This window comes from Leopardus geoffroyi, chromosome A1 (genome assembly GCF_018350155.1).
Source record: "Leopardus geoffroyi isolate Oge1 chromosome A1, O.geoffroyi_Oge1_pat1.0, whole genome shotgun sequence".
Lineage (NCBI taxonomy): Eukaryota > Metazoa > Chordata > Mammalia > Carnivora > Felidae > Leopardus > Leopardus geoffroyi.
The window spans coordinates 101,879,752-101,951,840 of record NC_059326.1 but is presented as its reverse complement, the minus strand read 5'-3'; the positions used below and the strand labels follow the sequence as shown (position 1 = coordinate 101,951,840).

The 72,089-nt window shown below is 41.4% G+C and overlaps 1 long non-coding RNA gene across 1 annotated transcript; it reads right to left on the bottom strand.

Moving 5' to 3' along the window:
* Nucleotides 1–33,818: 33,818 nt before the first annotated feature.
* On the bottom strand, nucleotides 33,819–37,325 carry LOC123602745. Its single transcript, XR_006714534.1, has 2 exons — nucleotides 37,127–37,325; nucleotides 33,819–34,428 (listed from the first exon to the last, which is right to left on the bottom strand). It is a non-coding gene; the product is annotated as an uncharacterized LOC123602745 (long non-coding RNA).
* Between the last annotated feature and the right edge of the window lie 34,764 nt (nucleotides 37,326–72,089).

Genomic DNA, 72,089 nt, shown 5'->3' with positions numbered 1-72,089 from the left:
GCACATAGCCCAACACAGGGCTCAGTCTCATCACTCTGGGATCACGACCTGAGCCAAAATCAAAAGTCAGATGCTCAATCGACCGTGTCGCCCAAGTGCCCCGAGAAGCATGGATTTTAAGTCCAGTGGGAAGCCATAGACAATTTGAAGCAGGAATGCATATTGAGATTTTAACAAGATGATTCTGGACGCCAGGCAAAGGTGGCAAGCCTCCCGTCAAGAGGGAGTTGTCTAGTGGAGGGCTAGAAGGTAGAGGTGGACATGACTAGAGGTGGACATATTTGAGAACCATTTGAGAGATAGTATCTAGAGTGATGTCTAATTTCTTATCTTTACTAGGAAGTTTGAGAGACCATTTACTAAAAATCATGTCTTAAAGTAGTCACATCTTTTTTTTTTAAATAACGTTTATTTAATTTGAGAGAGCGAGTGAGTGGGGGAGTGACAGAGAGGGAGAGAGAGAGAATCCTAAGCAGGCTCTGCATTGTCAGTGTGGAGCCTGACACGGGGCTCAAACTCAGAAACCGTGAGATCATGACCTAAGCTGAAATCCAGAGTCAGACCCTTAACTAACTAAGCCACCCAGGGGCCCCAAGTCGAAAGATCCTTAATGAGTGGGGCAGGTAGTCAGATCCAAAGTGCATTCATTTCCGAATGAATGTTCTCTACTGGATTCCCCTTCTAGTTTTGAATAAAGACCACATGCAAGAACTTGTTCTCTGGCTCCTGGAGTGGAATATAATCTTTCCCAAACGGATCCTTTCCTGCCTCCACATTGTTTTCCTTATAATTTCCGGCTGAGAACCAGCTGGAGAAACAGATGCTATCTGTACTGAGAGGTTTCTCTTGAAAGTCATGACATTTACTGACAGTCCGCATATTAGAGTGGTCCACAGTGTTCCCATCTGCGGGCTTCCCCCAGAAGCAGCTGTCCCTAGGCTTCTTCCAGAAAGGTTAGTTCTTTGCTCTTAGGCCCTCTGTGTTTTATCTGGCTAGTCTGTCCCTGCCCAGTGGGAACAGGTATGTGAAACTCATGTTTCAGCACGATTCTGAACTTGTAACCACACTTTGTTTGCACAAAAGACTGATAACCTTTCCTCATTTCCCTCATTGTAAAGGTAAACCCTTGTGGATTTATGTTGTTATGTCTGAGAAATTCTGATTTCATTTTAAGGAGGTATTGTGGTGATTAGGACTCTGAAATAACATCTTCTTTTGTAACTGGTTCTGACTTTATAAGAGTGTAACATTGTCAGAGAACGATTAATAATCCCAATATTGTGAAGTTTATAATTCTCTCATATACACTGTTATGTTCTTGACTATCTCCATAATAATTAATGGGAGACATTGGTATACTAATTTTATGAGACATTTGAGACTCAGAGGGTCTAAGTGAACTGTCCAGTGTTATGCAACTATAAAATGTTGTCTCAGGTTTTAAATTCACCACCAACTCCAATGTCCTTATTTTTTGTTTTGTCACAATAACTCATTTGCTGTAAGAGGTGAAGACGTTTTTATTGCAAGGTAGTCTACATTCTATTTGGATGTCAAGTGTTTTTTTTTTTTTTTTAATCAAGGCCTCCAGAAGTATTCATAGCAATTGCTGTAATGGTTCTAGAACATTCAGAACATTGGACACAAGCTCGTAATGCCTAGAAGGGTTAGTTCATTTTGAACCAAGAAAAACTCTCTTCCACAAGCAGCATTCTTGACTCTTTAGATAATTATAAATTTGTTTCTTAAGTTATTACAAAAAAAATATAGGAAAAGAATGTAGGCTGTGTACTCCAGCAAACAAAATTCAGAGTACAAGCTTTACAGCCAGTAGGTGAAATATTTTCATGTAGCAAAGGCCACACTTCCCTTACCGCATGTCACAGCCGCTACCTCAACTCACGGGAAACAGTAACCATTAGGACAGCCTCTGCTGTAGAATGCAGAACATTGCTCCAGGGAAATCTCACCAACCCTCTTCCAGAAGTCTAAATTTTATTTTTGCTTTCCATGTTTTGAAAGCATGCCATATGAAAACACATAAACTCTCTGGAAATAAAGCCGTGTTTTGTAGCACCTCCGTACGTTTATGTTGTTATTGCAACGCTCGAAAATTATTTTAATGTTACAATTCGAGTAACGGAAATGTGGAGATGAGAGTCTGACTGGGATTGTAGAGATGACGTCATCTCCCTGAGGAAGAAGGCCGTGCTAGAAGTTGAGTCCAGGAATGCTGACCTCCACTCGGGTAGCCGGAAGGGTGAGAGTGGGTGGCAATGATGAATATGTTAATACAGGTAAAGTCGATGTTAGTTCCTCAACTAGCAAATGGACATACCTGCGTGATCTCTTAACATCATTAATTACTTCTAAAGATTTTATATATAATCCACTTGGGGACCCCCCCCCCCCCGCCCCGCAACCAAAGTGTCCATATTAGATTGAAAGGAGATATGTTTAGAACAACCAGAACTATTTCAGGAGAGTTCACCATAGGCCACGGTCAAGCATAATACTCTTTTTTCTTAAATGTTTATTTTTGAGAGGAAGAGAGAGGGAATGCGAGTGGGGGGAGGGGCAGAGGGAGAGGGAGGCAGAGAATTCCAAGCAGGCTCCATGACATCAGTGCATAACTCGCAAACCGCAAGATCATGACCTGAGCTGAAATCAAGAGTCTGACGCTTAACCAACTGCATCACCCAGGTGCCTCTCAAGCATAATAGTCTAATGAAGCCTATTCGTTACCACCTTTTGTGATGGTTACTTTTTGGGTGGCTGGACTCCAATAGTCATTTATGTAATCAAACACTAATGTAGGTTTTTTGTGAAGGTATTTTGTACATTTGGTTAACATCTATCTACCTACCTACCTACCTACCTGCTTGTCTACTTATCTATCCTTCTCTTTCCCTGGTAAACCTTAATTTATAAAGAGTTTGGTACTAAGAGTGGTTCTAGAAGGATAGAACGTTGGCAAAGATGAATTTTCTGAAATAGATCTTGAGTGTCTGGAATTGCTTCTCTAATGTGATTAGCTTTGAAGACAGTAATGACTGTGTCCAGTGGCAGAGAGGACCCTGATGGTCCATGGTTTCATATGGAAATAGAGGTACACAAAATATCACCATTAGCTACTCCTGGTCAAACATAAAAGACAAGGCTCCAGGTGGCTGTCCATCTCCTCAGGACCTATCCCTACTACCCCCCCTCCACACCTGCCTTTAGACCTATAATTGGACTCAAGTCCTAGGAGGTTCCAAAGGGTGAGATACTCCATACTCCAAAAAAAAAAAAAAAAAAGCGTGTTTACAATATGGAGGCAGAAGGCTGGGGAATATATGGGGGAATGGACACGAAGCGTGTGCAGTAATAGTGGAAGGAACGTAAAGTTGGACAATGCTGACTTGATGGCTGTGGGAGCACTAGGCAGAGATTTTGAATTTAGTGATGCAGCTTGGGACTGTGGCATTAGCATTCTGATAGTTTGGTTGGTGGGCTGTCTGAAACTTTGCACCGAAAGTTTGGTACACTGTACAGGAAGGGATTCAGGGACTTAGGAAGATTGACTTTTGGAGTGGATTTACCATTTAATACCTGCTCACTCACCATGGAAGGTTCAGAGGACACACCTTTCACTACGTCTGTGAGAAAGACATTGTGAAGGGAGCCTCGTATCCTTGAAGTGCTCCATGATCGCTCTTCTTGTCGTAAATTATAGTGGGAACTGCTACATCTGATTGAGGGAACCTAAATGCAGTGGGGTTAACTGTATCCCCGGGTGGTGGGGCCGAGTGGCAACAGTTGAGAGCCGGAGGCAAGGTGAACATAGTTTCTGTAATGGACAGCAGAGTCAGACAACAGTGAGAATAGTCTGACCGATAAAGACCTGTAACATCGGCTAGTTGATCATGGTGTTCGTAGAAGTGAAACCCATAGCAAGCCTACTAAGTCCTTACTTGATTTGTATCAGTGGAACAGTTCTAGATCAAGGCAACAAAAGTCTAACTTGAATCACAAAAACAGAGTCAGGGCTCCTCAACCAGTCCACCCACTTGAACCAGTTCTCAGACCCAGAACCTCTTGAATAAAGGAGGGGGTGGGTCCCCTTGAGGAGGGACCATAATGTGCTATCAAAATGATACCGTTCATCTTTAGCCCAGCCCTCGCAAAGGGACCGGCAGCCTTTGACGAGTGACTGCGTACTGGGGAAAAGGGATCGATCAGGCCTTTTCCCTGTACTGCTAGATAGGGGCTCGGAGCTGACACTAATCCCAGGAGACCAAAACTGTCACTCTGGTCGGCCAGTCAGAGTAAGGGTTTAGGGAAGTCCAGTGCTCAGGGGTGTTTTAGGTTGGGTCTGTCTCCCAGAGGATCCAGTGGGTCCCGAAGCCCGTCTTGATGCCTTCTAGAAGGCATAATTGGAAAAGATGTATTTAGCAATAGGCAGAATCCCCACATTGGCTCCTTAACCTGTCAGATGAGGGCTGTTAGGGTAGTGGAGGCCAAGTGTAGGTCATTTAAATTAATTAAATGTTTAATTTACATTTACACTTATAGATTACTTTTATGAAGGTTAGAGCAGTGTATTGTTCTGTCAGTGAAGTATATATCCCCATGTCCTTACCAGCGCTGGATGTTAGTTTTCAATGTTATGAATAAAAAAAGAGATCGTGTTTGTGTTATATTTTGAATGTCCTTGGTGCCAACACGATTGACCACATTTTCATGTGGTTAAGAGCCAGTTGATATTTCTTTTTGTATCACTTGTTTCTTTTTTTCCTGTGCCCATTTTTTTTTTTTTTTTTTTTTTTTTGCATAGTTCTACTTGCCTTTTTGTACAAAAGCAATCTCCAAGAGACTTTGGTCTTTGTTGAATATGGCCCTTCAGTCTACATAATGTATCCATAAGCATGAAGAAATCAGGTCAGTGTTTATGTAGATCATTGCAGTCTAATTGCACTGACAACATCCCCCCCACCCCCCCGCCCCGGTGAGAAACAAAAGGACCAGCAGAAGGTGACGATGTGGACCTTGAAATTTCTCTTGGTGGCACAGCAACTAAAGAAATTCTCAAGAAAAATCATCTCGTCAACTTCCTCAAACCAGAAATGTATTTAGACTGCAATACAGATCTAATGCCCAGCTTGCAGAATTGCAGAATTTTCCAATTTGGTCTTGCTCCAGGTTAAAAAACATACCAGCTGAAAAATGTGAATTGGAATCATTTGCCATCCGTTCGTAATGTAATGACTGATTTCCCACTCCAGATTCAGTGAGCTGCAGGCGGTGGGTTTGAACCGAGTCCAGGTGGAAGGGGGCCAGACATATTAAATTTAAGGCCTCTATTGCACAACTCCCTACAGAAATTGTGCAAATAATGTAGCTGAAGTGCTCTCTGCATGCTGTGTAACCCAGCTCTTTTGGCAACCTGATTAATTCCTTGCCCTTTTCTATACTATGCACAGTTAGGAAATATACTAAAAGGTGACAGAATCCATAATAGAATCTGTCAACGTTATCCTCTTAATTTTCAGTTTAGAAAAAATCTTTTTCGAAGTAGTCCTCTTGAAGCTAAGGTATAATAATTACCCACCAGTGCTATTTGCCTTTGTTAATCCCGCTAATGTCGGTCACGTCTAAGTCCAACCCAGAGCTGCTGGTTACTCTCCATTGATGTTGTATTCTACAAAGATAAAGATAAATAGATACCCAAGCTCATAAAACAACTGGCCCCATCCATATAAAACAGCTTTTAATTGGACTACTTGAAATTGGACCACCAACCACGTCAATGCCGATTTCTCCGTATCGTGTAAGCGTATGCACACCGCCTTCAGAGACTGAACTTCCACGAACCCTGACCCTGATTTTTGTGTCTTCTCTCAAAAGGAGGCCATGAAACAAGAGTAACTTGTGGGCATAAGTAATGAGATACATTTAATCCAAAACTTGTGGTAACTCCAGTGTGAGCCCTTACAAAGACGGAGGTGTTGATGCTTTCAAGGTTCCAGGGAGAAAGGCATGCCAGGAATGACCTACCCAACTCCACTCAAGTCCTTGAAAGCTGAGGCATGTCAGAAGGAACTCATGTGTTAAGTGGATACATTTCTTCCCCCAAGTAGGAACATTTTAGAGGTGCCTTCTATCCTACTCCTTTTTTACTTGTGAATTCTTTTCTAATTGCACACTAGGAACCAAGGGATAGTTCAGTATTTGGCAAATGAAGTCTAACACATGACTTAGAAGTCAATTTGGCAAAAACAGGGGTGCAGTGACTTGGTGCATTGGTGATCTGGGGTAATGAATGTCTTGGCAGCTCGACGGAGGATTGTGTTACAAGTACTGGCGGGATTTAGCACCAATGGAAGCTGAAGAAATGAGTCAGGATGGATTTCATTAAGGCAACCTGTAGTCAGAGTCCGGTTTTGCTTTTGTTTTCTGGATTTTGATTTCTAAATGCTTCCTTAAGAGCAGGTGACTTAGTTTAAATGGGAATGAACAAACAGCCCCAGGAATTAGTCACCAATTTGCTTTTAAGTGTCATATTTCATGTTATACTTAACAGGTATCACATGTTCGTGCCGGGCTTTTTTGTATATTGACGTTGCTTAGGGGGAAAAGGAATTCCAAATAATAAAGCGCTGGGACACATTGAGATGGTGCGCATAAATCATGCTTCGCTGTAATAGCAGTGTATGTGTGAGATGTAATCATGCAGCATGCTATGAAATATTTGTGTGCGCGTGTGCGTTGTGTGGGTGCGTGTGTGTATTTCATGTCTGAAAATGCTCTTCTTATGCAGTGTTCTAGCGGCGGCTTGCTGACCTAAGGAAAAACATCTGGCAATTAAATGGAAAAAATCGTAGGGTTAATTGATAGGGGAAGACTAATAGGATTCTGGCTGTGCTTGGGGTCAGAATGTGACCTCTGAGATATCATGAATTGGAAACTGGAAAACATTTTAGTTCTTGCACTTGAAAAAATATTTGAAGCAGCCCAACATGCCACAGCTAATCAGCGTCAAAATGTATTACTCCGTGTCTTCCTAGTAGAGGTAAGAGGTAAGGGCATGAAAATAAGTTTGGTCTTTTGTTGTAGACTGAGTCCCCCAGAATTGTTGAAACCCAAACTCCCAGTGTCACTGTATTTAGAGATAGAGCTTTTAAGAAGGTAATCATGGTTATAGGTAGGTTGTGGTTAAATTATGATCATCATGAGGGTGGTGCCCTAGAACTGGTGTCCTCATAAGAAAAAAAAGGCATGTGGGTGGCTCAGTCAGGTAAGCATCTGACTTTGGCTCAGGTCATGATCTCGCGGTCCGTGAGTTCGAGCCCCGCGTCAGGCTCTGTGCTGACTGCTCAGGTCCTGGAGCCTGCTTTGGATTCCGTGTCTTCCTCTAAATATCTCTTGCCCCCTCCCCCACTCGAGCTCTGTCTCTCTCTCAAAAATAAACATAAAAATACAAACTTTACGAAAAGATGCTGGGGATGTACACACAGAGAAAAGTCCATGGGGGGACAGAGAGAGGAGGCAGCCATGTGCAAGCCAAGGAGAGAAGCCTCACGGGAACCCAGCCTTAGCCAACATCTTGATCTTGGACTTCTAGCCTCCAGGACTGTGAGAAAATAAATTTCCATCACTTAAGCCATTCAGTCTGTTGTATTTTGTCATGACAGCCCTGGCAGACTGATTAATGTACCCCTACCCTTTTTTTTTTTTTTTTAATCTGGTTGCCTGAAAACAGGGCCTAAGGCACTATGGGTAAATAATAATATATTGAACTATCTGTGGTGCCAAAACAGTCATCTTGTATTATGGTGAATTTTCTGGAAGCGGACACAGCTCTGGCACCCAGCTCGAAATTCTTCTGATAGTGTTCAAAGTGTAAATGTAGTCAGAGTAGGTTGAGTGGGCATCTCTGTTGTTTGCTTGCTCACATGTGCTCGGTTATCCCTGATTCCATCCCCATGGCTTTCCTGTGAGGAATGGATCCCGTCTCAGTCTTAGCCCACATGATGTGGGTGTGGCTGATCCCACGTGATTCAGACCACTAGCCTCTTGCCAGAATGATTCCTCGGGAGTGGATATGTGACAGTCACAGCCATGTAGCATCAGCCCACCCACTCGTACTGAAACTCCTGCAAAAGAGATCTGCACGTTTTACTGGATTCACTGACCCGACATATCATCAGCCTGGACCCACTGGTGGCCATTTCTCAGAGGATCAAGTCAGGGTAGAAGCAGCCCAAGTCAAGAGGAGGAGAAAAGTATGTTTCTGTTAGCATTCTTAGAGAAACATCATTAGGTCATTCCTGGGCTTAAACTTGGATTTTCCCATTACTGGAACTCATCAGTCAGTCTGTTTGTGAATAAGCTGTTTGCATTAGATTCCTGGCTCTCACCAATGTCTCAGCCAAAAAAGCCATTCTGGTCACTATTGTAGCTTCAGATGAAAAGAGAGACTTCAAGCTCTTGCCTTAAATGTCCGTCTCCTTGGTCTAACTCATCCACACTTCCGTTAAGCTCCTAGTAAGGCTGAGTTCAGGTTCCATCTTTGCTTTGGATGGCCCCCTGTAGTCTTTCACCTCCTGGTACCAGTCTTGAGGTGCCCAGCCTATGCTCCCTTGCCCTGTTATTTTGTGTGTGTCGATGTCCTGAAATCCACAACCTAGAGTCTTGGAACATAGATAGCCTGGAAAATCGGCAGTGAGGCAGTTCTCTGCAGTTTACGGGGATGGTGGGCTGAGGACAGATGGAAAGGGAAAGCCATCACTGGACAGAAGAGGGTGTCCTCAGGGCCTACATGCTATGTAGTCGTGGAAGCAAAGCCATTAGAGGCTGATATCCACAGTCTTGCAGAAAATCAACGGGGTGTTGCTAGTGGAGGATGCATGTCATTAGTTGCCTGGATGTGGGGTACAGGAGACTTCAAGAGTTCAAGAACTCTTTACGAATAGACATGTGTACTTATTGTAGTGGGTTGAACGGTGATCCCTCCCAAATTCAGGCCTGCTTTGGAGCCTCAGAATATGATCATATTTGGAAATGAGGTCTTGGTAGAAGTCATCAAGAGGCTCAAGACGAGACCGTCCTGGATTTTGTTGGGCTGTAAATCCAGTGGCTGGCGTCTATATAAGAGAGGATGCAGAAACCCAGGGAGAGGGCCATGTGAAGACACAGACAGAGGCTGGAGGGATGTTGCCCTGAGTGGAGGAACACCAGGAGCCAGCAGGATTTGGAAGTGGCAAGGAAGGATTCTCTCCTACAGCGTCCGGAGGAAGCACAGCCCTACTCAAACCCTGATTTTGGACTTGCGGCCTCCAGTACTAAGCGAAAATAAATTCTTACCATTTGAAAGGCCTCAGGCTTTTGGTAATTTCTTACGGCACCCATAGGAAGCGGGTGCCCTCGTGCACCTGTAAGTATGGGAAAGTGGGAAGAAAGTTGGAGATGCCGGAGATGGCTTTTCTAGAGATGGAGGAGTTTGTGTCACATTTCGTGAGCGCTGAGATCACAAAGACCAGTGCTGTTCCCCGTGTAAGTTCTACCTTGTGCAAAAAAGTCCTCGGTAATCAGACGCCGACAAGCCTTGTATGGTACCTGCTGGCCATTCCCTGAAAGGAAAAGCAGAGATTTGCTGGGCGCTTTTTGTACTTTTTGAGAAGGGGACGGGATCCCATGAAAGGGAGCACAGAGCACAGTGATTTTGCTGTGGACCTTCTGCTGTGCGCTCTGGCATCGTGACAATTTGGCCATCTGTTTGGTGGAGGCAGCCCAGCTCCATCAAAGAGACAATATAATTTCTGTCAACTTCTTAGAAAAGCACCCTTGTAACACAACAGTCATTTAGCGGGTTCATTGTATGGCGGCGTCCATGTGCGTGACTAGGGTCACCGTTGGGCCCCCTGGCCTCCCACAGTCCCAGTTTACAGGTGTTGTCTCTGCCTAATTAATTACAGCCCTCCCCGTTTCACTTGGAAGACTGTCCCTCTTTGGATGGTAAGTCACATAGCAACCTGACTTAGGACACAAGCCTTCATTTTTTGGAAAGCTCTAAAACTTGGCCAATTGCTTGACTTTCGTCTTCTCGCCAGCCCCACAGATTACAGAGTTTCAGTGGTTTGAAAACAAAGATGGAGGGGGTTTTTTTGTCTTTTTTTTTTTTGGAGGGAATTTTCCTTGGGAATGAGAAGAGGGAAGTTGTGATTGGTTTGTTTCCTGAAGACTGATGGGTTCCTCCGGTCCCCCGCTCCTGCCCAGCCCAGGTTCCTCCCTTACCTGCTGTTGGCTTTGCCCTGCCTCTTTCCAGAGGAATCTGGCTGCTTCAGCAGGGTGGCCAAGCACACACATCCGTGTCTGCGAAGCAGGTGTAAGCTGGGCCTTTTGCCCAAGCTTGGCCAGACAGCTTCATAAATCTTGCCCTTCCTGCAGCCCCGAATTACTTTTCATGACACAAAGCCAAGCTGTGTTATTCACCTAATGCCCCGATTTACAGTTCCCAGGACAAAAGAACGTACAGATAGAGTTTCAGGGCTCCGTTGGCCTTCACGTTTATCTAAAGGTTAGTTTCAGGTCAGGCTCGAGAAGCCTGACGAATGGTGGTGAATAAACCTAAAAATAAATTACGTGCAAGTGGGAAACTGAAGCATTCCTTGTTCTTGTGCCAAAAGCACACTCAACCCAATTTACGTTCTTTTAATATCTGAAACAGGCTGCTGTTCTCTCATTTGTGGCGTGCTGGGGAATTAGCATGCTCCCCTTCAGCTCACGCACATGTGCACGTGCGTCTGCACAAACGCGCGCGTGTACGCACACACGCGGGTCTGCACAGTCTCCATTTGGGTGTTCATTCCTGTGTCTTCAAGGGCCTGACTCACTAAGTGGCCTTAACTAGTTGGAACAGAAGGAGAAAAGCACTTCTCTGGAAGGGTGCTATTGGGGCCCAGGAGTGCCGCCCACTGTCCGGCCAGGGCCAGGAATAAGAGGACTTCAGGTGAGAGATCTCATTACTTTAAAAATAAGAACATCGGGGGCACCTGGGTGGCTCAGACAGTTAAGCATCTGACTTTGGCTCAGGTCCTGAGCTCGCGGTCTGTGAGTTCGAGCCCCGCGTCGGGCTCTGTGCCGACAGCTCAGAGCCTGGAGCCTGCTTCGGATTCTGTGTCTCCCTCTCTCTCTGCCTCTCCACCATTCATGCTCTGTCTCTGTCTCTCTATCAGAATAAATGAACGTTAAAAAATAAGTATCAGCATTGCTAGCCCACGTTTTGCTCCCCTGTGTCTCACCTTAGTCTCTCTCCGTCTCCTTTCTCCTCACCATCCCAGCTCTCAGGAAGCATTCAGATGGTAAGATAATGAGAAATAGGATGTAATTAACAATACCGTATTAACTCATCTCTGGGCAGGACTGATGGTTTTCTACAAGTAAATAAATGGAGGCCCTGCAGCCAGTGAGCCTCTTAAAATCAGTCTCACTGGCACGGGAGCATCACCAGTTGCAGATGCCCCTGCGGAGACCTCAGGAACCCAACAGAATCCATCAGCAGGATGTCCACCCCCAAGGCGCTGCTAGAACAGCACTGAATTCTCCAGGCCCGGCTAAAGAGTGTTTCTAAGAAAGGCAGTAGCCAACAGCAGAAGTCCACTTTCCCTCCTTCAGAAAACTGCAACCAACTTTGAGACTGGTCCTACTACTGCTAATTTTTCTTTCTAGACGCATGCTTCCTCAGTGATGTAAAACTTGCCTCGTTCCACAACCACACACCCCACCCTGCTTCATTTTTCTGTTGATGGGATTGGGATAGAAATCTCACTAAGGGAAGTAGCACATTTGTAGGGCGTAAACGCACTGATCCCATCCAGATTTCACCGTGGGTTTGTAGATTCTAGCTTTCTTCATTAGAGAGCTACAGAATAAGCCCAAGATTTTTTTTTGATGTTTGTTTATGTTTGAGAGAGAGGGAGAGGGAGAGAGAGAGAGAGAGAGAGAGAGAGTGGGGGAGGGACAGAGAGAGAGAGAAGGAGACACAGAATCTGAAGCAGACTCCAGACTCTGAGCTGTCAGCACAGAGCCTGATGGAGGGATCGAACCCACAGACTTCAAGATCATGACCTGAGTTGAAATTGGACGTTCAACTGACTGAGCCACCCAGGGGGCCCCCCAAGCTATTTTTAAAGTTTTATTTTGAGACAGCAAGAGCAAGAGCGAACAGGGGAGGGGCAGAAGGAGAGAGAGAGAGAGAGAGAGAGAGAGAGAGAGAAAGAAACTTCATCCAACAACCCTGGGATCATGAGCTGAGCTGAAATCAAGAGTCAGATGTTCAACCGACTAAGCCATCCAGATGCTCCCAGCCCAAGATTTTTTTTCTAAAGATCAGGTCAGGTAAAACGCACCACAGGCAAACTTCTGAAGGCAAAGAGGAAGTGTGGCTGATAAAGGTGTTATAGTAGCTGGCTTGATAAATCTGCCCTGGGACTCATGGACAGTAGCATTTGGAAGGAAAAGGAGCTTGTTGAGTGAATGGTGTGAAGGAAAGATGTGTCCCATGTAAAGATGTGTCCCATCCTGCACAGGCTGATGGGGTTCTACTGCAAACCCTCGTCTGTCCTCCTAACAAGTTCCCTTGATCCACAAACAGTACAATGAATGAAATCTCAGGGGAGCAGCCTTTGGCCTCTGGCTCGTGGTGGTTGGAGAGTGAAGTGCCCCAAGTGTGGGTAACGGAGATGCATTTTACACAGGCTCCTGACACGTTCCAGTGGGAGTGCATCCTCATTGCTCACGACAGTAACTTGCTCTCTTGTGTGCCCTTGAGTGGCTTTTCTGCCTTCCCTGTCTCATTTCCCCTCCCCACTTGGGGAGCTTCATGGATCCCCTCACAAATAAAGTTCTGGTATTCATACTGTTGTCCGGGTCAGCTTCTGGAGGATCGCAATTAATGAAAACCCAACATATTTGTAGAAGGGCAAGATGAGACCATGGGCCTTAGGTGGCTTGTTTGTGATCCTCATAGTAGATAGTAGATTTGGAAATGGCACAGAGGATGTGGTCCAGGGGTGTCTAAGTAGACGGGTAGGGGTTGCATAGAATGTTAATTGCCAGGTTGAAACGTACCAATAAAAAGCCTAGTGTGTGTGTGTGTGTGTGTGTGTGTGTGTGTGTGTCGCGTGTTCACGGGCAAGCAGGAGCGGGGGAGGGGTCTTCTGGGGGGAGACTAGGTAAAGATTTCTAGTCTTCGACTATTAGCGCCATGACAGGGAAGACAAAGGATCGCTTTGAGATTTGTCTTTGTGTTTGAAAAGGCAGTTGAATGTTATTAATGTATTCCAGGAAGTACTGAACACCAACTTGAAGCTTTTATCAGCTTTTCTTTGCCCTAATTTCTAAAGCAAAAATGCCTTCCCTCCAAATACTCTATTAAAAGAACATATGAAATTAATGAAACATATCATTACTTTTACAATGGCCGAATTGTAGATTTGTCACAGTACAGAGACAGAAACTCATTAAACCATTGTGCTTCTCCTTCACATTTTATAGTGTATTAAAAGAAAAAGAATTTTCTCAACTCACCAAACCTTCCTTTTTTTTTTTTCCTATTGTTTCTCTGAAACTTCTTTTATAGTTTGAGCTGCAAATCATCTGACTTGTCTCTCCTGTGCCTTGCCTGCCGGGGGAACAGAAATTAAGAATGGATGTGGCTGAAAAGGAGAATCTCCATTTGGTCTTGTGGATTTCGTGGTTTATTTGAGAAGTAGGCTGGAGCTGACAATCCTTTGCATCCTTTGAAAGCAGAGGAGGCTAGTAGTATTCTTCTTTAACAACCCGTCACAGCCCTTCCCTCATCTTTCAGGTAAACTGAATAATTTATCCCATTGGGTTTGGGCGTTTTAGCAAACGTCAGCACAGTTGCAATGGAGCCAAGCTGATCAGTTACCCTCTACGTTATACTGAAGAGCGCTGCATCTTTTGAGTGGATGCTGTGGATACAGGAAAGAGTGATCGGGCAAATCAAATGTGAATCAAGGTGGAACCAGTCCATTTTCCTTGGAGACTCCATCCCTGTACTTAACTGCGATTGAGCTCTTCGAAAGAATGTGAAAATCCTCTTAAACTTATGCAAACCAGGGCTCTTTGGTTGCCTTCTATTTGTCAAAGTCAGTCTGCATTAAAAAAAGTGCAGCACACGAACAGTGTGGCGTGGAGTACTTGTCAATATTCACACACCCTTTTCACTTTGGAAAAAAAAGAAAGCAAACAAAATTTCTCACGAGGCGCTTATGACCTTGATCATGGAGCTCTGTCCTTCTTGTCTTATTCTGGAAAGTCATCAAGAAAATGATCTGTTGAAGGAAAGAAAAAAAAAATGTCCTTTGGTCTTTTTCTCATTCTCTGAGTGGCCTTCAGTTACTTTTTGTATCAGTGAGAGTTCTTCAGAGAGACAGTATAGATATAAACTGAGATATATAGTTATAGATAATATACAGAATATATATGTGCAGAGATATATAGAATATATATAGATATGCAAACTATATCCCTATGTATCTCTTTGTCTCTCTGTTAATTGAGAGAGATTTAAAGTACTTGGTTCATAAGGGCCAGGAAGTCCAAATTCCATAGAGCAGACCAGCAGGCTGAAAACTCAGGCAAGATTTCTGTGTTACGGTCTTGAGACAAAGTTCCTTCGTCTGTGGGAAACCTCAGTTTTTGCTTTTAAGGCCTTCAGCTGATTAGATGAGGCCCACCATGCATGTTATGCAGGATCATCTACCTTATTCAAAGTCAACTGAATGTAAATGTTAATCATTTACAAAATGCCTTTACAGAAACATCTAGACTAGTGCCAAAGCCTAGCCAACTCGCCCAACTGACACATACAAGTTACCATCACGTCGTTTGTAACAAAACAAAACAAAACAAAACAAAACTTGCCTTTGTGCTTCATGTTGTGTTGGAAGAATATGGTATTGTGAGTGAGAGGGACGTGGATTCAAAATCCAGGTCTGCCCCTTCCTGTAGGTCCTTGAGCAAGTGTAAAAGTTCCTTGAGTCTTAGTTTTCTTACCTTGAAGAGCATGCATTTCAATTAAGATTCCTTCTATTACAAGTTACAGAAAAGCCAGTCTACACAGGCTCACAAACAGAACAGGAAAGTAGTGATTGCAGATTTGAGTTGGCATGAATTTGGAATTCACTTTGGTCCAGCCCGCACGTGTCACGGGGGCTCAGTTAGGACCCTGTTCATCTCTCTCCGATCTCAGCTCCCTTTGCCCTGTATTGGTTTCCTTGTCATACGTTTCTCTTGCTCTGGTGGTAAGCTGTTACTGGCTCTTCCATATACAACCCTTCAGGTTAAAGATCATTTAAAGGGCACATTTCTTTCCTTTTTTTCCTGTTTAAATATAATTTATTGTCAAGTTAGCTAACATACAGCGTGTACTGTGTGCTCTTGGTTTTGGGGGTGATTCATCGCTTACATACAACACCCAGCGCTCATCCCAACAAGTGCCCTCCTCAGTGCCCCTCACCCATTGTCCCCTCTCCCCCGCCTCCCATCAACCCTCAGTTTGTTCTCTGTTTATTTAGGAGTCTCCTGTGGGTTTGCCTCCCTCTCTCTTTGAAACTGTTTTTTCCCCTTCCTTTCCCCCGTGATCTTCTGTAAAGTTTCTCAGAGTCCACGTTTGCGTGAACATATATGGTATCTGTCTTTCTCTGACTGGCTTATTTCACTTGGCATAACACCCTCCAGTTCCGTCCACGTGGCTACACATGGCGGGATTTCATTCTTTCTCATTGCCAAGTAGTATTCCACTGTGTATATAAACCACATCTTCTTTATCCATTCGTCAGTTGGCAGACATTTGGACTTAAAGAGCGCACTTCTGCGGTCTCAAGGCATGCCTGTCCTACCACTTTGTGTCCTGTGGCATGAAGCGTTTAGCATGGCAGGGCTCGGCTACATTGTTCGCTTCCTGGAGCTGAGCATAGAGCCCTGTCCAAACAGATGGCCTAAGCATAGGAAATGGCTGGATATACAGTGAAATTTTGGAGTCTACTTGTCCACAAAGGGAGAATGGATGCTGGGGAGGCAAAAGCAAGTGTCCACTGCATGATGATTTTAATGCCTAACTCACAGGGTGGTTATCAGAATTGGATGTGTTTTGATAGAGCCCAAGGAGAAGAGTGGGAATTCAGTGAAGGGCTGTTGCTCTTGTGGATATGCTTCTAATAGTACAAGCTCGGGGGCCCTCTGAACTGGTACCTCTCAGCTCTGCCTCTCCCACATCGTTCCCTTTCTTACTCCCCGAATGTCTCTCTGAGATATCTGGCCTTTGAAGTTCAGATTCCTTCCGTCAAATCAGCTCCTATTGGCCTGTATACCTCCCTAACTAAATATTCTCAGGCAACGGGGCATACTGTGTTAGGACAGGAATGGATTTTAGGGGAAAAAAAAATCTCAGATGTGTTTTTTAAAAGATGAGCTATTAGGGGATTTGTCTTAGATAGTCTTACTGAAAGATGGCCAACATCATCTTGGTATATCATGTATGTGTAATCAACCTGTCCTCAAGAGAATGAATAGAACTGATTGGAAGTGAAATTTTGGCAAATTGAAATGACACTAGAGGATAATTTTTAGTTGCAATTGAAATGAAGAGAGTTCAAAATAAGAAAAAAAAAAAAAAGTGCCATAACGGGAATTCTGAAAGGTTCTGTAATCAGCTTATCTTGAGCGAAAGAATTAAAAGCAATTAATGAAACAGATTGGCTCCTGGGGTAGAGTTAAACACAACGCCCACTGCGCTCAGCTCTGTCATACATTCTTTTACTTCGGTGCCCAAAGTTTGTCCCTACTTCTCCTCAGCAACTTCTTTTTCAGCATTTTGCTCTATATTCCGCTTCCAGTAACACTGTTGGGCTTGTCATTGGCACCTACCCGTGCTTGTGACTTAATCTCATTTTGCCTCAAGGAGAAGTGAAGGGTGTGTGTGTGTGCGTGTGTGTGTGTGTGTGTGTGTGTACATGTTTGGTGATGGTGGTAGGGTCATATTAGACATGCTGGAATTAGAGATTCTGAAAATAAAGTGTTCTTTTTTGAGCACAGTGGAGTGGAAAAAACAGTACGTAAGAATATTCTTAGAAATCGACTTGGGTAAGCACCCAGCAAAACCTTAGACCAAGAGTGAAGTGTTAATTTTAATGCAAAACAAGAGGAATATCAGTATTTGTTAAATGTGTATTTATTTATATTGAGAGAGAGTGGGGGAGGGGAAGAAAGAGAGTAAGGGAGAATCCCAAGCAGGCTCTGTGCTGTCAGCACACAGCTTGACGTGGGCTTGACCTCACTGTGGGCTCAGTCTCTCAAACCCGGAGATTATGATCTGAGCCAAAATCAAGAGTTGGACATTTAACCGTTTAACCGAGCCACCCAGGCGCCCAAAGGAGTGCACCATTTTTAACAAGTGCAGCTACAGGAAACAAAGGAGGAAGTCACTTTTGGAAGACAGGGAGCAAGTTAAGGTGGCAAAAGATGATCCATTCCTAGGAAGAGTTTTATGATAGCTATAGAAATTCTTTTTTTGGTATTTTTTAAACGTTTATTCCCTTTTGAGAGACAGAGAGAGACAGAGCGCAAGCAGGGGAGGGGCAGAGAGAGAGGGAGACACAGAATCTGAATCAGGCTCCAGGCTCCGAGCTGTCAGCACAGAGCCCAATGTGAGGCTCGAATCCATGAATCATGAGATCATGACCTGAGACGAGGTCGGACACACAACCGACTGAACCACCCAGGCTCCCTCAGAAATTCATTACTGAAGTATTTCTGAATACTTTCTCAAGTCATCCTCTTTTTTTTGTTTTCTGTGTTTTTCCCAGTTTTTGAGACTTGAGGCCATTTGCATAGTCAGTTTTTTTTCTCTGCTGTGCCAACAGCCTGGTCAGATGGGTGAGGACTACCCCGGCTTCCTGGGCTGCTGGCATCAGCCTTCCGGGGGTAGGGACTCACATGCCCCGAAATACTGACTTGGAAAAAACCCTGGAGTTTTTTTGAACAAGTGTTTAGAAGCAGATCACATTTGAGTCTTCCCAGCCTTGGCAGAGCTCCATGTACATGCAAGTAAATTAAAATCGAGAATAAATCAAATGAGGGGAAAGGGAAAAGCGTTCAAGGAAAGAACCGTGTCGGTACTAGAGGAGTCGTATTTACTTTCTCGGGTACATCTTGAATCATAAGTAAACAATGATGAGTTTAAATTCCCATCCCAAAGTGTTAGTCGGCTAGCAAGCACTTCCAACCTTTTCTTATTTTCTAAGTATCTCTGAAGACCTTTTGTCCATCTGTCCTGTTCCAGGGCACCATTGTGAACATGTACCAGCTTGGTCGTGGCATCTTTCATTGGAACAAAGCGAAGAGGTCGGTGTATTGGCAATAATTGAATTTCACCATGATCGCAGGTGCCGTCTAGACGGAAAGCCAGAGAGATGTTTCATTTATATCAACATAAACAGTATTTATGGTGTGCTTCTTAAGGACTCAGTGTTTTTTGTAAACTATTCTAATCGAGATTTATATCGACTATCTAACGTGATTAGAACTATCCCCACTGCTTCAGATGAATAAACTGAGGCCCTACTAGATGAAAGTGATCTGGCTCCTAACAGCGTTCTATCCCACGACCTTCTAAATCCAAAGCTCATCTTTTTAACCACTCAGACTGTACTCAAGAGGAGACTTTAGCTAATACTTTGGTTTTTAAACAAATCGTCATAGTTGTGGCCTGATTTGGAGATGGGACAAGTAGGCACTTCGAGGTCATCACACTCTTCTTTAGCTGTGGAGGGAGGAATGGAAGTGCCTTTTCCAGCTCACTCGAATACCTTATTAGTCAGTTTACGGAGTATTTTAATTGTACCTTCCCCCAGTTGAGCTGTGGTGACAGTGCCGGTTTTCTGTAATGAAATCTCGGCCAGATTTCTTGGTTTTGCAGATGTTTTGGTTTAAGACATTCTCAATTGCTATTGAAAATGCAGTCTTGTTCATTTTTTAAGATTGGTCTCAAACTCATTCCTGTGCTTGACTCCTTCCCCACTTCTCCCACCCTTTCTCATATCGCACCAGAGCCAGCCTTGGCTGTGGACATAGTGGGGGGAGTGATGGCACAGAGAAGAGGCATGATCTCTTCCTCCATACTTTTTCTAGTAGACATCGTTCCCTCCTCCCTTTGGACTCTGTCTTTCTGGTGCCCCCTTCTTGTCTCGTATCAATGAAAAATAGAAGACTCTGCTTATGAGGCCACAGCATGTCAACTATGGAAAGTGTCACCAGTTTGTTTGAGTTCAGTCTGGTCTGTTTGGTACTGGAGGCCACGATTGAGTTGCAGTCCCCTGTTCCATGGAACGGTATCCTTCTTTCTAGCCTCCCCTGTTGCTAGAACCTGGAAGAACCTTCCTCACCTCAAAGGGGCAATGAGCTCCCTTTTGTCTCTGCCAAAGCCAGTTAGAATATGCCACAATCCATTTCCTGGATTAGGTGTCCATTTGCTTGACCTTGTGGCCACCCAGATTCTACACTGTTCCTGCTCTGTCGCCCTGAATTCACTAACATAAGGAGGCATAGGAGGTATTTGCATTCTTTTCTGGGTTCTTCTGAGGCCAGTGAAAACTGAGAAGATGCCCTCTTTTTTTCAGGCACCTGACATTGTGGTTCTTTCAAATCCTGATAGAGTGAGCTACTCCAGCAGCATCATACTGGTAGACCTCCCTGGGCCAGGTTCTGTATTCAACAATTCTCCAAAATGTTATGGTATAATTTCATGCCTCTCTTTTTCTTTCCACTGGGGCCGAGGGCACAGCATTTAGTTTCACTGGCAATGGATGTACTGGAAACTGAGGCTTCTAAATATCTTTCCCAACATGGATGTCCTCATGCTCGTCTCTGCTAGCTGCCCCAGGGTAGACCTATGGGTTCTGCACCTTAGCAAGCACCCTCCCAGGGTATGAGGTGCCAGTGTCCCCCTGCTTTCATTACCCCTCCTCTTTAGGAGTGACTCTTGGCGACACAGGTGGTGATGAAGGCCATTGTGCTGGTAGTTGGAACACAGTGGTCCCCTTGCAGTAGGACACACAGGTGGATAGCTGTTCCTAACTGCTGGGGGCTCACTGGTGTCCTTCCAACTCAGATCGTGAGACAAGGAGCTTGTTTTCCTGCGCCTTTGAGCCTCATTCCCAATTAAAATATAATAGAGGGTTCCTGGGTGGCTCAGTCGGTTAAGCATCCTACTCTTGATTTTGGGTCGGGTCATGATCTCACGGTTTGTGAGTTCCAGCCCTGAGTTGGGCTCTGTGCTGACAGTGTGGAGCCTGCTTGGAATTCTCTCTCGTGCCCTCTCTGCTTCACCCCTGCTCGCATTCTCTCTTTCTCTCTCTCAAAATAAATAACCTTTAAAAAATAAAAAATAAATAAAATATACTAGAAGAAAACCTAGTTTGATGTCTTCAGTTTCTGACAGTTTAGAAGATTTTCTAATAAATTACTCTCTGAGCCGCAACCTGGTTGTGTTAGTTAGCAAATACTTACTAGATGTATGCTTAATGTGGGACATGTTTTCAGGGCCTGCCACTCTTTAAGGAGGATAACATTTTAGGGCGGTGGATGAGCCTAAATTTAACTGTGCTTTTTTTCTGTAATGATCAGTAATCTGGTAATAGTGACACTAAGCAGAAGGGTCCCAGGGAGCTAGCACTTTGTATGATCTTCTTTATCCAAGAAGACTTTAACGTGCATCACTGACATAGATTTTAGCCCTATTCGCTAGTACTCTTTTTAGAGGAAATTCACATATAATTGTTAGGCACAGTTAAATATGCATCTAATGTTGGTAGTTTTTCTTTATTACGCTCAACTTCTAATGACCTAAGAAAACATGCTAAAGACCGTAGCCCTGTACTCCCAATGGCTTTCTTGTTAGATTTTCTCTATTATCAATCTAAAATGATTTCTCTTGAAGCTTATGAGACCTAAGAGATGGTTTCCCCCATAGCTTTCAAAGGTTACCTTCTACTAATCAAACCCTCTGTTTTTATTCTTAGGGTGAGCTAGAGCACACGCACAAGTAGGGGAGAGGGGCAGAGGGAGAGAGAGAGAATCCTAGGCAGGCGCCAAGCTCAGCCTGTGATACAGGGCTGGATCTCAGGATGGTGAGATCATGACCTGGACCGAAATCAAGAATCAGATGCTTGATGTACTGAGCTACCCCTGTGCCCCAAACCCTCTGTTTTTAAACCACGTTGTTCCACTCTAGGCCACGAGTGTTTTTCTCCACTCTCTGCTTGTTCAGACTCTTTCTTTCCATTAAGGTACAGGTCAGGTGTGACCACTATCTCTGCATGGTTAATAGAAACTACTTCTCTGATGAGGTTAGTGACGTGTAAATGGAAGAGAAAGGTTAGAATATTTGTTGAAAAAAGGCTTTGATCAGTCACTGCAGTTCTTTGTAAAGAAAAGTGAACATGTATATACCCTCCTGGCACTTTTGCCCTGTTGTTGGCGATAGTTTTAAACATTGCTTTGTAAAGCAAAGTATGACGGGGGTACAAAGCAATGCTTCAGATTTTCTAAAAGCTTCTGGGAAAGAGACAAGAATAAACTGGTCAAAAGACAGGAAGGGGGACTAAAAGAAGGAAACCTGAGATGATAGCAACTACAAAGAAAGAAGAACTATATTAATTTTTATTTAAGTTGGAGTAAAGGTACCCATAGACTGAAAAGAGGCATTAGATAAAGTTGAATTTGATAGGAAAAAAAAAAAAAAAAAAACAGAAAAGGAAGTTATTGGACTAATGCTATTAATATGGAGCCGAGATATTTGGAAATTTCAAAATTGATAAATTCAAAGATTGGTACCTACACAGTAAACAGTAAAAGTCTTACCAGGTATTTGTTTTTAATTCACAGAAAGAGATGTACTCACATCTAGGCATGGAACAAAAAAGATGTTGGAATGCAAAGCTCACGATAACAAGGCAGAGACTCAGTCTGTTTGAGGGCTTGGACAGGGAGGAGATCACAGAAGTCTCCTGATTTCCGCAAATGGATCAGACCCCTGTCTTTGGGAATCCCTAGGGCCATCTTGTCTAGTGATTCTTATTTTGATTCCGCAAATAATGATATAATGTATTTGAAGGAAACAAATCAGTAAGTTAAGAAACCGATGGAATTATTCTCAAATGGTAGACAGCTGTGAGCCCGAATCTCCAAAATGTCAACTGGAAACAAACAAAAGTACATTAATGTTTGAACAGAAGTAGGAGGAGGAGGGGGAGGAGGAAGAGCACATACTTGCTTTTGGTCAGCAACTTTCTTTTTTTTTTTTAAAGTTAGAGAGAGAGGGAGAATGTGAACGAGCACGTGAGCTGAGGAGGGGCAGAGAGCGCTACAGAGAGAATCCTAAGCAGACTCCATGCTTCAGAGGCCAACTCAGCACTTGATCTCATGAACCATGAGATAATAACCTGAGCAGAAATCAAGGATCAGATGCTTAACTGACTGACCCACCCAGGCACCCCTGACAGGCAACTTTCTTAAACCCTAGCGAGTATTTTTTAAAAATATTTTTATCTTTTAACCCCCACCTGGGTGGCTCAGTCAGTTAAGCATCTGACTTGATTTCAGTTCAGGTCATGATCTCATGGTTGGTGAGTTTGAGCCCCGCATGGGGCTCCGCAATGATGGCACAGAGCCTGCTTGGGATTCCCTATCTCCCTCTCTTTGCCCCTTTCCCACTCACACTATCTCTGTGTCTCTCTGAAAAATACATAAATAAATTTACAAATAAATAATATATTATTAAAAAAATAAAATACAAATCTTTTTATCCTAATTTTTTTTTGTTCGAAAAAATAATTCCCTTTATATCGATTATAGAAACCCTAGAAATACAGTAAGATACCATTTCCTCTCTGTAAAAATAATCTTATTTTAAAAGTTCTGCCTTCTGCTTTACTTTCCAAATAATATTTTATAATTGATATGCTCTCACATAGTCTGTAAAATTTAATTACATTGTCTTCCTCTGCTGTTTTTAGGAAATCAGTTTTCACTCATATTTAAAAAAAAAAACACTATCATGAACATCCTTTACTAAGATTCTTGTTTTCTTCTTTCTTTCTAAAAGTTGAATTACTCAAAGATAAGGACATGAAAGGTCTTTAAAGCTCTGACTTTAGTTTGCCCACACTTTGCAAAAATCTTAATTTAGGGCCTGATATGGAAACGTTTTATTCTTTGTTGAGAGTCTTCAGAGTAATTTGGGCAACCTGAAATACCCGAATTATACAAATAACTCATATTTCTGACTGCCCCTCTCTCTGACTCATCTTCATGTGTCTTCTCTCAGAGAAAAATGGGTTGATCAAGACTTTTTGTCCATCGGCAGGCATTCCTTCCTAGAGAAGGAGGTGTTGGTGGGTTAAATTAACCTGGACACACAACATATAGCACTTCCTCTAAGTATTTTGGTTTCGTGAGTAGTTTTATCCACTGGACTCCAGGCTTCAGGCAGGTTTTGACCCCCTCCCTTTTAAAAATGCCCCCTTCAGGGACGCCTGGGTAGCTCAGTCAATTAAGCGTCTGACTCTTGATTTCAGCTCAGGTCATGGTCTTGCGGTTTGTGAGATCAAGCCCTGCATCAGGCTCTATACTGACAATACAGAGCCTGCTTGGGATTTTCTCTCTCCTCTCTCTGCCCTTCCCCTGCTGGTGCTCATACTCTCTCCATCAAAAGAAATAAACTTAAAAAAAAATTTTTTTAATAAAAATATACTCTTGATCGTTTAAATGTAAATCTTGGAAGATGTATTCAAATCCACTAGCTTCCTATAATTTTCTCCCAAGTGAGGTATTCAGAACATAGGGAATTCAGTGATGTTAGTGAAAAATTGTATCTTTAAAAGGCGTGTCCAAAAACTGAGTTAGCTAACCAGATTATAGGATATGGGCAATTTAAAATTGTCCATATTTGTCACTGGAGTCCTGACTTAGAAACTTAGAAAGGAAAAAAAAAAAAAAAAAACCAAAAAACAAAAAAATACCAGAATGTGTTTTGGAACTTGGTTTTTCCTAAGATCTAAACTCAAAGATGACTTTGTAGACAGAACCTTCCATTTACCTCCTACTCTTTGACATATCAAATGCTGGCAAGAAGGCAGGACATTCTAGGATCCATTCTGTTAACTTTTCACGTCTGCTGTTCAGAAAGCTCGTGTCCTCTCGTCTGCTGTCTCTTACGTATCTTCTTTTAGCCAGTTTGGCTTCCTGCTCTGTTCTTGACCTCTCCCACCTGCTTAGCTTTGCCCCATCCCTCAATCCCAACTGGCACGTTCCTCCAGACTCCCCTCTTGGCTAGTCTTCTTTGGAAAGCAGTATGTTACCCCACTTTGAGTCCTCACATGTGTTTTCTTTTTCCTATTCCGTGTGAATCTCAAGACTGTTGCAAAAACACTGTAGCCTTTTCTGTGAGTGGAGTAAATCATCACTAAGATGGATGGTGTCTGACCTGTTGAAGTGAAACCTAACTTGGGGAAGAACAAAAGTCTCCTCTGAATGTTCTATCCTGTATTTATAACTATATAAGCAATTGTCTAGTTTCCTACCCTGGTTAAAACCAACTTGTGAATCCACAAGGCTGTAGACGTAGCAAGTTACAAAAAACCAGGTCTCTGCTACAATTAAAAGAACGTTCCAGCCTGACCTGCTTATATCAGAAGAGTTTTAGTTTGGCTAGATGTAGTACCATGTAGCTTTGAGAGCATATTTTCATAGAACACTTTGCATTTTTTATGTCCACCATGGGGGAACTCTTTCAAGAAAGCTGGCTCATAAGGTTACCTCGGTGCTTTTGAAATTCAAGATGCAGAGCAAGTTTTGCCAAATAGAGCACTGTCTAGTTCAGTGATCAAACACCATGTATTTGAAAAGCAGAACTGAAAGTCTGCTAATTGTTTGCCTACATTCATGACAACCAGAGAGAGCATCAGCAGAACCTTTTTTTTCCATATGATGTGTTGCTTTCATTTATTCTTTTTAAATAATTAATTCTCTGCATATTTACCTGTACCATTTATTCCACCAAAAAAGGTGTTGATGAACATCGTCACAGGCACATATCTTAAAATCTTAAGTGGTTGTAAATTTCAGGGCAGACTCTTTTGGTGACGTTCTGTTCTGCCATGGAAAGTACATGAGGCCTAGGAAAAACACATATATTGATTTATTGATTTTATGTCTGACTAGCAGTCCCTTTTTTGCAAATTAGTTCCTGTTAATTCGCTGTTCCACTTAATTTACATTCTTTCCTCAGTTGCTGAGTAGGTGTACAATTGACATATTTAAGAAGCCAATCCTAGGGCTGTGGGTCCCAAATTGGCAGCCGATAGGTGGAATCCAGCAGATAGATTTGATTTGGTTTGTAACATATTTAAAATAGGAAATCTCCCAGCTCTGTGTTGAAAAATCCAAAGGTCTGTCATCACTCTCCCCACCTCTCATGCATGCTGAGTGGCAGGTGCCTGAAACAGATAAAGGCAGGATTCTTCTGGTGACCCTCCTGGGCCCTCACCCTGGCCTCCCTAGTCATTAATTGCCCATCTGTCTCCTACAGGCTTTGAATAAACTAGTTCTGATTTTGAATACTCGAAGACGCTTGGATAGAAGTCCCCACGAGATAAATCATGGTCCTTTAAATAGTCCAGGCTTTCCTAGCAAGATAGTGCTGATTTGGATCTTCACTTAGATTAGTAATTATAGTCCATAGCTACAATTTTCTGACCAAAAGTTTAAAAAAAACATTACTTATTATTCGTGATTTGCATTGCAAATATTCATAAATACGTGGTATTCAGAGCCATGTTTTCTACATCTGTGCTCTGCAATTAGAAATTGATTTTATAGGATGGGGTGCTGAAAAAATTTTATAACTTTTTCAGATCTTTAAAGAGAAAGTTAGAAGCCGTGAAATACGATGTTCACTTGGGTCAAATAAAGCCTATGGGCCTTTAAGGGGGAAAAAAATCCCTATTCCCTGTTAAACTGAATCTCAAGTGTGTTTCGTGTGGAATGCTTTACAAAATACATCTGTTTGCTTTGGATAATAAGTTGCTAGAGAGCCTACTGGGCATAAATAATTTTGTGCTCAGATATCCCCAATTCATTCAGCAAACTTTGATCTGGTGTGCCAGACGTTATCCAAGTTAATAATCCTTAGGCAATCGTATGGCTTTAGTCAGTACATTGTGCTTTTGTTATTATTTTTTTTTTTATCAGTTTGTAAGTCCTGGAGGATATCCATCAGCAACCGGGAAATATGTGTCTGAGTGAACATATCAGAATGCAGGTGTATAAGTTTCAAAAACTAAAATAAACCCACACAAAATCAGTGGCTTTGTAACCAAAAATTTGCCTGTTCACGCAAGTCATTCCAGACTTATTTATAAAAATTTAAAAATGAGAAAATAAGCTAGCTGTCCAGTAAGGGCTTGGCCACATAAATCATCGTGCATTCTTAAGGTGAAATACTCTGTGTATTTCTGTTGCCGTGTAGCAACGTTAGCACAAACTTAGTGGCGTAAAACAACACATATTCATTATCTTACAGTTTCTGTGCGTCAGAAGTCTTGGCATGGCTTGGCTGGGTCTTTTGCTTGGGATATAATAAGGCTACGGTCAAGGTGTCAGCAATGTCTGCAGTGTCATCTGAGGCTTGACCGGGCAGGGATCTGCCTCCAAGCTTACTCAGGCTGTTGGCAGAATTCCAGCTCTAAGACTGAGAGCCCCAGATGCTTGCTGGCTGTCACCTGGAATTTCACCCTCAGCAAACAGTGTCCACCTGCAGTTCCTTGCCACATGGGACACCCACCATGGCCGTGCACTCCTTCAAAGCTAACAAGGGGGAGAGACCCCTGAAAGATGGATGCTACCAAGTTATGTAGCATCATAACATTCACGTACGGGTAACCTCATACACCCTGTCAATTTCACTGTGCTTTATTGGTTAGAATCAAGTCCCGGATCCCGCACAAACTCAGAGGACACATGGAGTGTGAACACCAAGGGATGGGGATAATGTGGGCTACGCTTAGGGTCTGTCCACCGCACTCAGCAACATGAAAATTATGTTTTGAAAAAAAACATGAGATGTGGCAGATTTCTCCAAGCATGATACTAGGTTATAAGAAAGACAAAACAGTAGTAAGGCTCTTAACAACAGGCATTGTTGATTACTGGGTTATAGGCGTTGTTTCTTTGTATGTTTCGATGAATTCCACTTTACCTACAGTCAACATAAATTTCTCTTATAATTGGAAATAAAAAAAGGGGTGCCTGGGTGGCTCATCTGGTTAAGTGTCAAACTTTGGCTCAGGTCATGATCTCGCAGTTCATGAGTTCGAGCCCTGCATTTTTATTGTAATTTAAAAAAAGAAAGAAATATATTCTTTTTAAACTCATAATTTTGAGAATTCAAGATTAAGTTCATGTCATTACAAATTTCCCTTATTTTCATTATCAAAATAGGCCAAGATTTTTATTTAGTTTTTATTTTTTTTATACTTATTTATTTTTGAGAGCGAGAGAAAGAGAGAGACAGCATGAGCAGGGGAAGGGCAGAGAGAGAGGGAGACACAGACTCTGAAGCAGGCTTCAGACTCTGAGCTCTCAGCAGAGCCTAATGCGGGGCTTCGAGCCAGGAACCACAAGAACATGACCTGAGCCCAAGTCGAACATTGAACAGACTGAGCCACCCAGGAATCCCTAGGTTTCTATTTGTTTCTAAGAGTGTTCTTTTTTAGCTGGTGATAAAGTCAATGTACTTCTCTTTTTCTTCTTCTTTTTTTTTTATGTTTATTTGAGAGAGACAGAGGAAGAGAGCACAAGCTGGGGAGGGACAGAGAGGGAGACACAGAATCCGAAGCAGGCTCCAGGCTCCCAGCTGTCAGCACAGAGCCCGACGCGGGGCTCGAACTCACGAACTGCGAGATCAGGACCCGAGCCGAAGTCGGACGCTCAACCGACTGAGCCACCCGGGCGCCCTTCTCTTCTAAGTGGAACACTTGCTTGATGGGTGGAACGTGGTTCTTCCATCAACTGGAGCTGACTCCTTGTCAGATCTAGAAGCCTTTGGGTGTAGTTACCCTTTTTTTTTTTTTTTAAAGAATTTTATGAATCAAATAATTTTGGGGGCACCGGGGTGGCTTCGTTGGTTAAGCGCCCAGCTTCAGCTCAGGTCAGGATCTCACCGTTTGTGAGTCTTAAGTGCCACATCTTCCTGTCTGCTGTCACGGCAGAGCTCACTTCAGATCCTCTGTCCCCCACCTTTTCTCTCCCCCTCCCCCCACTCACATTCTGCCTCTCTCAAAAATGAATATTTTCCGAAATTTTAAAAAGAATGAAATAATTGTTTGAAAAAATTAATTTCTTTAGTATGTGATCGTTTGCGGTTGCTGTTACCTCTTATTCCTTTGGGGGTTTCATCCTGAAGACACTAATGCTGCCCGACACGGACAGGATCACGGGTTCCTCAGGCTCTTGTGTGCGGGACATAAGGTTTGCTTTGGAGATGGTGTCCCGGCGGACTAGAACCCCAGGTGCCCTTTGTTTAGTAGCTCCTCTCAGAAGTGATGAGTACTTTTTTGATAAGCTAATAACTTCAGCCAAACCAGAAAGCACCTATCCAAGCATAGCCTCCTCCGGAAAGAGGTATTTCAACACCCATGCTGTCTACAGTAGATTCTTATCATGTGTTGGTGGTTGGGATTCGCTAACTGATAGACAGGTATTTAGTGAAAATCTTCAGTATTCTCAGTGACAGTGTGGGGGGGTTTTTTTAGGCCCTCTAGTTGCAAAGACAAAACAATATGTGATCTTAGGAGATAATCGTCACAGAATCTCTGTGAAAAGGTCACAAAACAAAACTGCGTTTTCTTTCCATTTTTCAAGTTAAATGTTCTAGTCCTTAAATCTCAAAATTATTGCTTTATCTCCTGAACCGTTATTCATTCTGTGTACATTGTCAGGAAAGTATACTTTGTTTCCCAAATCAAGATTTTGTAGAAGAAACAGTATTTTTTTTAATGTTTATTTATTTTGAGAGGGGTTCTCCAGAGATAGAAGGAGAGAGTCCCAAGCAGGCTGTCTCACAGCACAGAGCCCGACATGGGGCTCGATCTCACGAACTATGAGATCATGACCTGAGGCAAAATCGAGAGTTGGACCTTTAACCGACTGAGCTACTCAGCTGACCCTGCAGAAGAAAGAATGTTAAGAAAAACAAAAAAATAAACAATAAAGAGAAATTCTTCTAATTTTATAAAGGTTTTTAAAAATGAACTCAAGAACTCTTTTTGTTGTTGCTGATGTTTTGGCTTTGAGATCTTAAATCGAGAGTTGTTACTTTCCCCCATAAGAACCTTATTAGAATGTCTGACCACAGTTCTTAGAAGATACGTTTGGTACCGTTTGGGAACTAACCCTTGTGTGTCAGAGCTTCCTGCCAAGTCTGGTTGTTCTTGGCAATAAAGCAAACAAAAAAGATCACTTGCGTGTGAATTCAGATTGAAGCTGGTGTCCCAAGTCCACGGCCTACGTTTTTAAGAGAAATCGTACAGGAACTAAAGCACCTCATTGATGGATCCGGAATTGTAGCATTTTCTTTTTAAACTGCAGGCCGTTAGAAGAATTGCCCTAATCTATTTTCCTTATTTTTATGCAGTTCCAACTTTCTGAACTTTGTAAAAGCCACGGTACAGGATACTGAATTTCCAGTTGCTCACATATTAATGTTAAAAGGAAATTATCTGTTTGGTTTAAATTAATTTTTCTGTATAATTTTCATCTTAATCATGTCTGACTCCTCCTCAAGTAATTATCCTTTTCCTGTGGCTTACTAGTTCCGTCACTGAGTTTTATGAATTGGGGGGGGCTAAACAGTAATAGTTGGGTGATATATTTGAAACTAAGGGCCACTGTTTTTCCAGTTGACTAGCGTGTGTCCATGCTTGGCACATGGTAGGCATTCAATAAATATTTGTTAAATAGATGTTGAAAAATGAATGAATGAGTGAATGAAATTACTACTTTTGTAGGTCAAAATTTCATATAATTCCACTCCACAGGGGTATTGGAGGAATTAAAATGTCAGTTGGAAATTGTGTTGGCAACAGAAATGCAAGTAACATTGGCTTGAACAGTTAGGGTTTCATTTCTCCCAACATGATAAGCATGGAATTTGGCAGCACGGGAGTGGGGCGTCTACCAGTGTGTGTTTAATAGTTTTGGGTGCGAGACTGTGTGCATTACTACTGGTTAAATGAGAAGGAGGTAACGTCTCCTTTTCTGAAAATCTTTTGAGTTGGTTCCTGCTATGTCTCAGAGGCTGTTACTGCATATCATGGCCGTCCCTCGTAATGGAAGCTAGCAAATTAGGAGATTTGTGGTTGGACACATTTCCACTCCAGACAAAATCAGAGAATACTTACTGGCTGAGCACTTTGAATGTTTGCCAGCAGGTGAAATGCCCAATGGCTGCTACAGAATTACCACTGAGGAAATGGGACCTCTTATTGCTTATTCATCAACCAGTATTCTTTCCTTCTTGCAACTCTCCCAGTCACCAAAACCAGAAGTCTACATTCCGAGATGGGTTCACCTCTTAACATTTTTGCCTCCCATCCATGAAATTCTGGAAGGCCAATGACATTTCTTAATTTAGCAAATACTGTCGATGTGTTTGCTTTTTCGTTTTAACGTTGCAGATTATTTCAGGTGTTCAATCTTGTCACTCTTTCCTCTTTTTTAGAAAAAGTTATTGTATCCTTATTTGAACACGTGTTAAGATCCAGATGTGACAGTAGGTACTCAGGTACGTTGAATGTTGAGTAAGACGTGGCCTCTGTCATAGGAGTATGGTAATCCTGCAATTCATTATCCAAACCGGACCCTTTGTCGTTGAAAGAGGGAATTAAAATAATTATCCGGTGTTAACTGATCTGAACGGGAGTGAAACCAATACTCGGTCAAATCCGGAGGTAAGGTCGCCCTACTTAAGGAGTTCACAGTCTTTTGGGGGAGAGGCAGACATATAAATAACTAATTATGATTCAGTGGGTTAAAATCATAATATTGGCATATATCAGGTGCTACAGAAACACAAAGGAGGGAATAAGTGATCCTCCCTTGGGCGATCAGCTTTCTCAGTCTAGACTTACTCTTTGTACAGGGCCAATTTCGGCACTACTCGAGATGCACACATTTGCTTGGCTTGCTGGTGTAGCCCTGGAGATAAATTGCACTAGTTTTGCAGAGGTGAATGCAGGTTTAGAAACCCTTCACGCAGTGTTGGTCATGGCGCATGCGCACTGGCGAAACTAGCGCCCTGGGGCCTCTAGCTCATGCAGTCGTTACCCAAAACAGCCCAGAGACAAATAGATAAATATAAGGATATCCACGTTCCAAAGGGCAGACTTGGATCGGAGGGAATCAGTGAATGAGAAGGAGCCATCGGATTTGTCCTTTGTCTTCCTTTCCTACAGACAGACAATCTTGAGACACAGTAGTGTGTAAGGCCTCTCTGAGAACCTCCGTCCCATTTGGGAAATCGCCTGCCCCTGTTCTAAGGGTAGACAGGGAACTGTTCGAACCCTCACACGATTTCCCTCCTTTTCTGTCTCACTCCCCACCCCGCTTTCCTTTTGTTCCGTTCCTCTGGGATTGTGTCAAAGCTAAAATAGGCCTGTCTTATGCTTTCTATTCTGCCTGTCAGTGCACTAACTCATCTTCACTTTTAACAATCTCTCCAGTGCCTCTTTCTCAGAGAGGACCTTTTACAAGCAGGGCAAGTGCTTGTGGTAAAGGAATGCATTTTCTTTGCATAACTGAGATCTGGAACTACCTGTAGGCACCCTCCTGTGGAGACACGGAGACAGGATATAGAAGTCTCATAAAGATATAGATGTACGTGCAATGGCTGCGCATCCAGATGGGTCTGCTCTTCTCCTGTAGTTTTAGATTCTGCAAATAGGAGAGACCCCAACAGTGGGAAGAGAACTCTTGGGTCACCGCGTGCCATTCTGAAGTGTGGTCGGCTCTGGAAGAAGCAAATTCAGCAAGCACGCTTTGACGATGGAAATGTTGATAACCAAGGCGGTTTCATGCCACCCCCTGCCCGATCTGGGCCTGACGTTCTTGTTGTTCACAACAGACAGTAACGCTGGCTAAAATGTACTTCAGAAATTGGTGATAACGTAGGCCAACAAGATTATGAAAAGCAGATGTGTAGTGGCTATGTCAATGTAGTGAACATTTCTAAACCTTGTTTTACCCCTTTGGCAAAGATGTCATTAGTAGAAATAAACAGCAAAAATTCAATATAGACAGATGAGACAAGGTGTATGCAATATTTCATTGCTTCATATAACATGAAGTGTGTGCTATTTACATCCCTTTAAATGCTATTTATAAAAAACAGGACATGACCTTGAATCACAAGGAACGATTCCTTCTTTAATGTGTTGTTCCAAGCCCCTGTTAAATTTCTGACTCGTAAACCTATTTGCTTTTATATGAAATGTGAACATAATTGCCCCAAAGCATTTTACAATTTTAATCAGGAACAGTATAATTGGTATAGTATAATCCTCCAAAAAATTTGTATGTTATAGACTTAACACAGGCAACATTTCTTATCAAATATTTGAGAAGCAGGGAGTTGGTTGATTTTTTAATGGAGCTAAGCTCTTTTCAGTAGCTTCCAAACTCATGACAACCTGTCTGAAAAAGGAGGAGAAAGAAAAACAGAGGAGAAATCTTAATGGAGAAAATCAGAAAATTACTTTGAAACTCTAGCTGAGTTTTTCTACTTTGAAAGTAGAAAAAAAGTGTTTCTGCTTTCAAACACTAAGTGAAGAGGCAAATATAGAAAAATAGGAGAAGGAAACTGGGTATTTGCTTTTAATTAAGACCGGATCTTCTTCTTTGTTACCTGGTGTATATTTTAGATTGGTCACATAGCTGAACTATTTTCCTGGTCTTGGGATCTATTTCATTGCTCACAGCAAATTTCAGGGTGGTTTTAACGAGATGTATATGTCTGATACTGGAGCCATTGCATGTACATCTATATCTTTATGAGACTTCTATATCCTGTCTCCGTGTCTCCACAGGAGGGTGCCTACAGGTAGTTCCAGATCTGATACTGGAGGGGTTAACAGCCTCCTAAGTTAAATTCTCAAAAAGGAAAAAGGAGTCCTGTCAGGTAAAATTCCATCTCATTTAAGTGAAACAACTCACAGTTTTCCTTTTCTTAGTGAGAAATCTTTGCTTCCACAAGTTTCCAGTACTGTAGAGACAAAGGTGATCAAAAAATTTACCTTCTTTGTGGTTTCTTCTCAGTATCCTCTGCCAGAAGTATTTCCATTTTTAGGTGTCACCTAGGATTTGCCCTAGGCTTGGGGTGTTCTTTTTTTCTTTAACAGTGGTTTACAAGCTGGAAATAACCAATTTGACTTCTTTAATGTGCAATTTTCATAATGGGAAGGGTTTTCTTCCCCCACAGAGTATTTGGGAAACTGACCCCAAGAAAATGGGTGTGGCTTCCCTAAACAGAAATTACAAGGCTTTGGGTCATCATTGATTAGGGGAAAAGAATGGATTTGAAGTTCTTCCTAGAATTTTCAGTTTCCTTCTCAAGGACATAGACGAATTCCTGATACTTACGCATTACCTGGCATATAAGGGATTCTTGGTAAATGCCATATGCCTGGCGCATGATAGATACTCAGGAAATATTTATTGAACATATGTCCAATGAATCATAAATGATGAGCAAACATTTAGTAAGTGAATGCCCACAGCTTATTTCTTGCCACTGTCTCCTAGAGATCCAGTCTCTTGATCAGGGAAAAGATTTTGCTAGGGAGGACATTCATTCCTCCTGAAGCAGGGAGTCTTGGACGGTCTTATTGTTTAGCTGGTTTCTTCTGTATACCTCCACGATATTCTGTCCTTGTCTTCATCAAAGCTTTTTAGCGTCTCTTGTCTTTGCCGGAATATACAGGGGGGAATAGCTTGGTACGGGGTATGGTATGTATGACCTGGATGGTATAGTGACTCCTCTCCCTTGAAGGCGATAGCCATATACTTTGAATCTGTTTTTCTCTCTTGGAAAATGTACATACTTTTTCCACTTAGCTGAAGACCTCGTGAGTGTATTTTGTAATTTATATAGCTTCCTGTATTTTTCATAGAGGTATCACGTGTTCAGTGGTACAGTTTGGTGAGTGGCTAGGGAATGAAGAGGAGGCGTGGGATTGAATTCACTCTGTGAATCCCCATTTCTAGAATTTCTTCAGGGTGGTTTTTATCTTTTGAATATCTAGAAACCTGTAACAAATTAAGTACCCATTAAATATTTGTTGGATTACTATTAAAAAAACAGATTGAAAAGATTTAAAGAAAAGGCTTTTTTTTTTTTTTTTTAATTGAGGACAAAGCCATATGACTTTGGCCACATTTTCTACACATTTGTCGTTGTGAATGAAACCCGTGGGATAATTGCCCAGCATTCTCCTTGGTTTTATCTGTGAAGACAGAGCCACAGTCTTCAGGAATATTAGAGTGATTATGAGTATTTACTTAAGTATTTATTTACACTAAGTGTGATATAGATGAAGATAGTGGAAATACATGGACATAATTTTGGTTGGTAAAGAGGCAACTGATTCCACTTTCATTTCTCATGCTACCGAACTAGCCTATTTTTTTGGAGCCCTCCTACATCTCTCACTGTGAAAATTTTAGTAGTCTGCTTGTCAAGGTCAGGTTAAAAGACACTGCTAGGTTTTTATGCAAGCTAAAAAAAAATCGTGGTCATGATGAAACACCGATGTATTTTTCCACCATGAGTGGAAAAGTGAATGCAAAAACAGAGAAATTAACTAACGTGATGAAAGTGGGGGAAACATGAAAAACACCAGATTGGAAAAAAATAGTTGAGCTGATGTTTTCAGTTCCCTTAACAACCAAGAAGGCAAGTTGATGAATGGTGCAGATTGCGGGCAATTCAGTGGCCACCTGAATGGATATAAGCAGATTATAATCATCTGACAAATTGTGGTCCAAACGAACGTTTGGCTTGCAAAATGGGAACAAGAGACATTAGACACCCTCGTTGAACCAAAGCACCCATTAACCTCAAATTAGACATGTAGAGAAAACAGGTTTAAAAACCTCTACGACACAATCTGGTTAAAATATAGTACTGATCTCCTGCCTTATCAGAAAATAAATTAAGAATAGAAATTGACTTGTAAATCAGAAGCCCCAGGCAGGAAAATACAGATTCTCATCAAATCGTTGCCCTCTTTCCCAGAAACAGGCGCAGGATTGCACTTACATTTCTGGATCACTATTTGTATATGCTGTGGTAGTTGTTGATTTTGCTCTACTTTTATATTAGCAACCATTCATCAGAAGCTAAGGAGGCCTATTAATCATTTTCTCTAACTGCTAAGCTGCATCACGTATCAGTTGTAGTCTTGAAATAAAATAAAGGTAAATGATTTGCCATGAATCGTGGCCCGATGAACCAAGAACAAAGATTGGACACATGGTAGATCTAATAACGCCTGCCTTATGTTTAAAATGCACATTTACCAGACTCTTCGGATTTGCCATTTCCTTCATATTGGCATTCTAAAAGAACTACAGATTACTGAATGGGGAAGTTAAATCCAAATTAAATTGCATATTGCTTGTAAAACAAGAATAAAAGTGCTGGCTAACAGTAACGCTATTCTTTTTACAGTCTTTTAGTCTCTCATGAAGGAAGTACCCAATCTTGCCTGTACAGCGTACATTAGAGTTATTATTGATCTTATGTATGAGGCCGGCTTCTCTGCACGGTTACTCAGCACTGTGGGCTGAACGATGCATTTGACTGAGTGACCAAGGACTTTTAGTAAAAACCACTGTTTTGTCTGGGTAAGCCCAGAAAAGAACATGTTGCTATAAATACCTTTCAGAAGAAGGATTATTTACCCACTAAGGGTTTATTGTAATTGAAAGGGCAATAAAAAATGATTGGGAGACCTTTAAAAATATGAAAGTAAAACATAATGAAATAGCTAATTTACAGTGTCTAACACAAGAGGCAACATTTTTCATCCTGATTTGTGCAGAGGGCTAAACAGTTGCCCAATGAAACTATGACTTTCTCGAGCACCAACTTGGGTCACTGAGGGATAAACCAGAGTTGTCATTTTCTCATTCCCTTGATATTTTAGTACATGGCTGGTAAGTACATTTGCCACCATCTCATGCTTCTGTACCCACACACTGTTGATGATATTGCTAGGAGATTGTGACCTTGTTTCTCACTTAGCCTAGCTGCCTCCGCATTTTTCCCCAAACATTCCTCCAGTTGAAGCAGAATCAGCGTAGGCATGAGGGATCAACACCTGGTCGTAGATTGTGATCTAGAGCAACAACTTTTTATGCCTCCATTTTTTTGCATCTGGTACAAGATTAAGAGAGGTTGTGATGAAATAAAAATCTCACATGCAAAATGCACATATTCGGGATTTGGTGAAGAACTCAGAACCTACTCTTTGTGTCTCAGGTATAAAGGATTTTTTGTTGTTTTTGGGGGAGAGAGTGAGAGTCAGGATGAGGGGCAGAGAGAGGGGAAGAGAGAATCCCAAGCAGGCTTCATGCTTAGCACAGAACTCTACACAAGGCTCGACATGGGGCTCGATCCCATGACCCTGGGATCATGACCTGAGCCGAAATCAAGAGTCAGATGCTCAACCAACTGAACCCACAGGTACCCCTAAAAGTTTTTTTTTTATATTTATTTTTGAGAGAGAGACAGAGCATGAGCCAAGGAGGGGGAGAGAGAGAGAGAAAGAGAGAGACACAGAATCTGAAGCAGGCTCCAGGCTCTGAGCCGTCAGCACAGAGCCCGACTCAGGGCTTGAACTCATGAGCTGTGAGATCATGACCTGAGTCGAATTCAGATGCTTCACCAACTGAGCCACCCAGGTGCCCCTAAAGGGTTTTAATATAACAGTTGGAGGCTTACATTGGAAGAACCCGAGAAGCAAAGATCAGAAGAATGATCTCTGATATCAGCCTGAAGTTATAAAGCTGTTGGTTCTCAATAACTCCCTGCTAAGCTGCTGTGAATGTCATCACTGTCCATATTTCTGGTTGCCAGTGTTTCAGGAGAACCATGCGCATCCTTCCATCTCCCACTCGCTTGCTCTCATGTAAAAACCACTAAGTTGGAATCATGGAGGGAAGGGAATTCTGGGAAATGTAGTTCCTCCTCTGTGATGCAGAGAGCTTGCAAGGTGTAATAATGCTTCTGAAATAAGGATGGCCTATAGTTAGACATTTTACCTCTCACAAAATAGGTACTCTGGAGGCATTTGAGTAGGAAGATCTGTGTGGTACAAAAGGCACTGAAGTTAGAGTCAAAGAGGTCTCTGTTACTATGTTGATTTTACTACTCACTACCTCAATAGCTTTGAACTACTGGCCTTAACTTTGTAAGTTTCAGTTTTTTCCATAGGTTACACTGTTAGGAGGATTCAATGAGATAATGTATGGAATGCAGCTTGGTTTTGCTGTGTAAACATTGTCTCTTGCTTTTCCCGATAGTTGGCGATATCACAGTACTTAAAATCACATTTCCAAAGGCTACTCAAATGTTTTTTTAGTTTACATTCCTATTAAGAAACACTTCAGAGGCGCCTGGGTGGCTCAGTCGGTTGGGCGTCTGACTTCAGCTCAGGTCATGTTCTCACGGTTTGTGGTTCGGGCCCCACGTTGGGCTCTGTGCTGACAGCTCAGAGCCTGGAGCCTGCTTCCGATTCTGTGTCTCCCTCTCTCTGGCCCTCTCCCTCTCACACTCTGTCTCACTCACTCTGTCAAAAATAAAATTTAAAAAAAAATTAAAAAGTTTAAAAAAAAGAAACACTTCAGAAAGTATTTAGTTGCTAATGGCACTGCTGCCATTATTTTAGTTCTTTTTCTTTCATCCCTTCTTTTACTCCACAAGCATTAGCTCAATGTCTTTATGAGGCTTACATCTAAGAGGGTATAGTTTCCTGTGGCGACAAATAAAAGAAGGTCTGTTTCAAATAGATTTGTCACCTTCTCTCTGACCTCTAACTTCTGAAAAGTCAGTATTTGAGCAGAGGCTTGAATGAAAGTGAGAGACAAAAGCCAAGAGAAAATTTAAGGGGATGTATTTCCAAACAAGGAGAAGAACAAGTGTAGAGATCTTGAGGGAGTGTGAACATGGGGTGTTTGCAGCATAGCACCCAGAAATGTGAAATATTTAGGATTTTTTACTGGAGATATTTATACTCTCTATGGATAATACATAAATAAGTATATATTTTTGTAATTTATTTCTTCTTATTATCATTTCTTATCTTAGTTCTACAACTTAGAGCTTAGTTTTACATTTTAAAAGTAGTTGTCATTTCAGCTGTAACTAATTAAATTTACTGATGCATTTTTAATCAGTTTCTCTTTAACATTATTTTATATCCATTAATTTTTCACTTTATTTTTCTTCTTGCTAAAATACATGCTTTATACTCTTTTAAGTTAGCTGTTGTTCTTGTTGTTATTATTATTATTCTTTCTATTTTTCTTAAGTGATAGGTTAGCTGGGTATAAAATTTTAGGTTACTAGTTACTTTCTCTCTGCACTTTGAAGATAGTATTAAATATTATTAGATGGTCTTGTAGCCTCAACAGTTGCTGCCTGAAGATTTGCCCAGCCTTAGAATTATTCCTAGTACATATGCAGTCTTTTCTCTTTGGTAGATTAAGATTTTTCTTTTTTCCTTTATATTCTGCAATTTTGCAATGTGTTTCTAGATGTGGAATTTATTTTTATGTATCTTTTTTTGGCATTCAGAATACATTTGTAGTATAAAGATTTATGGATTTCTTCAGTTATTCGGCTATTTATCTTCAAATATTGTTCATCTGTAATTCCTTCCCTTTTTTTTTTTTTTTTTTTTAAAGAAATCAGTTTGGAATTACATTAGAGTCTCTCAGATTATCCTCTGGCTCTTACCTTCTCTTCATTTTCTTTCTTTCTCTGTAATACACTTGAAGTGAATTCATCAGTTCTTAAAATTGTCTAGTTCTGCTTTGGTGATTATTTCAGCAGTTATACAGTTTATTGAGACTTCTCTGTTCATTTTTTTCATTCCTAAAGTTTCTAATAAGCTTTTTACATACCCACTTCTTTCATTCTTTATTTTTCCACATTTTATTTTATAATCTCTTTTGCACATCGCAAAAGATGAACCGAACATTTTAAGTCATTTTAATGACTGCCAGCAAGCTCCTACCAGATTAATTGTTTATAATGAACCATTGTTTTAGTTGTTGGTTTTCTTGGTTGTCAACAGGGATTTTCTTTGGCCTCTTTTCATGATGTGTTTGGAGAGAGTCCTTACTTCAAATTCACTCTAGATATTAAGGTTGGCTTCTGCCTGCCATCTCTATTTCTAGACCTGTTACCCTTGATGGAGCCACAATTCTGGCCAGCCTGTCCCAGAACCCAGAGATCATGGAGTTTCAGCTCTACTGCTCCTTTGTATTTCTCTAATTTGAGTACATGGAAATGTTTATATTGTTTTTTGAGGTGACTGATTTCTAATTGATTTTATCTGTCATTGATTTTTTTTGGAAAAGAGGTTATGTGTTTAAGTGTGAACTTACAGAGCCATCTTAATGAGACATCTTACTGAAACTTATTTAAATGTCTCACGTTTCCAAAATTCATCTTCTTTCTTCAGAGATTTTAATAATTCACGGTCTTTGGTTTCCTGTTGAATATATAAACTGAGCTACACATATTCTGGGACAGTCTTGTTTTTAACTCCTTATTCCAATGAAGAATTCACATGTAGTAACTAAATTTGTTTATTAATATCATTCTTTTTGTTCCCCCAAAGATTTTAAATGTAATTTAAATGTGATTTAAGTTGCATTTCTTTCTTAGAATTTTTTTTTTTAATTTTTTTTTCAACATTTATTCATTTTTGGGACAGAGAGAGACAGAGCATGAATGGGGGAGGGGCAGGGAGAGAGAGAGGGAGACACAGAATCAGAAACAGGCTCCAGGCTCTGAGCCATCAGCCCAGAGCCTGATGCGGGGCTCGAACTCACGGACCGCGAGATCGTGACCTGGCTGAAGTCGGACGCCCAACCGACTGCGCCACCTCGGCGCCCCTCTTTCTTAGAATTTTTAAAACGAATTCAGAAATTAGCATGATTTCGTGAACTAGAATGATTAGATGGAGAGTATAGGGTTTTTGGGATTCTGTAAAAATAACTTTATTTAAAATCCAAAGTCATACTACACAGCACTCATGCCCCAGACAATTGTTTTCTCATTGGTCACTCAAGTTTCAGCCCTTTCCACACCAAAATAACCCGTTAAGTTAAAAAATGGGAGTGCCCCAATCCAGTGAGTGCATTGAAGTCTGCTGATCTTCCACTTCACCAGTACTGAAGTGTTCACCACTGTGAATCATGTGACAAACCAAACCGCTCACTGGTAATAACTGAATTTGAAAACCTTTTTAGAAAAAAAGATTTATTTTCATTGCAACCCAAGAATTGTATACTAAAATCGGGAAACGTGACGAGAGATTATTTGGGACCTCTTGGTTATTCTCATTTCAGTGCCCTGAAAAAGCACGTACGTATGGGGGCACCTGGGTGGCTCAGTTGGTTAAGTGTCCATCTGCAGCTTAGGACATGTCTCACGGTTTGTGGGTTTGAACCCAATGTCAGGCTCTGTGCTGACAGCTCTGAGCCTGGAGCCTGCTTCAGATTCTGAGTCTCCCTCTCTCTCTCTGTCTCTCTCCCACTCTCACTGTCTCTCTATCTCAAAAATAAGCAAACATTGAAAAAAAATTTTTTAAAGAAGCAGGTACATATGAGCACCTTTAATTTGTGTGAGTAAAGATGTCTACCTCATTTGGAGCAAGTCATCTGCTTTTGGATGTTTTTTTAGGTTTTTTTTTTTTTTTTTTTTTTTTTTTTTCTTTATCTGTCCTAAATCATTTAGGCCATTCACAATTTTAAAAAGGTAAAAGGGGGGCGCCTGGGTGGCGCAGTCGGCTAAGCGTCCGACTTCAGCCAGGTCACGATCTCGCGGTCCGTGAGTTCGAGCCCCGCGTCAGGCTCTGGGCTGGTGGCTCGGAGCCTGGAGCCTGTTTCCGATTCTGTGTCTCCCTCTCTCTCTGCCCCTCCCCTGTTCATGCTCTGTCTCTCTCTGTCCCAAAAATAAATAAACGTTGAAAAAAAAAAATTTAAAAAGGTAAAAGGTTTTCAAGACATGTATGTATGTCATTTGAAGTAAAAAAAAAAAAAAATGCCATATCATTAGTTGAATGTGTAGCAATCTTTGACAGGCAAATGCATCAATATAAAGGGAGGGATGATTAGTTCCTTTAAAAAAAAATGTTTATTTTTGAGAGAGAGAGACAGAATCCCAAGCAGGCTCAGCACTGACAGATACAGGGCTTGAACTCACAAACCATGAGATGGTGACCTGAACTGAAACCAAGGGTCAGACCAACTCAGCCACCCATGCGCCCCTGATGTGTAATTTTAAAAACGTGTTTTGTTTTTGAAGTTGCTCACAATCGTGATAAACAGAACTGTAAGATCGTAATAAGAAGGAATCAGGGAGTGTTACCTTGAATTTCTTGTAATGAACCTGCATCCCGGCCAGAACTTTTGCCTTCATTCTTCAGTGTGTAAAATTGTTAAGTATTTCCCCTTTTGAATACATATTTCTGATTGATCGTTGCCCAGGCTTTATGGTGGAAAAACCTCGCTCAGTGTCTCAGATTAAGGAAAGTGTATAGGATTTTTAGTTTTTTCATATCGAATTGGCTCGAGTGTCTTAAATGTTTAACGAGCGTAAAGTCTGAGGTAGAACAGAGCTTTGAGGAATCTCGTAGTGTATGTCCACCGACCGTTAGTGACGGTCCATCATTTGTAGACCAGGGGATCCTCATCACTGGGCTCATCGGGCCATAGGAAACTGCCCGGCCGATAGCATTTCTGTTATCTCTTTTAATAAAAACTTAATTTCCTTTCTTCCTTCTTACGCCGTCAGATGCCAGCCCCTTATTCATTTTCCTGACAGCTGCCGGCCGGCTCGTGAGCACCCAAGACTCGCCGTGCCGATTCCCACGATTTCTTCTTCCCACCTCCCCATCCTCCTCTCCTGGCCAAGCCATGGGAGAATGTGAGTCTGGGGCTGTTCCCTGGCAGGGCCTGCGGAGTTTCCATAAACATATCCCAGCTTGGCACAAAGAAGAAGCTGAGGGAGCAGCCACAGCATGTACGGCCAAAAAGCACTTGTGGAAATCCGAGGAATGTGAACCAAAAGAATCGCCCCGAGTCCCCACACACTTTTCTCCCAGAACACTTAGCACACTGTGTGGCTGGACAAACGGCTCTTTCAGCTGCGTGGGGCTTTCAGCCTGTGGTTTGAAGCCTGACAGGATGTGGCAGTCCTGACTCTGGATAATGTAGTACGATGCAACAAAATGCATCAAATTAGAAAATGGAAACTTTTCTTTCCCCGAACTGTAATTTAGCTGTCACTTGGCTTTAAAGCAGCTGAAAACAATTTTTTGAAAGTGAATGTTTATTTCCTGAAGTTTTGTGAATAATTATAGGCCTATTCTCTCCATGTTCCACATTCCACCGCCTTTCCCATAACTGTCTGAGTGGCGGGTCCCAGCACAGGCATATGGCGGTCCTTTGCCTTAAGAACGCGTGGCCCCTTTGATCTGTGGCTTGTGACGTGCTTTACCTACAACTCTCTCATCAGACTAATACATTCTGTCAGTGTGTGTGTGTGTGTGTGTGTGTGTGTGTGTGTGTTTCCAAGTTCATTTTCTCAGTGCCGTGAGAAAGATCTACAGGGAAAATTGCTGATTTTACATCTGTCTTACCACAGGAAGAGAAGGGCAATATAATGAATTTTTTATGAGCCATGTTGCCTAGTGTTCACTGAGAAACCTTTGCCTTTCTAGGGGAAGCTTTTGACCCCACGTGGTGAGGGGGTTTGTAACCTGATGCTATTGTTAGAATAATTATAGTCTAAGGTTTTCCTGTCAGCACCCAAGTTAGCTCAGTTAAGGTTATATATTTTGAAATTCTTGTGCCTCATCCTCTTAAAATACGTGCTGTGCAAAATTAGGTGGCTGAAGGCCAATGAGTTCGTCATAAAACAGCTTTTATGTCGCCACGAGTAAAGACTTTCATGTATATGTTTGTATCGAGTTTTGCAGAGTCAGGTGATATATACATGTAATGGAATTATTGATGGCACATTTATCGGGATTTCCTGATACAGAATTGAGTATTATTTCTGTTGAATATTAAATTAGTATTTGGAAATGATTATTATAATTGAGAAAATAATTCATACTTCGGCATTGTGTGGCATTTTAGGGAAGTATATTTTACCGGGGTCTTGAATATAATCTGTTTTCACTACCACTTTTCAGGGAAAATGTTGTTACTATTTGAATTTTCCAGAGGGGGCATCTACAATGCAGAGAAATTTTATAGGTCTTAGACTGAACGAGCACATGAGGAGCTTTTCAGGGTGCTTCTCTTCAAATACTAGGTTGGCTTCCCAGCAAACACCTTTAGCATATCACCAAATCTTGCATATGACTCCTCGTGTTGTTTTTATGAAAAAGTGATGGTAGTTTCCTGTGTTTTGTTTCGTTTTGTTTTGTTTTGTTTTGTTTTGTTTTGCTTTGGCATCCCAGGACAGTAAAGATTTGTTGCTCTACCATGTGTTATTTAGGAACATTTTCTACAGCTCCTAATTATTTAAAGATAAATTTGGGTTCAGACTTCCTGTGCTGTAGAGATAGAACTTTTGACAAAGAGAAGGGGTTGGTTTGTATAACTCTGGAAGATTACAGGTACTTAAAATTGGCATAACTGTATACTAGCTTCAGCTGAACACTACCATGTTGACCTGGTGAAGTGAACATGTACGTTTTAGAAAATCACTCTTGGGGGGTACCTGGATGGCTCAGTCAGTTAAGTGTCTGACTCTGGCTTAGGTCATGATCTCGAGGTTCGTGGGTTCGAGCCCCGCGTCGGGCTCTGTGCTGACAGCTCAGAGCCTGGAGCCTGCTTCGGATTCTGTGTCTCCCTTTTCTCTCTGCCTCCCCCCTGCTCACGCTGTCTTTCTCTCTCTCTCTCCAAAATAAATAAACATTAAAAAAAATATAGGAAATCACTGTTGGGAAAAGGCATCCCTAACTTTTATTTCCATAACTGTGAACAGGAGCAGTGTTTTACTTTGACTCATGCGTTTTACTGTTGTATCAGTGAAATTGATCCCGTGGTAATACACTGGCGTCCAAAACATACATGTTGTAGGTGTATAACATATATACATGCACATATATGTGTACACACACACACACACATACACACACGTACATACTTACAGGAAAATCTGTTCTCTGTGCAAGTAAGATACTAGTACACAATTAGGAAAGCAGACTTTTGACCATTGCTCAAGAACACCCGCAAAGGAGTGATGGATGGTGGTTTTTCATCCAAGTTACTCTCATAGGACCTACCACTTACATTTTCAGGGAAGTATCTTTCTATGATGCTTCATTTTATAGTACTCTACTGCTTTGGAGAAAATGCAGTTTGGAGAGTGGAGGGTCGGTTGAGACGTAGATTTTTCTCTTTAGCAGTTATTCACAATACAAGTAGAAGGTGATGAAATCCGATCTACGAGCTGTCTCTCCTCATCAGAACCTGGATGATTTCACACAAATTAGTGTGGGCACCGAGCTGTCATATACTGTCGAACTACTTTGCAGTCAGAGAGTGGGTTGCTCTTGGCCACTCTGGTTTAACACCATAACCGTGCTCCAGCTCACATCTTAGATCCAGACTTCAGACTTGTGTATCTAATTCCTTACGCGATGTCTGTTTAGATATATATTAGAAGTTTTTAATTTAACATGCCCCGAATGGAGCTGCAAACCTTTCCTCTGCTATTGGTTCTACCTGAGGGCTTCCCATTGTTAGTTACGTGGAGCCTGCAGCCTTCCACCTGCTCCAGCCAAAATTCTTGATGTTGATCCTTGTCTCCTTCCTTTTCTCCAACCCCAAGTGTATCTATCAGAGCATTTTCCTTTTTTTTTTTTTTTTTTTAAAGTAGGCTTCATGCCCATTGCAGAGCCCAAATGTGGGCTTAAGCTCGTGACTCTGAGATCAAGACCTGACCTGAGATCAACAGTTGGACGCTTAACCAACTGAGCCACACATTTTCTTGATGCTGCTTTCCAGGATATTCTTAGAATATCTAGACTCTAGACTCTAAACCTACGCTCTAAGTGGCATTCCACTGTCACCAGGGTTCAAGCCATTCCCGTCTCTCAACTTTATAATTACAGTAGCCTGTTCATTTGTCTCCCTGCTTTGATTTTTGCCTCACATAAATAAAGCAGGGTGAATCTTTTAAAATGAAAGTCACACTCTGTATTCCTCTGCTCAGAACCTTGCATTAGCATTGGCTTTCCATTTCACCTGACTAAAACTTCATTTCTTGGCTTAAAATTTCATTTCTTTAATTACCTAACAAACCCACATGGTGATGTACCACCCACCTGGGCACCCATGCACGCACACACCCCTCATCAGTTCTCTCTGCTCTGCCTCTACTCTTCTCCCTCTTGCTGACTCTGCTCTAGCCACATTGGCCTTGGCCTTGACATCTCAGACTTGAGTACGCTTCGGGGGCTTTGCACTGATTGCCATCTCTGCCTAGAACACGCTGACACCCTCCTGTCACGTGTCTTTACCAGAGACCTGACATCTCCTGCCACTGACTCTCTCTGGTACTGTTGACCCTGTTTTTTCTCTTTTCTCCTCCATAGTCTTCTGTTACATCTTGTAATGATTTATTATGTTTATGGCGTCATGTGTGCATCACTGTGCTTCAGAGCGAGCTCCCCAGGAGGGGGAGTCTTGCTGTAAATTGTGCACTGATACGTTCTAAGCATCTAGGGTTATGTCTGCACGTAGTAGGCGCCGAACAAATACTAGTTAAATGAAAGAAGGAATAAAAACAAGCCTGGGTGGCTGAGTCATTTAAGCATCCGACTTCGGCTCAGGTCACGCTCTCACGGTTTGTGGGTTCGGGTCCCGCATCGGGCTCTGTCCTGACAGCGTGGAGCCTGCTTCAGATCCTCTGTCTCCGTCTCTGTCTCCCTCTCCCTTGATCACCCTCTTCCTCTTTCTCTCTCTGTCAAAAATAAGTACACATTAAAAAAAAGTTTGGGCCTGTATTACTTGCAGTTTGGAAATTCCTGGCTAGTACGTTCTGTCACTATTTTGGTGACTATTTTTCACACTCCTCCTTACCCCCTGGCCGACATTAATTGTTCAGTAGATATGTGAATGCTGATTCACAACTACACCTTTTACAGTGTGCCATATGGTGGAGATGTAAATTATGACAGGTCCCTAGTCTTAAAGACGGACAGGCAATTGACAGTCACAAACAAAGCAGAACATGCACTGTACCATGCGGTGCGAAATTTTAATTTCTGTAAGGCTTCAGAGGCAAATGGCATCAGTAATGGTTAGAATAATTCTGCAAGGCTCCCTGAACAGAAAAGGGTTTTAAAGTTGGATCACACGGTACCTTATATAGTTGTTTTTATAAGGCTGTGTCACGTATTATATTTATTTACTTTGTTGTTTCATGCATCTTGAGTTTTTCATAAAAGGAAACTGGCTGGCAAGGGCCTCTAACCAGAAAGGAAGGCTTGTCAACAGATTCCACATTCTGCTAAAGTTACTGACTTCAATAATAAGCTGTGGGGGAGAAGCAGAAGGGTGTATGTGATTTTCATTTGGTACGAAATCAACCAAATCGAAAGTCAGGGATATTGCATGGCAAGGAGTATAGGAACCTTAGGCATATCAAGTGTTCCTTGGAGGGAAGCAGCTTCATCAGGCAAGCACAAAAGCCACATAATCACCATATTCGTGACTTTGAGTTCATCTCCACTGGTATCGATTGGCAAGCACTTTCAAAGGGAAAGTAGTGAATGTCACTCTCAGAGAAAAGCTTAAATATATTAGCTAGTTAATTGAAAGGCTTCAACGCACACCAGGCTTCAGGCAACCCACGAACAAAACTGGTTGAAATGTATCAAAGGTGGAAATAGAAGCGAGTCAAGATCATCCCCCAACGCCTCTGTTTTAGCACTTTTGCCTTTTAAGTATTCCACCCTGTTTGTTGCAACTCTTGTCTAGTGCGTTCGTTTATGAACATTGCTGTAGTTCGCTGTGCTTTAATCATAGAACCATTTGGAGCAAGAAAACGTGCCTCGAGAATAGCTGCCCTGTAGTCTTCATGAGAATGCAACTGTGAGAAATGGCTCGACTCAACCCTGCTGTGTACTGGTGGGAATCACATGCTGCAATTTATGGTTTCCTGGCTAGTTAACCTGAATTTAAGTAGCTGGGTGACTCGGTGACCCACCCGAACCAAATGGCTATAATTTATTGACATCATAAAGATAGAAAGTTAACTATGGACTTGATAGAATGGTGAAGATGCTTCTTGGCCGGGGCATAGAATACATGTCCCTTCATTTATTTATTCACTCAACTAATTTTTATTCAGGCCTTTCTTCTGCAACAAATGATTTGATAAATGGGGATGGGAAAAACATGAGAAAGTTCAAAGAAAGGATGAAGAATTAAACATCCTGTGGCTTAATGTGGGGAGTGTTAATGTTGTCAACAGAAGGCTGACCTAAAGGTACAGTGAATATCCCAGAGAGGAAAGAGGGAGTCTGGATTGGGGCAGGAAATGGAAAAGGCCGGGCTAGGGATGTAGCCCGGAGGGGAGAGGGAAGGAGGCATCAAACATAAATAGGCCATAGTCACGATTGCCAGAGAACAACGTGGAATTCGTTTCTGCAAACTAGTAAGAACAGAAGCCCAGTTCCAGGATCTGGCAGGGACTATGGAGGCAGCAGATAAGGGCTGCTTATTTGAGCAGATCAGCAGCAAAAGGGAAAAAAAATTACAGCATTTATCTAGAGAGGGCAGCTGGGTCAAGAGAACATTTTCTAGGAGAAAAGAGAACTATATGTGTTTGTAGGCACAGGGTAACAGCTGTGGGCCAGGTTGAAGATGCCTGAGAAGGCAGGCAGACGGGCAGAAATTGAGAATTAGGGTCTTAATGGGACCGGAAGGAGAGGACCAGAGTGGCACAGAAAGGGGCTCTGAGCGGGGTGCTGGCTGGCTGAGTCAGTAGAGCATGTGACTTTGATCTCACGGGTTGTGAGTTCAAGCCCCACTTTGGGCGTGGAGCTTACTTTAAAAAATGGATGAGGGGCCCCTTTAAGTTTGCTAAGCATCCAAGTCTTGATTTTGGCTCAGGTTACAATCTCATGGTTCGTGGGATCGAGCCCTGTGTCAGGCTCCGTGCTGGCAGGATGGAGCCTACTTGAGATTCTCTGTCCCTCCGTCACTGCCCCTCCCTTGCTTGCACACACGTTCTCTCTCTCTGTCCCTCAAAAAAATAAAAAATGTAGGGGCGCCTGGGTGGCGCAGTCGGTTAAGCGTCCGACTTCAGCCAGGTCACGATCTCGCGGTCCGTGAGTTCGAGCCCCGCGTCAGGCTCTGGGCTGATGGCTCAGAGCCTGGAGCCTGTTTCAGATTCTGTGTCTCCCTCTCTCTCTGCCCCTCCCCCATTCATGCTCTGTCTCTCTCTGTCCCAAAAATAAATAAACGTTGAAAAAAAAAATTTTAAAAAAATAAAAAAAATAAAAAAAAATAAATAAAATAAAAAATGTAAATTTAAAGATTTTTTATAAAGAGGCTCTGAGCTTCAGGGGAGGAGAGGACTTGTTTCGTAAGATGGAGACAAGGATAGGAAGTGAGAAAGTCCTATCCCTGAGTCTTTGTAACTCAGTGCACCTGCAGATGAAGAGCTGATCTTACCAGGGATAAAAATGCTAAAGGCAGGGATAAAAATGCTAAAGGCAGGGGGATAATAACTCTCTTCTATTTTATTACCACTGTATCATGACCACAAAAGCATCTTCTTAAGCCTCTCCACAATTAAAATATATTTTTTTCTTCCTTAGTTTGATTTCCACTGAAATTCTTTAAAAAAAAATTTTTTTAAATGTTTATTTATTTTGAGACAATGCGAGAGACAGAGTGCAAGCAGGGGGGGCGGGGGGGGGGGCAGACAGAGGGAGACACAGAATCCGAAGCGGGCTCCAGGCTCCGAGCTGTCAGCACAGAGTCCGACATGGGGCTCGAACTCATGAACCCGGGAGATCATGACCTGAGCTGAAGTCGGACGCTTCACCGACTGAGCCGCTCAGGTGCCCCTGATTGCCACTGCATTTCTAGTTCTCATTTTTACCGAAATTTGCTCTCATCAACCGCCTTATTCTTCCTCTTCAGTTTTATCTGTTTGCCCAGCCAGCCGCCTCAGTCTCCCACATGCTGAGTTACCTCTCCCAGAGTCACCTCTCCCTCTCCTATGTTAGTCTGGTTCCCTCTCTTCTAGGAAAGTAGTCATCCTGTCTCTTTAGATAAATATCACTAGAAATTAATGTAGTTTGATCCTCACCTGTGTTGTCATCTTGTCTTGATTTTCAATTTGGTTTGTCCTCGGAGCACAACGTATTGAGGAATTAACAATCGCACTTTCCTTTAGTCATGTTCTGTTTTTCCATTTTCGGATGTAAGTCGTGGCAGCCAGTTGGCTCCAGACTGGGGGCACATGGCCCAGTGGTGAACCAGATGGAATACAGGAAGAAAGTATTATAATGTCCCTCTTTGCTGTCTAAAAATAGCAAGTACATTAATTTTTCCTGATTTCCTAATCACCGCGCTTGTGAAGCGACCCAGACCATCTTACCTAGCTCGTACGTCACACTGTCCTGTGTCACACGTGGTGCACAGATGTTCATTGTAGTTTCTGTGTGCCAGGTTTAAGAAGTTCGTGCGTTCTTCCACCCACTTTGTTGAGAGACCATTCTTCATTAAAAAGGGCAAGCGACTTTAAGAGGTTATGGCCGAAAAACCATGGAGCAGAAGTTGCAATTGTAATGCAGACCCCAGCAAACAACTAGACATTGGCAGAGGTATCACTGTTGCTTTTCAAGTGAGCTCAGCAGCCGCCAATATTCATTTAAGGAAAAATGCCACAAACCAACCGTAAAAAGATCTGACAAGTACTTAGCCAACAAAATTGGAATTATTAAGAAGACGGTTTCAAATATGGTTTTATGCGTATCGTTATTAGAAATGGCTGTAATCTCAAATGTATGTTCTGCCTTTAGATACGAGTTAATGATACTACATCCATATAATTTATGAATAAATAAATATGCATGTATTGCGAGATTTTTCTCAGCATCGCTTTCCTTTTAGGCATCCCACTTCCTTTTGATGTTCATTTATTTTTGAGAGAGTGTGAGTGGGAGAGGGGCAGAGAGCGGTGGAGACACAGAATCCGAGGCAGGCTCCATGCTCCAAGTTGTCAGCACAGAGCCTGATGTGGGGCTTGAACTCATGAACTGTGAGATCATGGCCTGAGCTGAAGTCCGGTGCTTAACCGACTGAGCTACCCAGGCGCCCCGACATCATTTTCCTAATAGGTATATACCGTAACAGTTTGGAAACCTCTGATCTAGTGCAATATTTATCGGAGAACGTAAATAATTTTTCTTATGAAATAACAGAACATTAGGGTCCCTCTAGCATTAAAATGTAGGTTTGAGAATCGAATATTTTAAGAACTTTAAAGGGGCGCCTGGGTGGCGCAGTCGGTTAAGCATCCGGCTTCAGCCAGGTCACGATCTCGCGGTCCGTGAGTTCGAGCCCCGCGTCAGGCTCTGGGCTGATGGCTCAGAGCCTGGAGCCTGTTTCCGATTCTGTGTCTTCCTCTCTCTCTGCCCCCCCCCCCCCCCCCGTTCATGCTCTGTCTCTCTCTGTCCCAAAAATAAATAAACGTTGAAAAAAAAAAAAAGAACTTTAAAAAGTAGACTTATTTCTCCTTAAACTACTGCACAGCGAAATTCAAAAGCAGCCTCTCTATTGACAAAGATTAGTAAAATGCCCCCAGGATGAGGACAGACACTCTGGTGAACTACCACATGGCACAGGCACTGATTTTTAGGTTGGGTTACTGTTCTGTCTGCATATCATAGAATATTCAAGTAGCCACTGCAGAATGTGGGCCTTGATAGAAGGAATGATGAACACTCTTTAGAAATTTAATTTCCCTTCTACCGTGTTTTCTATGTCCTGATTCTAAAGTAGCATTCTTAGGTGCTTCAATAATAGAGATGCCTATCTGTAGCCTCATTTTTCTCTGTGGAACATTGTCAAAAAAAAAAAAAAAAGCCTTCTCAAGGGTCCTGCTGTGCTGGATGACAAACACTCTAATAATTTTTTTCCTCAAAGGGAACAGAGCCCTTACCAAGACCACCAGGCACACTTCATTTTCATTTTCCTGTGAGTTATCATGGGAGCAAAATCACACATGGGATTCCATGGACTACCATTGTTTCGAGTGGACTAATCATATCTCGCCGGCTTCTGTAAACTCTCTTTTTCCTTCCAAGATTTTAAAAGCTGTATGCAGGGTCCCTTGTGTAGATACCATTATAGTTTAAAATTAAAGTGAACCAGTTTTGTATTTTATTAGCGTTTTGTTTAGAAATGGAGACACTTGGGGCACCTGGGTGGCGCAGTCGGTTGAGCGTCTGACTTCAGCCAGGTCACGATCTCGCGGTCTGTGAGTTCAAGCCCCGCGTCGGGCTCTGGGCTGATGGCTCAGAGCCTGGAGCCTGTTTCCGATTCTGTGTCTCCCTCTCTCTCTGCCCCTCCCCCGTTCATGCTCTGTCTCTCTCTGTCCCAAAAATAAATAAACGTTGAAAAAAAAAATTAAAAAAAAAAAAAAAAAAAAAAAAAGAAATGGAGACACTAGATCCATGAATCATTGGCTTGTTCTCATCTGCAGGGTCATGAATACTATACAATTGAAAAGACTATTATAATTTTTTTAGTTACAAAAATAATGTTTAACAGAGAAAATATTTATGGAAACGACTGCCTAGATTTACATAGTTCCTTTCTGAAAGTTTTCAGGATACTTTAGAGATGTGTTAATTCTCACATTTCTTCCGGGAGTGGATAATGAACAGATGGAGAAAATTGAAGCAATGAAGTCACATGGCCCTTCCAAGCTTCCTTAGTAAGTGATGAAGAAGCAGAGAATATAATCAAGAATCACCTTGTGGCAGGGTTCCACTAGACCAAAAAACTTCCTAAGCAATAGAGAGTGTTTAAAATAATGATATTTTAATAATTCTTCACCTAATAAAACTAGTGTCAGCTGGCTTATGTACTGTCAAACCATCATTGTATGGATCACATGATTTTTAAAAACAGACATCTTCTGAAGTATTAATGTGATGTTATCTCTGAATGATGACTCTGAGGCATATCCTATTAGCATAAAAATTTAGTTAAACAAATAAAATAAACCTCATGAGGCAATCTAGACTTTTACATTCGACAGTTGGCCTCGCAGGAGAGCTCGAAGAATGCCCTCTCTGCCCAAGAGATCCGGGCTTTACTTATCAAAAGTTGACCGTAAGTTGAAGAGCTAAAAGAACCAGTCTGAGTCCCAGAGGCCCATCATAAGCGTAGGTCCATCTGCAAGAGTGGAAGAAGGTGGGGGAAGGATTGCAAAATATCTCCTGAGGTACACAAGTCCATCGGTGGTAAGACTAGAAAGGAAAGAGACTCTACAGAGGAATCCCCCACATCTTGTAACTGGGAAGTAAGATAGGGTGTTACTTGCAACAGATCTGACAGCTGGTGGCTTGGCTGTGCGACACAGACATATCTGTGGAAAACTGTCAGTGCTCAGATTTCAGGTCCTGTTGATAAGAAATTGGTAATCCCACCCTCAAAATAGTTAGAGCCAGTGGTGGACTGAATCAGACTAAAGCAGCAGTGAAGTCCAGACCCAATAAGCTTGCCCAGCCCACCTCCAGTAGACTGACCAAGAAAGGAGCCTGCACCTTCTGAAAGTAAATATGACTTGTTTTAGATTCTTGTGTTTTCTTGTATATAATGTCTGGCATATCTTTAAAGGTTGCAAGATGCACAACAAGGTAGGAAAATGGCATCAATGGTCAAGAGATGAAATAGTCAATAGAAACGGGTCCAGAGATGGACCAAATGTTGGAATCATCAGAGTGGCTTTAAAACATATATGATATAAAATGATAAAAGGCATAGTAGAAATGGTGCACAACATCCACAAAGAAATGGGAGATGCTGGCAGAAATACGAAAACTGTTTTTAAAATCAAACTAAAAAGAAATGCTGGAAAAGAAAAGTGTAACATCAGGAAGAATTCATTAGATACACTTGAGACCAGATTACACACAGTAGAGGAAGATTCCAATAAACTTGAAATAGTCAATAGAGAATACCTAAATTCGTAAAACAGTAAAAAAGAAAAGCAAAGACCATCTGCAATCTGTGGGAAAATAACAAATCGTTCAAGGAGGAGAGGAAGAGGAAAATGGGATGGAAGTATTATTTGATGAAATAATAGTTAAGAACTTTGTAAAATTGATGAAAGATACAAACCACTTAGCAAATTTAAGCAGGAAAAATACAAAGAAAACCACATTGCAGTCAGTTACTAAAAAAATAAGTAAATAAAAAGCAGTGCTTAAAAGTTGCCACAGGAAAAAAGACATGTGTGTAATTGAACATCAGTAGAGAGGATGGTTAAGTTCTCAACAGAAATAGTTGAAGCCATAAGACAAAGGAAAGACCTCTTAAAAGAGCTGAATGAACACAATAGACCTGTCAGTCTAGCATTTTGTATCTTGCAAAAATATCCTTCAAAAAAGGAAGACAACATATATATTTTCAAGTGGGAAAAAGCTGAAATAATTTATCTCTAGGGGGCCTTCAATACTGAAATGCAGCAAGAAATTCTTAAGGCTGAAGCAAATAATAATAAATGGAACTCAAGACCTTTTTTTTTAATCCTTTTATGTTATACTTGTGTGTATTTCTTTCTTTAAAAGACCCAAGTGTTTAATGCAAAAATAATAACAATGTTTTGTGAGGTTTTTAACATATATTAAAATCAGAAAAAGTGATGGGGTGAGAGGTACATGGAATACTACTATACAATTTTTATACTCTTTATGAATTGTATACTATTATATGAGTGAAAAATAAAACTTAAAGATGCATATTATATTTAGATCCACTATTAAAACTACACATAAAATGTATAGCTGAACTATCAGTACGTGAAGCAAAATAAAATTCTCAGTAATATCCACTTCTCCTCCAAAATGGCAGGAAAAGAGTTGCAGAGAGGTAAAGAACAAATGGAATAAATAGAAAACAAATACTAGTTGGGGAAATTAAAGCACAATATTAATAGTGTTATTAAATATAAATTGCCCAAATGTTTCACTTAAAAGAGATTTGTAGACTAGATTAAAAAGTAAAACCCAACTATAAGCTGCCTACAGAAAACAAAGATATATTATAAGTGAAAGGGAATGAATGAATGTATTTACCATGTAAATGTTAAATATAAAAAGTTAATGCCTTAATGGTTAAAGACAAAGAAAATTACCAAAGATAAAGAAGGACATTCTATATCGGCAGAAAGGTCAAGTTGTTAAGAAGGCCTCATTTTTCAGGATAAAAATCATTATATAATAATCAATTACATTTCTGTATAATTGATATAAATTGATACATATTGATTCTATAAAATTGATAATAACATTGAAGTAAAAATTGAATTTATTATAACATTAAAAACATCAAATACATAGAAATTTACAAAATACGGAAAAGTGCTCTTCAATGAAGTTAGAAGACATTGCTGAATGAAACTAAAGAATATTTACTTCAGAGGTGCCTGGGTGGCTCAGTCAGTTGAGTGTCTGACTTAAGCTCAGGTCATGATCTCACAGGTCATGAGTTGAGCCCCACATCAGGCTCTGTGCTGATGGCTTAGAGCCTGGAGCCTGCTTCCAGTTCTGTGTCTCCCTCTCCTGCTGTCCTTTCCCTGCTCATACTCTCTCTCTCTCTCTCTCTCAAAATTAAACATTCAAAAAAATATTTAAAAAAGAATATTTACTTCAGTGGAAACACTACATGTTTTTGGATGTGTAGAAACAATATTGTTCATTTTCCATAAATTGATAAACATTCAAAACATTGTCAAAATTCCAGCAGACTAATTTTTTGGAAGAAATTAATAAACTGGTTCTATATGGGATGCAAAGTATCTAAAATAGCCAAAATAACGCTGAAAAAATAATTCCAGAAAGTTATGCTACCTGATTTTAACATTTTAAAAAGCCATGACAGTCGAGACTATGTACTTTGGCACCATGTTAGATAATAGTTCAATGGGAAAGACCTGGAATTCCAGAAATAGACACATACACATATGGCAAATTGAGTTTTGATCAAGGTACCAAGTCAGTTCTAAAGGAATAGCCAAGTAATTTTTAACAGATGTTGCTGGGACAGTTGGAAATGAACTGCAATCCAATTCTCATTCCATATATGAACATTCATTTGAGATGGTCCTACATGCAAAGGTGAAACTCAGAGTCCTAAAACTCTTTGAAGAAGATAGTAGGAAAATACTGTCATTACCTTAAGATAGAGTGTTAATCACGCTTCCAAAACTCAATCAGGAGGAAATAGAAAGCTTGAACAGACCCATAACCAGCGAAGAAATTGAATCAGTCATCAAAAATCTCCCAACAAATAAGAGTCCAGGACCAGATGGCTTCCCAGGGGAGTTCTACCAGACGTTTAAAGCAGAAATAATACCTGTCCTTCTCAAGCTATTCCAAAAAATAGAAAGGGAAGGAAAACTTCCAGACTCATTCTATGAAGCCAGTATTACTTTGATTCTTAAACCAGACAGAGACCCAGTAAAAAAAGAGAACTACAGGCCAATATCCCTGATGAATATGGATGCAAAAATTCTCAGTAAGATACTAGCAAATGGAATTCAACAGCATATAAAAAGAATTATTTACCATGATCAAGTGGGATTCATTCCTGGGATGCAGGGCTGGTTCAACATTCGCAAATCAATCAATGTGATACATCCCATTAATAAAAGAAAAGATAAGAACCATATGATCCTGTCAATCGATGCAGGAAAGGCCTTTGACAAAATTCAGCAACCTCTCTTAATAAAAAGCCTCGAGAAAGTTGGGATAGAAGGAACATACTTAAAGATCATAAAAGCCATTTATGAAAAGCCCACAGCTAACATCATCCTCAATGGGGAAAAACTGAGAGCTTTTCCCCTGAGATCAGGAACACGACAGGGATGCCCACTCTCACCGCTGTTGTTTAACATAGTGTTGGAAGTGCTAGCATCAGCAATCCGACAACAAAAGGAAATCAAAGGCATCAAAATTGGCAAAGAGGAAGTCAAGCTTTGACTTTTTGCAGATGACATCATATTATACATGGAAAATCCAATAGACTCCACCAGAAGTCTGCTAGAACTGATAACATGAATTTAGCAAAGTTGCAGGATACAAAATCAATGTACAAAAATCAGTTGCATTCTTATACACTAATAACGAAGCAACAGAAAGACAAATAAACGGATCCCATTCACAATTGCACCAAGAAGCATAAAATACCTAGGAATAAATCTAACCAAAGATGTAAAAGACCTGTATGCTGAAAACTATAGAAAGCTTATGAAGGAAATTGAAGAAGATATAAAGAAATGGAAAAACATTCCGTGCTCATGAATTGGAAGAATAAATATTGTCAAAATGTCAATACTACCCAAAGCTATCTACACATTCAATGCAATCCCAATCAAAATTGCACCAGCATTCTTCTCGAAACTAGAACAAGCAATCCTAAAATTCATATGGAACCACAAAAGGCCCCGAATAGCCAAAGTAATTTTGAAGAAGGAGACCAAAGCAGGAGGCGTCACAATCCCAGACTTCAGCCTCGACTACAAACCTGTAATCATCAAGAAAGCATGGTATTGGCACAAAAACAGACACATAGACCAATGGAATAGAATAGAAACCCCAGAACTAGACCCACAAACGTATGGCCAACTCATCTTTGACAAAGCAGGAAAGAACATCCAATGGAAAAAAGACAGTCTCTTTAACAAATGGTGCTGGGAGAACTGGACAGCAACATGCAGAAGGTTGAAACTAGACCACTTTCTCACACCATTCACAAAAATAAACTCAAAATGGATAAGGAACCTGAATGAGGTGAGACAGGAAAGCATCCAAACCCTAGAGGAGAAAGCAGGAAAAGACCTCTCTGACCTCAGCCGTAGCAATGTCTTACTTGACACATCCCCAAAGGCAAGGGAATTAAAAGCAAAAATGAACTACTGGGACCTTGTGAAGATAAAAAGCTTCTGCACAGCAAAGGAAACAACCAACAAAACTAAAAGGCAACCAACGGAATGGGAAAAGATATTTGCAAATGACATATCGGACAAAGGGCTAGTATCCAAAATCTATAAAGAGCTCACCAAACTCCACACCCGAAAAACAAATAACCCAGTGAAGAAATGGGCAGAAAACATGAATAGACACTTCTCTAAAGAAGACATCCGGATGGCCAACAGGCACATGAAAAGATGCTCAACGTTGCTCCTCATCAGGGAAATACAAATCAAAACCACACTCCGTTATCACCTCACACCAGTCAGAGTGGCCGAAATGAACAAATCAGGAGACTATAGATGCTGGCGAGGATGTGGAGAAACGGGAACCCTCTTGCACTGTTGGTGGGAATGCAAACTGGTGCAGCCACTCTGGAAAACAGTGTGGAGGTTCTTCAAATAATTAAAAATAGACCTACCCTATGACCCAGCAGTAGCACTGCTAGGAATTTACCCAAGGGATAAAGGAGTACTGATGCATAGGGGCACTTGTACCCCAATGTTTATAGCAGCACTCTCAACAATAGCCAAACTATGGAAAGAGCCTAAATGTCCATCAACTGATGAATGGATAAAGAAATTGTGGTTTATATACACAATGGAATACTACGTGGCAATGAGAAAGAACGAAATATGGCCCTTTGTAGCAACGTGGATGGAACTGGAGAGTGTGATGCTAAGTGAAATAAGCCATACAGAGAAAGACAGATACCATATGTTTTCACTCGTATGTGGATCCTGAGAAACTTAACAGAAACCTGTGGGGGAGGGGAAGGAAAAAAAAAGAGGTTAGAGTGGAAGAGAGCCAAAGCATAAGAGACTCTTAAAAACTGAGAACAAACTGAGGGTTGATGGGGGGGGTGGGAGGGAGGGGGGGGTGGGTGATGGGTATTGAGGAGGGCACCTTTTGGGATGAGCACTGGGTGTTATATGGAAACCAATTTGACAATAAACTTCATATATTGAAAAAAAAAAGGTAGAGTGTTCATCATTAAGACAAAATTAATAGATTGGGCCTCCTCAAAATTAAGAATATTTGCTCACTGAAAGACACCATTTAAAATGTAGGGACACTTGGGTGGCTCAGTCAGTTGAGCATCTGACTTTGCTCAGGTCATGATCTCACAGTTCGTGAGCCCCACATTGGCCTGTATGTAGTCAGTGCACAGCCTGCTTCAGATCTTCTGTCCCCTGTCTCTCGTTGCCCCTCCCCCACTCATGCTCACTCAGTCTTTCTCAAAAATAAATAAACTTTTAAAAAATTGCATAGGCAGTTCACAGACTGGGAAAAAACATTATTGCAGGAAAATTGAGTACAAAAAGATACCCAGGATACCTAACAAGCACTTTCAAATCAATAATAGAAAGGCCAATATCCCCACCTTACTAATATGTAAGAGAAGAACTTAGGCAACTTGACAAAAGAATATGTGAATGGTCACAAAGCTCATGAACAAAGTCCTCTATGTCATCAGTCATCAGGGAAATGCAGTTAAAAGCATCATGAAGTATCACACAAAGGATCAACAAAGGCTTCTAGAACTATAGAGTAGTAGCTGAGATGGCTCCAATACCTTAAATTTTGATCACGTCTCTCAGTTAACCCGAGAGTCTGATCCAAAGGGGTCAATTGTTAAAAAAGAAACCACAGGCCACATAGGTTAAGGTCCCCAGTCAGTAAACTGGGATTTAATATCTCATCTAATTGCAGTTAAAACCTCACCTAGAACTTTAGTCTTAGTGGTCAGTCAGGAATTATATGGTGAGCGCCAATGAGTCTGCCACATGGGCCCTCTCCTACCTGCAAAGGGAGATGAGGTGATCCGTATTCTAAGACCCTCTACCCCCAGGCCCCACCCCCAAGGAAATCAACCTTGCCTAAAATAATGCTTTTCTTTGGCTCATAACTTTCTTGCCCCAATCTCCTTGTAAAACCCTTCCATGTATAAATGGAGCTCTTTGGAGCTCTCTTCTTCTTGGTAGGTGGATTGCTGTCCAACTGAATCATATAGTAAAGCCAATTAGATCTTCAAAACATACACATGCACACGGGCCACCATTCCTAGTCACAAGAATGACCAAAATAAAAAACGAGAAGAGCATCTCTAAATGTTGGTCATTGAAACTAAATTAAATGTTTTTGTTTTATGTCTTTAGGTTTATTAGAAAATAAATTGCTCATGTGTATGCTCAGGCAGATGTTTTAGCCTTTGCCCTACTTCATCAACCTCAGAGTTTCTTATCACTGATAAACAGACCCGGTTAAAAGTCACTGGAAGGTATTAATTTTGTCATTTTAACTTTTTAGGTCATGCATACACACAAAAGGAAACCATCTCAACATCAAAATGCTTTTGTTTTATTTGGAGGGTCAAGTACAAGTACTTTGGGGGCACCTGGGTGGTTCAGTCAGTTGAGCATCTGATTCTTGATATCAGCTCAGGGCATGATCTTGTGGTTGTGAGATCGAGCCCCACATCAGGCTCTGCACTGACAGCATGGAGCCTGCTTGGGATTCTCTCTCTCTGCCCCTCTCCTGCTCGCGTGTGGGTGCACAAGCTCTCTCTCTCTCTCAAAACAAATTAAAAAAAAATACTTTGTCAAATAGGCAAAGTGAGTTTTAAAACATCACAGGATAAAAATTTTACAAGAAGTTACCTAGAATTATTTTGTCTGTATGACTTACTTATCTGAAAAAAAAAAAGATGTATGTGAACTTTAATACTTTGCCCACAACATACAAGAAGAATGGATGAATAAAATGGGGCAAAAAGTGGAAAAGAGTAGTAAATTAATTGTCTTAGAACTTCAGAGGAGAAAATCAGAAAAAAATAAAAATCGTTAAGAACTTAGTGTTTTTATGAATAAGATGAAGATGAAATCAAAGAAAAGAAGAAACAAAGGAAGACTTTGGTTTTCATTTATTCGGAATAGTTATCTTTCTCTTAATGAGTCCCATTCTCATCATTTGGGGGAAGGACCTCTTAGTTGTTATCTGTAAGTTCACCTAGACAGTGAATCAAATCAGGGTTTGGGACGTTCCTCTGGTCTTGCTCCTTACAAGTGATCTACTACTTGACAAATAATCTGTGATGAGAAATATGAAGTATTTATTAACCCAGAGCTATTCAGAGTTATTGATGAAAAGGAAAGATCCATCATATAATTCCCAGGGCCCTGAAGGAGATTCTACTTTATTGATTCAGCAGTTAATACAATCAGTCATTTATATGACCTGTTAAAAATGATTTATATTTGAATGATGAATTTTATTTGGCCAATTTGAATTTTTTTGAAGGAAGGAAGGAAAACCTTTTGCTTAAAGAAATAATTTGTTCTTTTTTTTTTTTTTTTAAACTTGGTAGTGTAATACACATGACAAGAATGAGTTGAGCAGTAGTTACCACAGTCACAGGAAAGAAACGGGTCTTTAACAATCTTGACTTCAAGTAAAGGTAGGTAACCGGCTGCTGTATTTTGCTTCGATCATAACCTTCACCCTTCCTTTCATGCCTATCTTGCTTTTCATTGTATTAAGTACAAAAACTCAAAAGGGTCCCCAGTCCCACAAATACAGTATCACAGTGTTCTCTCACAGAAGTAGTTTTATCTGTTTACTTTCTCGTACTAAAAAAAACAAGGTGATTTTTGGTAGATCTCTCTTATTTGTCATGTAAATAAGCATCTAAATTTGGGTTAGGAGAACCTCCAGAATGTGCTCAAGTGTTGTAAAACCAAAGTTTAGAGTATGCACTTTGTTTCTAGGCAGACCTATACCTGCTTTTGACAACCGTGTGATCTTGGCCAAATCATTTAACTTCCTAGCTCTTTATTTCCCTCGTGTGTAAAATGGGGTCGTTGCGGTTGGCTCCCCAACGCCATTCCACTTTTTATAATTCATCTAAGGTATTTGTTGCCATGCAAGTTCCTTACCCGTAATTGTTTCATGGATGGACAACCTGTGATACTTGAGGTCAACAAGGTACAGAAGAGTGGCTAGTACGGTGGGATGTGGACAAGGAATTATGGTCCATTGCTGGCAGCAGATTTCTCATGACCATGAGGGTGTTGGACTTTAGGATGAAGCCAACCTGTCAACGGAGGATAAAGACAGAAAGCTCTTTGTTGATGCTCTTGAGGAGATGATAAACTTGAAGCCTTCTCTCTACTTCGGGTGATCACAGAGTTTGACTTGCAGTGTTTTTTACTTGGAAAAAAGAGCTTGTGAAGCTCTTAGCTTTATATAGTGTCTAATGCAAAGAAAATTCTCAATTAAATATAGTTGTTGCTATTGCTGTTGTTATCCAAGCAAAGAAAACTGGAAAAAATGGCAACTTCTGTCTGATTTTGGGAAGGGATCTCAGAAGAGGAACAGTGTTTCAGCAAGATCTAATCTCTTAGCCCCTCTCTTCTCACTTGAAGTAGGACTCTCTGAGGTACCCTGTGATCTCACATCTTAATTCTTAACCTTTTCCTCTCTGTTCCCATATCCCTTAATTCCTACTAGGTTTTCTTCTCCCTAGAGTTTCAACTCTGTTAAATGTCTTGAGGTGAACATGGACTGGAGTTAACGATGAAGAAATCAATCAATGCCTTCTCTGCTCCATATTTTCAAAGAATTACAAGGTGATTCTCTCATCCAGGAGATGCAGGCAGGGCTGTGGCCCATAGATTCTTTGCATTTTTATGGGTTGACTTGTAGGGACAAGTGAGTGTTCCTGAGAGTTGTGTAGATCTGCTCCTGTATAACTGCCGGGGATCCACGCCCTCATTCACATCTCTCTGACCAACCTGTGTCATGACCTTGGAAGCTGGATTTCCAAGTCCTTGTGGCTGCGCTTGCCATGATACCAGCAGAGTCACTTGCCTTTACGAGAATCACGTAAGCCTAAACAAAGAGCATCGCAATGGCAACCACCAAGACCTGCCATCAGAGGCCTCTCCACAATCTTCCTGAACACACACAAGTCCTGAAAGTGCCAACAGGAACGATACAGAAGTCATAAAACAGCAACCTTTGCATGAACCTTGGCCAGTGGAGCTTGGAGATGGATTTGTGATATATTTTAGATATCGTAAGAGATGTTACATTTTATGTACCTAAAATGACATATGAAAATTCCTACCTGATTCAGAATCCTGAGGTGGCCTGGCCATCTAAAATCATCTAGTGTTTTTAGAGTAGATGGAATGGACAACTCTGAATACTATTAGTTTTTATTTCATTCTTCTTACTCTTATTATATTCCTTTGTTATAATGACTAGAAAACAGTCAAAATTTTTTTTCTTTCCTTTTTTTCTGTTTTCATGTCTCTCGCAATTTATGAACTAGATTTTAAAGTCAGACATTAGAAAGACAAACCAGTTTTCTGCACACTAAGTAGGAAAGCAGTTATTACACCGTCAGTAACAGATTCCATCCAGAGCATCTCTCTCCCTGACAAAGTGTTTAAAGAGGAAACACTTAGTGAAAGCTTTAAGAACAAAATGCATTTCAGGTAAGGCAGCGTGGTATGCCCTGCATCAAAATACGGAGATTAAAGCACACATCAATTCCTCTCTATCACAAAACTGTCCTACTTGTCATTTTAAGAAACTAGCCTATCACGCATATGCTTTGATCGTTTCTAATAGATTCTTCCTGACTGGCTGTCAACGTGGAAATTAAAATGCCTAGTTGAGAAAGCATAACAGTAACTTTGGTAAAGAAAGATTAATCATTTGTTCCAAATAATAAAGCCACCTTCCCTAGTAGAAATCAGTCTAGTATCATTTGGAACTTCTATTTTCTTTAGAAATCACATAGCACCTGTAACGTTCAAATTAAGGTAAACTAATTTTGTTTAATACCTATGATGTCTTCTTCACCTATAGAGTTCGACTTTGACTACAATACATCAATGTAGTACATTTTGTAAAGATGGTAAATGACTAGTGAAAGATCCGTTCATGAAGAGCTAAGTTATTCACATGCTTAATTTTTATTGTTAAAAAATGATTACGTCTAATATCTTCCAGTAAATTAAGGAAGTGAAGGAAACAAGATCAACAAACACAGCATTTAAGTATAGTCCTTCATTGACAGTAAACCTTAAATAATTTCAAAGAATTGGCTTTCTCCAATTTAATTCATGCATAGAATTTTTTTTTTAACTCAACAAAATTTTATTCACATACTTACGATATACCTAACTATGTGCCAGACGTGAGGCACTTGGGATAGTGAAACAGATTCCTGCCCACATGGAGTTTATTTGTTCTGTCTATGCCAAAAGGAACTTTAAAAAAAAAATTGCAGTATAGTTAATGCAATGTTATATTAGTTTCGGGTATACAGTATAGTGTGATTCAACAGTTTGATACATTATTCCGAGGTCACTGACATGAAATTTTAAATTTAAAGGAATGGCCCTATGAAGGAAGGAAAAAAATCAGTAACATGTTCCTAAAGATTTATTGTAACAATTAGAAAGTGCAACACATGTTAGCTAGTTAATATAATCATCCGCTATGAAAAGCTACTTGATGAAGTTGTCGTGCATGTTACCTGTCACGACTTTTTTCATTTCATGATTTTACTCTCGCCCAAATGATTCACATCACAGCCCTCATTTAGCACACATGATTCATAAATGATGAAAACAAATGGGAAATCTTGGTGTGTTTATGTGAACATAAAGCATTGAAGTGGTCATCACAGAGAAATAAGGTAGCCAGCTATTTAAACGAGAACACCGAAGATAAGCTCAGTCACTATGGAACACAACCAGATCCATCATTTTCCTTGCCATCAACTAGAGAGAGCATTTTATATTTTATACCTTCACCGCATGCTTTACCGTGTATCTTCTCACTAATCGAGGATAGAATTTCTTTTAACGTATTTATATTGGATATTAAACCAAATGCAGCTAACACCTAATGAATAGTTTTCCCAAAGTAGAAAAGGTCAGAGAAGAAGTGTTGTTTTGTTTCGTTTCGTTTTTTAATAGAGTAACACTTTCCAAACTCTGTGCTCCAGATAAGTGTTCTGTGTTCAAAAGGATGCCATCCATGGTCAGTGATGTTGGAGAAATGCTGTGTGACATTTGCAATCACAAGGAAATCACATTGTAATGGCAAGAAAAGTTCCAAATAGAGAAATGAAGATTTTAATGAACGAAATGACAAATCGGATGGGATCGAGTCTTTTTTTTGTTGTTTTTTTGTACCTGAGCGGCTGTCTATTCCACACTGCCTTAAATCTATTAGCGATCTTAACAAAGTCTTAACAGCCACACACTGGGTTTGATCTGTGCCCCAGGCACTGTTTCTGTTTGGGAGTCTTTACAGAATGAAGGAAATGAAAATGTATTTTTTCCAACCCAACAATTGCTCTTCAGCCCCTTTTTAAATTTTTTCTCAAATATCTGGTCTCTCCCACACCTTCTCAGCTAAGAGAAGGCATCTGACACTTCGTACATTCTGCCTGAAAATCATCTGACCACGGTCCCAAGGTATATTCAGTTGACTTTATTTTCTTCCCCCCTTCTGCCAGAAACTGCCTTCCAGTTGTTTTGCCACAGAGGAACAGGGGGCACCGTTTTTCTAACTTTCAAGAAACATTTTCTCAACCTTTTTCCAACTTTTGCTAGCAGTTTTCTTTCCATTTTTATAGCCATCACTCCCAATTTCATTGCTGTTGTTTCTAATTTTTTTTAATGTTTATTTATTTTTAAGGGAGAGAGAGAGAGACCGCACACGAATAGGGGAGGGACAGAAAGAGGGAGACGCAGAATCTGAAGCAGGCTCCAGGCTCTGAGCTGTCAGCACAGAGCCCAACGCGGGGCTCGAACCCAAGAACTGTGAGATCATGACCTGAGCCAAAGTTAGACGCCGAACCGACTGAGCCACCCAGGCACCCCCCCCCCCCCCGCAACCCTTTTTAATGTTTATTTATTTATTTTTTTTTATTTTCAATTTTTTAAATGTTTTTATTTATTTTTGAGACAGAGACAGACGGAGCAAGAGCCAGGGAGGGGAAGAGAGAGAGGGAGACACAGAATCCAAAGCAGGCTCCAGGCTCTGAGTTGTCAGCACAGAGCCCGACGCGGGGCTCGAACTCACGGACTCTGAGATGGTGAGCTGAGCTGGTCGGACGCTTAAGCAACTGAGCCACCCAGGTGCCCGTATGTTTATTTATTTTTAAGAGAGTCATTGCTGTTATTTCTGTTCCCGCAGTTTGCTCTCTGACTATAGGAAGTTGCCTTCAGGTCTCTGGAATGCGGGGATGTTCTCATCACACTTCTCGCTTTCCTTCTTGCCTGGCCATTGGATGGTTGGTCGGTCCTCTTGCATGTACTTTCTTTGCTATGTATCCTCAGAATGAATCCCATCTTTTTTTTTTTTTTTTTTTTTTTTGTATGTTGACCACATAATTTATTGCCCTAATTTATTCACACCTTTGAAAGTGAACGTAGGCACTATTCATAATTATTCCCAGGTAACAGGCAAAGAATGAGACCCTCTGGGGCAGCACAAGATGTGTGCTTACCACATTTTTAGGAAACCTGGTTTTCTTTCCCCTATGCCAACATTATAAATAGCTGGAGAGAAAATGATGAATATGCTGATACATTTTCTTTTTACTTGAGGGAATAAAGCTTTCGAGTACGTGGATGCAGTTCAGAGCTAGTTAAGTTTTGAAAAAACAATTCTGGCTCCGAATCTTGAATATCTGGTTACAGATCTGGTTAGGGTTTCCTGTACACCTCATGAAAATCATGTATAATTTTGTACCTCAGCACTATTTTCAAAACTTCTGTTTGTAAGTAGTCAGGCCAATCAGGTTCTCTCCTTTTTTTTTTTTTTTTAATTTTTTTTTAATTTTTTTTTTTTTAACATTTATTTATTTTTGAGACAGAGAGAGACAGAGCATGAAAGGGGGAGGGGCAGAGAGAGAAGGAGACACAGAATCGGAAGCAGGCTCCAGGCTCTGAGCCATCAGCCCAGAGCCTGACGCGGGGCTCGAACTCACGGACCGCGAGATCATGACCTGAGCCGAAGTCGGATGCTCAACCGACTGAGCCACCCAGGCGCCCCTCTATCCTTCTTTAGATAGTATGTTTAATTATGAGGAAATCTAGAGATGATAATAAAGTCTGAACACATTAAGCTCAATAGGGTTAGCAAGAAGATGATAAGGCATCATTTACTGTATTAATAAATCTACTCAAGAAATTTAATTTTACCATTTGATTAACCTGGCTTGACTACCTACCAGAAATCTGAAGATACGAGAGTGGAAGATAGTACCATGCGGAAAGAAAGGCATGATTCAATCCAGACTTCCTACTGTCAGCATTCAGATGGCTCAGCAGAATATGAGAACTTCATCTGTTGAGAGTAAAATGAGCCAGCAGAGAGTGGATTCTCTATTCCCATCGCCCCTGTGCGGATGCTAAGTGCTCAGAATCCTATTTTTCAGAAACTCTAGGAACTAAGATTGTTATGTAAGAGCGTATAACTTTGTGAGAACATTCCTAAAGTTGCTAAATGCATGATGGACCGGGGATTAGTCTGCATTTCCATGTTTTATTCTATGCCATTTGATCATAGTAGCTTCCGTATATGCGTGTGGTGCTGGGAAATCCGTTGTATGCCTTACGTTGTATCAGTGCTTCCGGGTTTGGGCAAGTAAATGTGCCGGTCGTTACCTGCTACAGGAAGCAATTTTGGCTGACAAAGCAAACTGTTGTTTGAGGAGATGAGTTTCTATCCTGGGAGGCGACCTGGACGCTGGAGAAAAAGTAAATATGGAAGAACTTAAATTTAGGTACAAGTTGCCTTATCTGAGACACAGCAGATCACATCTGAGAGATGTTACTCTTTCAGAGTGGCTGAGAATTAAGGGCTTGATAGTAAAGCATGGTCTGTCTGTAGAAGCATGATTGACATGCAGTACCCTTTGAATTTCATCGTTGGATGTGTCTTTGAGGTTTTTAGGCACACAGAATGTGTGGTCCACGTGCAGCATCTTGGAAATGGCATTAGAGAGGGTACTGACCTGAACGCAGGAATCACTTAACTCCTCGTGGAACATTTACTCCAGTGACAAGTTTTATGTAATGTGTTGCATCAATGTTAAGTCAGGGGGCGTGGGGAACTTCAGAGAAGTGAAGTGCAGGCAACTATGAGTGAAACAGTTTTCTCCTCTAAAAATGATGGCTCCCGAGACTCTTAAATACAGAGAACAAACTGAGGGTTGCTGGCACGGTGTTGGGTGGGGGGATGGGCTAAATGGATGATTAGCATTATGGAGGGCACTTGTTGGGATGAGCACTGGGTATTACATGTAAGCGATGAGTCACTAAAATTTACTCCTGAAGCCATTACACTACAGGTTAACTAACTTGGATTTAAATGAAGTTAAAAAAATAATTAATAAATAAAACATGATGTCGTTCCGTTTGACTTAATGACCTCACCGTGTCAGGCATGTCTGAATTTCTCAATTGTTAACGCATAGGTTGGCACACTTACTGAAAATGGAGAATTAAAATCAAATCACATCACGTGGTCAGTATTTTCTTTATGTTTCCTCCCTAGAAATGTACTCCAAATGCAGCGCATGTGTGTGCGTATGCGTAGCTATTAGGAAATCTAATTATTTGCCCCATTATCTTTTCCTCTAAAAACCCCTTTTCCTTTTCTGGTTAACAGTGCAGAATTGATGTGGGAGAGGCCTGGCTCCGGGGTCAATCTGTTGCATAATTTGGATAAAATGGACCTTTTCGACAGATAGGTGGAAGTCTGCTCATCTCCCTTACCTCCGGGGGGGTTACTGGGGAGCCCTTTCACTGGAGATGTTTCATTTTCTTGAGTTTATTCAGGAGTCAGTCTTGGCTTATATGGATTCCCTGCTAAGGTGGAGCTATGTCCTTGGGGTTTACTCCGTACGAGTTACAGTATTTGAGGCTTTGCTTTTTGCTCTGAACAAGATTGCCGGGGCAGTCCCCAAAGACTCTGAAGTCCTAGAAGGATTTGGGAGGGGTTTCAACTTAAACTTACACGTTAACATACAAATCAGAGGGCTTTGTGCTATATGGTGAACATTAAGATGATTCTTCCCAGACAGATGATTGTCTGTAAACTCTGAAAATGATTGTGTGTCCACAAGCCCAGAGTCAGAGGAAAGTCAGAGCGATCTCCATACTAATCACTAACATTCCCTAAATTCCAGTTACATCTCCCCCCACCCCCTCTCGCTCACACACACACACACACACACACACACACACACACACACACACACTCTGTGCAGCCCTGTGCTTCACATAATCCCAAAAGCCAAGCGAGATTCGGAGAGGCAACTTGTCTAACATCACACTGCCCTGAGTTGTTGAGCTGGGATTCAAGTCCAAGTCTCGCTGATTGAAAAGTCCAGATTTTTCCATTACTCCACACTCTATCTCAGGACATCTTGAAAAGGGAATTTTGAAGTCATCTAAGAAATCGTTTATCCCAAATCCTCCCTTCACTTCAAAGTAATGGAAAATGCAAGCCCTGCCCAGTGTCTCAGAGAGCAAACTCTAGACTCCAAAATGCTAAGCCTCAATTTAGTATCCTTTTACTTAGTGTGTGATTCATGCAAAATTTCAGAAAAATGGAATTTTTCTTGCACAATAATTATTTTCTAAGCAGCTGTTTTCTAAGCTCCACAGTTGCCTTACCACGCAGCAGTTCTGTTCCAAGATTAATAGGAAATACAACCGAATGCAATTAAAATTATTATCACTCTCAGTGTGTACGATTAAAAACCCACCCAACATTATGCATGCATCATTGGTGATTTTGCCCTTGGGATAATGGGGAGATCATTCAGATTGGAGAATGTCAGCCTCAGAAAGGGTCTCCGAGAAGCCTCATGCAAATTTGCACCTTGTGTAGGGAAGGAAGAGAGGCCCAGGAAGCTCATCCCTTAACGTCACGAGGAGTTGGCACTGAAGTGTACCCTTTGATCTTCCGATTCTGTCTCCCGCCCCTGTCACCACATCACCTTTCTTACCTTTTACTAAATTTACTTGTTTTTATCTCTGCACAGCCACCTCTAAACCAAACAAAACACACGCACACTAAGGGGGAAAAAAATGATACTGAATAAAAAAAGATAAACTGTAGGGAAATACAGATACGGTTCACGTGCTGGCTCTAAATCTCAGTGCAATATGACTGCTGACCCCTGTTTCCCTTAGTGGAGAGTTGACCGAGAGAAAAGCCTCATATTAGAGATGTTCCTTGAACTTGCTTCTGGCTTTCCGGCTTCTCTTTTCAGTATCCAAGAAACAGTGACCAGTATTAATAACTGGATCTCAGGCTTGCTTGCTTGCTTTTTTTTTTTTTTTAATTTATTTTTTATTTCCACCAGTTGTGGTTAAGGCATTTTCTTTTCACATTAAAAGAAAAAACTCTCGGGGCGCCTGGGTGGCGCAGTCGGTTAAGCGTCCGACTTCAGCCAGGTCACGATCTCGCCGTCCGTGAGTTCGAGCCCCGCGTCGGGCTCTGGGCTGATGGCTCAGAGCCTGGAGCCTGTTTCCGATTCTGTGTCTCCCTCTCTCTCTGCCCCTCCCCCGTTCATGCTCTGTCTCTCTCTGTCTCAAAAATAAATAAACGTTAAAAAAAAAAAAATTAAAAAAAAAAAAAAAAAAAAAAAAGAAAAAACTCTCTAGTGTGATAAAGCGGTCTGAAAACATTATTTTAAGAAGGATGCCTAGGGGCGCCTGGGTGGCGCAGTCGGTTAAGCGTCCGACTTCAGCCAGGTCACGATCTCGCGGCCCGTGAGTTCGAGCCCCGCGTCAGGCTCTGGGCTGATGGCTCAGAGCCTGGAGCCTGTTTCCGATTCTGTGTCTCCCTCTCTCTCTGCCCCTCCCCCGTTCATGCTCTGTCTCTCTCTGTCCCATAAATAAGCATTGAAAAAAAAAATTTTAATAAAAAAAAAAAAAAAAAGAAGGATGCCTAAACCTAACCCTTTATTTTTCAAACACCCTCTCCTTCCTTCTGCAGGCATCATACACATTAAATCTTATGTCCCATCTTTCACAGGACATGTCACTTTTTTTTTTAATCTTCGCTTCTTTCTTTAGGAGAAAAGGGATCCTAACAGCTTTGTCTCACCTAAAGGAGAAGGTCTTCACGAACCTTACTAATAAGTAGTAGTTATTGATTACCGTGAATGATGACTGAGTCCTTTCTGCATCAACAGAATTTATCTTCCTTAGGGGTGAGCATCTTCAAAAGGAAAATTACCCCCCCCCCATTCTCGGCTGAATTATTTTTTGTTAAGAAAGAAACTCCACACCTCTGCACACGGGCATTCACCCCCCCTGAAGACCTGGTTGTACTTCATCCCACGAGGGCTCCTCAGTCCTCCTCTGACCTGGATCCTGCCACCTCCAGCCCTGGCCGCCACATTTCCCTTTCTCCTGCCTGTCATTTTCTCCAGACTCTTATTATCTGCAATACGAAATGCTGTGCGCTGATAGATATTGGCAGAACCTGGTTAAAATTCATTTCACATCGCTTGCCCTTACTTCAAAGGAACAAAGGTTTTCTTTTCTTTTTTTTTTTTTTCCTTTCTTTCTTTTTTCCTTTTTTTTTTTTTTTTTTTTTTAATCCTAAGAACAGAAAACCAAGTTATCTTTGTGGTGTTAAGCATGAAACTGGGTCTTTGTTTGAAAAGCAACATCTGATGTTTCCTCTCTTTTCAACTCAAACAACTGGGCCCTTCTGTGTTACGCATCCCCGGTACCCCGGCTTTGGGATTTTGTCATGTCAGGGGCTGCTGACAGCTGACAAACTGCTGTGTGAAGAGCACTGCCTTCTCCTCGAAAAATTCCTGAGCCTGCAAGGCACAGAAAAGGCCTCTGTCTACAACAGGGAGAGGATGTTTGCCTCCATTCTCTTCTGTTTTCATGCACCTGGAATTTGTTGCAGGGTATGGTGGCTCCCTCCATCCCCGAGCAGAGCATTTATCTAGTACCCCTTTGTAGCCCTCTGCTTCTCCGGGGCCGTGTAGGTGCTGGAAATCGCCACCCACTTGGGCTGCCCCAGTCCCAATACGTTTCCAGCCAATTCTGTATCCCTGGAGTTCAGCCTGTAAATAATAATAGAGAGTGTGACATTTGATAAAAACATCAAACCCCAACACGTAACAGCTAAAACATTTAAGCAAAGTATTCTGTACTGATTGGTAGGCGCGGGTTGAAATACGCGTCTCAGTTTGGGGCAGGATACTCGGCATAGACTTTTGCCTCGCCCTCTTGTTAGTGTGGTTCGGTGCCTTCGTGTGGGTCAGTGGGTACAGTGCTAATGTCTAGCACATAGGAAGTGTGGACTTGCTTGTCACCATCTGTCATTTAAAGAGATCTTATACGAACTCCACTGCTGTCG